Source organism: Tasmannia lanceolata, unplaced genomic scaffold (genome assembly GCF_043159265.1).
Source record: "Tasmannia lanceolata isolate RefF3 unplaced genomic scaffold, GAP_Taslan_0.1 ptg000018l, whole genome shotgun sequence".
Taxonomy (NCBI): domain Eukaryota; kingdom Viridiplantae; phylum Streptophyta; class Magnoliopsida; order Canellales; family Winteraceae; genus Tasmannia; species Tasmannia lanceolata.
Window position 1 is genome coordinate 48,635,232 of NW_027518695.1, and position 67,054 is coordinate 48,702,285.

Here is a 67,054-nt window from a genome sequence, read left to right on the forward strand (position 1 = left end):
GGAACTCTTGGCCTTACCCCTAGATTACCCCACACTTGCATGCATCACATGTGTGAGCCTAGATTAGGATATCTTACCCATTTGTTCCTAGATTAGGCCGTAGTCCATCTTCCAAGGGTTGCGATCGGTTTTAGGTGCACAAACCAGTCATGAGTCGAGATCCTCTCTCCACTCCGCTAGATTAGGCTTAGGATTGATGCCTTCAGATAACATTGCATAAAATGTAAAAAGAGTAAAAGCTGACATAACCTTGTAGATTAGGATATAAATCTTATCTTTTCCAAAATCTCATAGGTTATCTTCTTAGATTATCCCTCATATATGATCTCATCTCGACCGTATCCTTCTTCGTCTATGACCCATCCTTCAAGAGCTGTGATTTATCTCCATATTCATGGTCCCCTTAAATCTGATCCCGTAGCTTTCATTGGTTTCGTCTTCTAAATTTCCCTTGTTTAATCTTCATCGTCTTGAGGTTTAGAAAGTACATTCCATAGGTCCATTACCTCGTCAGTCTTTGTTCGGATCATTGTCATGGTTGTCATTTTCTCTCAATTATCTGCTCATCCGTCTCTCATACTTAAGGCTGTATTTGAAGTACTCATTGGTCTCATTCTAGTCAAGAAAGTTCATTCTATGACACCCGAGTTTGAGCTCCTTGCATTTCTAGTCTAGGATTTTGTTCCTTTGCACTAGGGGCATTATTCAAATATTTTCTCTTTATACCCAAGTGTTCATTTCCGTAGTCCTTAGACTAGGGGCATTCCCCTTTACTCATCATGTCACCATTGTCATTCCTTACTCATTTCAGGAGTCATTCTGTCATCCCCATTGCTTGCAAAGGCCGTAGTCACCTCTAATCATTAAGAAGAAATACACACTAAATGTCAATCTTATACCTTGTGCTCATTGTTTCCATGTCAGGAATATTCACCATTGATCCCACTCAAGTCTCTTGGGTTCGAGTCTCTTCTCTGTTAGTAAGAAAGTCAATTCCCTCACCTCCTTCGAGACCTTCACCATCATCTCCTTCTACACCCCATGGCAGAACATGTTGAGAATCCTCAGACCAATAGCCTTGAAGCTATGATGGCTGCACTCCTCAAGCAAATGAAAGAAATCAAAGAAGATAATCAATTCCTTAAAGCCCAATTTGCCGAGAAGTTTAGTCCATCATTTCTTTCACCTTCAAAGGGCAAAGAACCCATGAACCCCTGTCATGTCAGAGTTTCCTTCTAAGCCTATGGTGATTCCCATTCCTCAAGGCCCATTTGATGTTACTGATGAAGAACAATATGGTGAAGAGAACTAAAACCCAGGCTCAATACCAATTGATAAGTCGGTCATGGAGAAGTTGGAACAGCTAACTAAGAAGGTTGACAATATACAGATTCAGGAGCAAGGAGCATTTAGCTTAAATGATCTCACATCTTCCTAGAAATTTGCCTCCCTAAGAATTTTCAGATGCCAGACTTTGATAAGTATGATGGCAAGGGGTGTCCTACTTTCCATCTTCAAATGGTCACTATCATGTGCTAACCTCAGAGCTTATCTTCTGAACAAATGGCTCAGCTTTTCCCAGTCTCTTTAACTAAGGTTGCCAGAAGGTGATTTTTGGGTTTGGACAAGACCCGTTATAGGACATGGAAAGACATTGCTGAACAGTTCGTAAAATAGTTCAAGTATGATGATGGAGCGGAGATCACTAAGAAAGACTTCGAGAAAACCAAACAAGATTCAAAGGAGTCTTTCTTGGCATTTGTGAAAAGATGGAGGGGGTTGGCAGCACAGATGATTGACCGTCCCACTGAGAAAGAGCAAGTCCAGATGATACTCAAAAACCTGTCCCATCAGCTCTATTATCACATGTCTCTCCAGTATTATCCTGACTTCGAGCACCTCATTAGTGCTGGCACACAAATTGAAGAAGTAATGTTTCAAGAGGTGTATAACCGAAGCAATCCTAATACCTGAGATTTTAAGAAGCCTGCACCAACACAAGTCACAGAGATTGGCAGTGTCTCTCGTTCCAACCCTCAACCGCCAAGACCTCAGAACCCCATAGTCATGGATTATGATCAACCCATGATCACGCCCGAGCAGAAACCAAGGAAGGACTTTAATCCTCTACATGTTCTACTTTCTAAAATCCTATAAGAATGTTTAGCCTCAGGACGCATCATTTTGCCTCCCATTAGACCACCTCCCAATCTATTACCCCAAAGTTGGAGAGCACATGAGCATTGTGATTACCACCAAGGGCCGAGCCATATCACTGATCGATGGATAGCCTTGAAGTATGTAATCTAGAAGTTGATTGATGAGAAAAAATTAGCATTTCAACAAGGGCCGAACGTCGTCAATAATCCTATGTCGACTCGTGCAGTACCGTCGTCGGCAAATCGCAATGCTTAGACAACTCAGGGCACAAAGAAACACAGGTCCAGTTGTAGTGAAGAAGAGTCAGATGTTGAAAGTACTAGACATGACCCAGCCTTCGCCGAGCCTCCAATGCTAGACCGTTGAGCAGTTAAAGTCGAAGTTTTAGTCATTTACTATTTTATGTTGAGTCGGCCATTATGTTAGTTCAGAAATTGAGTCTAGTCTTACAAGGTCAGAGTCAACGCCTAGTCTAGGTGAGTCTTTTTCTTCATTTATTTTCAAGTCAAAAATTATGAGTCCTAAGCATGTTCAGGATGGGTCATCATATGTAGTTGGTTTCTATTCAATGAAATTTGCTTCCCAATAATGTTTCAGTATTTGCTTATGATTTTAATAAATAAAAATGAGACTCCCTCCTAGGAAGAGGATAAAGAGGTCGAAGAAACTCCACTTAAGTTACAGTGAACGCTTAAACAAGAGGAGGAGCGCCGAGCCCAGCCTCTCAAAGAAGAAATTGGAATGATAAACATTGGCACTGAGGTTTTAACTCAGGAAATATGAATGGGAAATGAATTACCCTCTAAGGAGCGTGAGAAATTAATAAACCTAGCAAGGGGAGGAAGAGATCGTTCAGTGAGCATTACCATAGATACCATGGGCATGACCCAAAGAAAAGTTCAAAAGAATAAGGACATGAAGCACACCTATTAGACTAGGGGCATGGATTGAAAGTCCCATCTTCTATTTTCAATCATTGCCCTTAGTTTCCAAATTCATTTGAGACACTTAATATGGAAAAAGGTTCAAAAGCAGACATATTGTCAACATTCGAAAAGCAAATTTTCAGATGAAATTCAAGTTCAGATATCACATTCAAGGATATTAAAGATTGGTTCGCATCCTCAATAACAAAGTACACATCAAGATTCAGAAGGAAGAAAACTCATTAACTCTTACCTGAAAATGCCGTCAAACTCTGAGAAAAATGATCAAAGAAGAAAGTCTATCAACCTAGATCAATTCCAAGCTTGAACACCAGAATGCCTCCTTTGGCCGAAAAATCCCAAAATCATAACCCAATGTCAAAAAAGAGAAAAAAAAAGTTAAAACATTTTTTCCTTTTTGCAAACCCTTTTGAGGCTGTAGACACCCACATTTTGCTTTACTTTAACCAACAATAACCTAATATATTGATCCATCCTCAAATTTTTTGAAAAAAAACAAAATGATAAAGAGATGTACCTGGTGAGATGATTAGATCCGAAAAATTGAAAAATACCCTGATTAGTGAATTTAGTGTGTTAAATCCATGTGAGAACCCCCTCTATCATTGATTTATATGTTTTAGGTCATTAATATCTTGATCTGACTTTACGGATCATCAATCGGGACAAAATAAGCTAGGGTCACTTCATAGCCCGGACCCTGATTCCATTCCGAGACCCGATTTCCGTAAATCGTTAGATCAATGACAGATCTTGACCTGGGTCTCACCATCCAAAACCACCTAACCTCTCCTCTCATCCTAACCATCCAAACCTCACCTAACCTCACCTAACCTCTCCTCTCATCCTAACCACCCAAACCTCACCTAACCTCACCTAACCTCACCTAACCTTACCTAACCTCACCTAACCTCACCTAACCTCCTATCCCATTCTCCTATAAATACCCTCTCATCCCACCATCCAAGGGAGAAGAAGAAAAAGAATCCCTCTCTTAGAAAATTCATCCCTCTCCCTCATCTCTTCAAGGGTTCGGCCATCCTTGCCGGATCGGGTGATACGTTGGGTGATATATATCAAAAGCAGTCATTATCAAGCAAGGAATCATCTTCAAGGAATTAACATCAAAGAAAAATCAAACACAAAGTGGGTTTTCAAAGAGGTAGGCATTTATTTCAATTCTATGTAGGGTCTGTTTTCATGCATATCTTTTACTTTAAAAGAAAAACCATGTTAGGAAGCATCTAGGATCAATCTTTACTCATTCTTCTTGATGGTAGACTTTGAAGTTATACATGTTTCCCTCTTCTCTTAACCCATCTTATCTTCATTTTTATTTTTCCCTAATGGTTCACACCCTGGTTCCCCCTGGTTAGCCTCTGGTTAGACCCTGGTTGCACCCAGGTTCGTTGCTGGTTGCACCCAGGTTCGATACTGGTTCGCACCCTGGTTCCCTGCTGGTTCGCACTCTGGTTAGACCCTGGTTGCACCCAGGTTCGTTGCTGGTTGCACCCAGGTTCGATACTGGTTCACACCCAGGTTCCCTGCGGGTTGCACCCAGGTTCCCTGCTGGTTGCACCCTGGTTTCCCTGCTGGTTGCACCCTGGTTCCCCTGCTGGTTCGCACCCTGGTTCCCTGCTGGTTCGCACTCTGGTTAGACCCTGGTTGCACCCAGGTTCGCTGCTGGTTGCACCCAGGTTCCCTGCTGGTTGCACCCTGGTTCCCCTGCTGGTTCGCACCCTGGTTCCCTGCTGGTTCGCACCCTGGTGCACCCTGGTCCGCACCCTGGTTTGTACCCTGCTTCCTCCTAGTTAGACCATGGCTAGTCTCGGGTTTGCTCCTAACTTAGACCCGACTCACTTGACCCTAACCATTAACCCAATCCAACCTAACCATTAACCACACCTAAACCCATACCCATAAGCCTTAAACCCTATAACCATAGCCACACATCATACACCACATGCCTTTCATTCATCCACCCAACAGTACCCTCATACACCCCTACAATAGACCCGGCCAACCCAGTTAACCCGGCCATCGGGCCCATTCGGCCCAATTAATTCATTCCCCTTAAGAGCCACTTTGCCCTATTGGTTCCTAAGATACTCCAACCACCCAAACCTCAAGCCGCACCCCAATCCACGCTCAACCAGTTCCAATCCAGTCTAAGCCAAGTCAACCCGCACTTGACCTTGACCATTAACCCAATCCAATCCAACTCAACCATTAACCCCACCTAACCTGACCCTAGCACAACTCAACCGAGTCACATCAACCCAAGCCATACCTTTGTCCACTCACTGAGGCACACCATTTATCCATAAATCTGGTTACATTAAATCTAACCCAGCCAGGCCACCTGCAGCTTAAGTCAAATCGCCCCAATACAATCCATCCAAGTGGGATCCCAACCCAGCTCAACTGAGTCAACTCTAGCCAACCTCCCTAGTCGAGTTGACCCAACTCTCTAGTCGAGTATGCTCAACCTCTTTAACCGATTGGACTCTCCCCTTAGTTGACTCAATCCAATTCCTTAATCAACCCATCCCAATGCAACCGAGTCGCATTCGACCAAGTTGCGGCCTTCCATGTCACAACCGAGTCATTCCCCTATTCTACTAATGCCCTTTTACACCTAATAGAACTTCCTCCCTTTTGCCTAACCAAGTCATATCCCAACACAATCTGAGTCGCATGTCTGAATCCATTTGACCGAATCTCATAAGCCCGCCCATTTTGAATTCCCAAAATTCAAACCCTTGATGATTCCTATATGCTCAATTCTTTGATGCAAATTCCCAATTCCAAAATCCCATTGCTAAATCAATGTTTCTGAATCTCAAGTCCAATGCTCAAATACAAACCCGATTCCTGATCCAAATACCAATCCTGTTTTCCAAAATCCAAGCAACCTCCCCAGCGGAACTACGTGTGGCTTGATCCCCATCGCGGGGTACGTAGGCAATTTGGCACTCCCAAGTTCAGTCGCACCTTTCTCTATCTTTCTCATTCCCTCACACTATTTCATCATCTCTTCCATCCCTTTTTTCACTAACCTCAAGAACTGAAATCGATTCACCTCGTGTCTCTCGGAACCGTTGGATTACGGTTTCCGTCGTAAGGACCCTTAGAGCCCAATTTAGGAACACCGGTGTCGTGTCGTGTCCTAAGTTTTAGGGAGTCTTAGGTTTTAGGGAGTCCTAGAGTTAGGAGTCCAGCCTCATCACGGACGTTTGCTATGTATAGCAACCGTGCCATAGGTCTAGTTACACTAGTCACCCAATCTTTCCCTAGGACAAGCCTAGTAAACTAGGATGTAGGCAAACCTGCATTAGTCTAAGGGACCATTTGCATTTAGATGAGAATCATATAGCATCTTAGATGAAATCTTAAGATAATAAAATCCTCAACTTGAATTAAATAACTTCTCCTAAAACTGTTGAAACAGTCAATCCCGTCTAGGTCGGTGTCCTAGTTGAGTTAGGCATAAGTAGCTTAGCTTAGGTGCACCGAACTACGTCGACTCTGATCCCAGTGAGGCTTGGGTACGTAGGCAGCTTGGATGTCTGACGGCATACCACCCGCGAGTCGGCACCACAACAAATTGTGGTGTTTTGGATATTAATTTTCTTGTAAATGCTTAATCAAATCATTTAGGGCTTTCCATGAAATTAGAATTCTAGGAGAACTTTCACTTAGAATGAATCCAGACAAATTAATAAATCAAGATACACATCTAGGATTCACATTGAAATTAGATCATAGGATGCATGTCACTTAGTTCGCACATTAACATAGAGTTGAATGAGCCATTTAAAATAAATTTAAAAGAGTTAGCTTTTGGAATCGAAGACCGATTATCGGGCAGGAATGGTGCATGTGGCGGATAACTCCCCATACCTTCCATTCTCGTAACCAGGTAGCGAGTCTAGATTTCTGGTTAATTTCGGGTCCTAGATCCCACATCTAGGTGGCGACTCTGTCAGTCTCTTTCGTGTGGAATTCGGATTGCCTTAGTGATCCCAAGTTCACATGAAAGACGAATTCAAATCAATAATTAAATGCACACGCCAATCGCGTGGATACGAGAGACCAAGAGAGAGCGCGTGGCGGCTCGCGCCCCACACTCCCTCACGGGCTAGGTACCACAGTTTGGCGACTCTGCTGGGGACCACCTAACTTCATTAAAATTTCAAAAGATAATTCATTTGAATTTAATTTAATTGGCTCATAAAAACTCTATACTTGTTAGATTAGTTTGTCTTGTTTTATTTTCTCATCACACTTTACTCAAACTTAATCTAACAAAACCTGAAGGCATCATAGATTGCGCAAACATATTGCACACACTTACATCACTTGCATCTAAACTCTGCATCTCACGTGCACACACGTCCTATTTTAGGAACCCGGAGTGTTATCTAGCATGGTTGACTGGGATTTCATCACCTGGTGCCTCTGTGCTAGAGAAGCATTCCACCCTTAGCCTAGTACCATTATGGTACGTAAACGGATCTCTTGTTCACGTACTGATACGCCGGACACTGGTACAGTATATCGAACAGGGATTCGCGCTAAGGGAACTCTTGGCCTTACCCCTAGATTAACCCACACATGAATGTAGTATACGAACACATGTGCATCACGTGTGTGAGCCTAGTTTAGGATATCCTGCCTATTTGTGTCTAGATTAGGCCGTAGACCATCTTCCAATGGCTACGATCGGTCCTAGTTACACGAACAAAGTCATGAGTCGAGATCCTCTCTCCACTCCGCTTGATTAGGATTAGGGTTGATGCCTTCAGGTCACACTGTTAAAATGTGCGAGATTAAAAAAAAAAAATTTCCTTTAGGGGTTAGGATATAAATCCTATCATTTCCAAAGATCTCATAGGATTAGTCATTCTTGATCTATCCGTTGAAAGCAATCTTATGCTATCTCATCTAATCTTTCGATCGTATGACTTTCATTCTTCTATCGTGTGATTCGATCATGTATTCATACTTTCCTTGTACTGGCAGGAACTTATCCCAATCTCGTGTTCATGTAATCCTGATCATTCTTATATCCCTTCTCTTGGCTTACGGGCACTATGTCTACTCGTACAATTCTTGATTGGATCCGTGGTACATTAAGAGAATCCCATATCTACGCCATAAGTGAACAAGAGAAAAATCTCTTCGGCTACGTGGCAACCATCAAGCTCGATTGGGGATTACTCTATGCCGCATCAGAGTGTTGGGATCCCGATCATCATGTCTTCCGTTTTGGCAACCAAGAAATGTGTCCCACCTTTGAAGAATGGTGTGCCTTATTGGAATATCCTGTGGATGGCCCTCTAGTGAAGCCATCCTGTGTTCCAGATTATCGTCCTTTGTTCCTTTGCTTGATGGATAATCCAGATGAATCCATGAACTCTTTCATGAAAGGCCAAGAAGTGTCCATGCAGCGACTGATTGACATTTACCCTCCTGTTGGATACATTGGTGCTGTTGATATTCAAAAAGCTCGACGGCGCGCTTTGAGATTCTGCTCCTTTGCTAGGTTCCTCACTGTCCAGCCTTCTCGCTTTGCGTCAGCTGTTCTTCTGGACCTCGTTGATCAAATGGATCGTGGCGCCAATCCAATTCCTACTATGCTTGCAGAAACTTTCAATGGATTGGATGATATGGCTCACCTTCGTGCCAGTTCAGGTCCAAGCTCTTATATTCGCTCTTTCGTTGGGTCTTTCTCAGGATGTCCTGCATTACTTCAAGTGTGGTTATGCCACAAGCTAAAAATTGCAGCTCCTGTCCATTTTGATCATACGTTATACACCTTCAGTGAATGGCGTCATGATGTTTCTTTCGATCATAAAAGCGATTGGGTTGAATGGTTAAATTCTCGCCAAGAAGATCAGATTTATTGGCAAATTCCCGGAATCCAAGAAGCTGTCTTCAACACCGGAGAAGCTAACTACGTTCGCCTTCTTGGTTTCAAAAAGACTTCCTTTTATGTTCCTGCCAGGATTCAGCGTCAGTATGGAAGGGAGCAATCCATTGTGCCTCCCCTTCATCATTTCTATCCGCCTGAGGGTCTCAAGCCCAAGATTGTCAAAGCTGTTTCATCTGCTTGGGATGCAAGAATCATCAAACCTTTAAAGGAGTCAGTTGAGGAAGATTGTCGTCCGAAGAAGAAGTCTAAAAAGAATGCTTAGTTCCATGTTTATCTTTGAAAGATTGAACCATGTACTCAAATTTTAATGATTGATCAATAAAGTCCATCCTTCTCTTTCATTATCTTTGTCTATGTGTGCATCATCGTCTATTCTTCTCTCTGATTTTAAAATATGTCTTTCGGATATTACAGGGCAATAAACATCATAGCTAACCCTAATACTCCTTGGGTTCGGGTCTCTTCGCGGTTAGAGAGGAAATCTGTTTCTCCGCCACCTTCTCTAAGAACCCCAGCATCTCCTTCTTTCCCGTCCTCATCCTCACCAATGGCAGACAACCAAGATGGTCTTCCACCCGCTGCTATTACCGATACTCTTACCTTGATTCTCCAACAGCTTCAAGAACTCAAAGAAGAAAACCGAGTTATCAAGGCTCAGCTTTCTGAAAAGTTGGGACCGTCGTTGTCCAAGGATAAAGGGCCTATGCGCCAAGCAGCTACTCCAGTAGCACCTGCCCAAACAGTGTTCATCAATATCCCTGATAAAGTCGAAGAAGACTTAGAAAAAGAGCAGTACAGCGAGAATCACAGTAGGCCTTCTCAGTCCATGGTTGATAAGTCTGTTATGGAGAAATTAGAGACTCTTACCAGGAAAGTTCAAGACATTCAGTTTCAAGACCAGGGTGGTTTCAATCCCAGTGATCTTACTTTATTTCCCGAAATTCGCCTTCCTGCCAATTTTCAAATGCCCGATTTCGACAAATATGATGGTGTGGGTTGTCCAATCACACATTTGCAAATGTTCACCATCATGTGTCAGCCTCAAGGGTTATCTTCTGAGCAAATGGCTCAATTGTTCCCAGTTTCCCTAACCAAGGTTGCGAGGAGATGGTTCATGGTCTTGGACAAGACTCGTTACAGGACATGGAAGGATATCGGCGAGCAGTTCATCAGGCAATTCAAATATGATGATGGGACAGAAATCACCAGAAAGGATTTAGAGAGAACAAAGCAAGACTTGAGGGAATCCTTTTTGATTTTTGTGAAAAGATGGAGGAGAATAGCAGCTCAGATGATGGAGCGCCCGTCTGAGGAAGAACAAGTCCAGATAATCATGAAAAATATTTCCCCCCAGCTCCAGTATCACATGTCTTTGCAATACTATCCAGACTTCAAACACTTCATCGTGGCTGGCACCCAGATAGAGGAGGCTATGGCTCAAGGTGTATTCAACCGTAGCAACCCAAACCCCAGAGATTTCAAAAAGTCCCCTCCAGCCCAAGTCAATAGTATTTCCCGTTCCAATGCTCAATCCTCTAGGTCCCAAGAACCTTTAGTAATGGACTATGCTCAAACCGCAACCGCACCTCGGCAACAAACCCGGGTAGAATTTACCCCTCTTCCCATTCCATCTTCAGAGGTGCTTAAGCAGTGTCTTGCTTCAGGTCGCATAACCTTACCTGCCATCCGGCCTCCCCCCAATCCTCTACCTGCAAGTTGGCGAGCTGACCTACACTGTGAGTACCACAGAGGTCCTGGTCATCTTACTGACAACTGCATTGCCTTGAAATTTAGAATCCAGAAACTCATTGATGAGAAAGTCATTGCATTCCAGCCAAGACCCAATGTCACCCAAAACCCATTACCTGGTCATGCAAATCCTCCTGCTGCCGTTAATGCCATAACCATAGGAGATCCTGAGTTTGACCCTCTTACCCTCATATGTGCCTTAGAACCCATCTCTGAACCCCAAATCATATTCTGTGATGAATCACACCTAAGAGAGTCTGTACCTCCCTTGGTAATCACCTATGAGCCACAAGTCCCTCAAATTATCACTTATGATGAGCCTGAATTGGATGAAGTCAGACATGTGACAAGGGGCGGAAGAATTTTCAAACCTGTTGAATTGAGAGTCGAAAATCCAGGGGCATTGGCTCGAGGAGAGGAGCCGCAATATGTGAAAGATCCAGATGATGAAGTTGTGCAGCAGTTAAAGAAAACTCAGGCTGTTATATCTGTATGGGGATTATTGATAGCATCAAAGAAACACAGAGAGGCTGTGTTAAAAGAATTGAATACAACACAGGTATCCTCAGAGATATCTCCGGAGCAACTGGCTGAAGTTGTTGCTCTAACCCAGGCCACCAGGGCCATTAGTTTCTCAGATCAAGAGCTGCCTCCTCAAGGTCGGAATCATGCTAGAGCTCTTCATGTCACTATTGTTTGTGGAGGCAAGAAAGTACCATCTGTGTTGGTAGATAACGGATCCGCGTTGAATGTGTGTCCATTAAGAACTGCCATTACCTTGGGTTTCGGTCCCACTGATTTTGCCGAATCAACCCTTGGTATCCTCGCATATGACAATACCCGAAGAAATGTGGTCGGAGTCCTCACCACCAAGATCGTTATGGGCGGTCAAGAATTTGAGGTTGAGTTTCAAGTTATTGATATCAAAGCCTCGTTCAATATGCTTCTAGGACGTCCCTGGTTACATAAGGAAGGTGCTGTCGCTTCAACCCTTCACCAAAAATTGAAGTTCATTAAAGATGGGAAGTTGTTCACTGTCAGAGGTGATGAAGAGCCAGAAATAGGGCAAATAACAGGAGAAACTTTAATCCTTCCAGTTGCAAAAGCAGATGACTACAACTTGAATGGTTTCGCATTCGAGGTTGCTGTTATCTCTTACAAGGATGCCTCTCGGGAGGAGTTGTGTTTGCCGTTCGCCATCAGTTCTGTGGTGGCCAAGATGATGAGAAAAATGAACTACTTCCCTGGTATGAATTTGGGCCGTGATCCAAGCAAGGCATCTCACTGGCGCCCAATCAAAGCAAACCATGGAATTTTTGGTCTTGGATATGTACCTACTGAAGAGGAGGAGGAAGCCATGGAAAAATTGTTGAAATTGAAGGAAGAAATCCGCCGCACCGGAAGGGTACTCCTAATGGCTCCATATCCCTTATCAATGAATGGTCATTTTATCAAAGAAGGTGAGACGTTTCCATACTATGGGTTTTCTGAACCATGGTATGACTCAGTGACAGGGATCATGATACCCGGTTTTGAAATATTCAGTGGCCTTGCTCTCCCAGAAACAGAATCGCCGATATATTATGTTGAGAAAACTGTTGAGGACTGGTTAGTCTACCTTGAGCCAGATGTGCTGGAATCTTTGTTTGAAGAAAATGTGCCTGATGTTGATTACTATTCTGAAGAACAAGAAGAGACAGATTGTGAAGATATGCTAGTGGCAGTTATTCAGAGTAATGATACCTTTACTGAACCTCAGAGTCAGATTGCACCTGCAACAGAAAATCTTTCAAACTGGAGTTCTGATGTTTTTCCATCTTATTTTATTGCTAAGTCAAGTCTAGTCAAGTCGAGTGAATCAGTGTCAGTGCCTAGTCCAGGCGAGTCATTTTCTGAGTTTATTTACTATGTGAATCCTGAACCTGTTCAGGATGAGTCCAATGATAATGATGTAACTTCTTTCAATTCAATGAAATCTGATTCTCAGTATGTCTCTGTGTTTGCTTCTGACTTTAATAATAATGATAACACTCCCTCCTCAGATGAGGAAGGGGGGATCGACGAAACTCCCCTTGAATTGCAGCATATGCTCAAACAAGAGGAGGAGCGCCGAGCCCAGCCTCTTAAAGATGAAATCGAAATTATAAACATCGGAACAGAAGATTTAATACAGGAAATACGAATTGGAAATACTCTATCCTCTGAAGAGCGCGATGAATTAATAAACCTACTTAAGGAATATAAAGAAGTTTTTGCCTGGTCCTACAAAGATATGCCCGGGTTGAGCGAAGACATTGTTCAGCACAAGCTACCTTTATTGCCTGGGATTAAACCTAAAAAGCAGAAGCTAAGGAGAATGAAGCCTGAGTGGGTCCTGAAAGTAGAAGAAGAGGTTACTAAGCAGTTGAATGCTGGATTTCTGCAAGTGGTGGAATATCCAGAATGGCTCGCAAATATAGTACCTGTACCGAAGAAAGATGGAAAGGTGAGAATGTGTGTAGATTTCAGGGATTTGAACAAGGCAAGTCCAAAAGATGATTTCCCTCTACCACATATCGATATCTTGGTGGACAATACGGCCGGGCATGAATTACTATCTTTTATGGATGGTTTCTCGGGCTACAATCAAATTAAGATGGCACCCGAGGACATGGCTAAGACCTCGTTCATTACACAATGGGGGACATATTGCTATCGGGTAATGCCATTTGGTCTTAAGAATGCCGGTGCGACATACCAAAGAGCAGCTACAGCCTTGCTCCATGACATGATACATAGAGAAGTCGAAGTTTATGTCGATGATATGATTGTAAAAGCCAAGGAAAGGAAAGATCATATCCCGAACCTTAAGAAGTTCTTTGAAAGAATTCTCAAATACCAGCTTCGCCTGAATCCTAGCAAGTGTGTGTTCGGGGTTACCTCCGGTAAGTTGCTTGGATTTATGGTGAGTCAAAGGGGTGTAGAGGTAGATCCTCAGAAGATTAAGGCTATCCAGGAGATGCCACCGCCTAGAACCGAGAAGGAAATTCGGGGATTCCTAGGAAGGATACAGTTCCTAAGGCGATTCATCGCTCATCTGACATCAACTTGTGAACCTATCTTTAAGCTCTTAAAGAAGAACTCTTCCAAAGAATGGACAGAGGAATGTCAGCAGGCCTTTGAAAAGATAAAGCAAAGTTTGTCTGAGCCACCGATAGTAGCACCAGTGATACCGGGGCATCCATTGCTGCTTTACTTGTCAGTAACAGAAACCACAATGGGTTGTATGTTAGCACAACAAGATCCAGAAACCAAGCATGAAAAGGCTGTGTATTATCTTAGCAAGAAGATGTTGGAGTATGAACAAAAGTATACTGTCCTAGAAAAAACCTGCTTAGCCTTGGTTTGGGCCACTCAGCGACTCAGGCATTACCTTTTATCACATAAGGTCCTGCTTTTGTCGAGGATGGATCCTCTGAAGTATCTCTTTGAAAAACCAGCCCTGACAGGCAGGACTGCCAGATGGTTATTATTGTTGTCTGAATTTGACATCACTCATGTAACCCAAAAATCAGTAAAGGGCCGAGCCATTGCTGAACAATTGGCGGAAGCACCCCGAGAAGAAAGTCAGCATTTCAAGCCGATGTTCCCAGATGAAGAGATCATGATGGTTGAAGATGAGTATCCAGAAACTGGTTGGACCCTCTATTTTGATGGAGCAGCAAACCAAACAGGACAAGGAGTAGGGGCATTGCTTGTGTCGCCTCGAAATGAGCATGTCCCCGTTGCCGTTAAGTTACAATTCAATTGCACCAACAATATGGCAGAATATGAAGCATGCATTGTTGGGCTTGAGGCTGCATTGGCCTTAGGCATAGAGAATCTTGACGTATATGGAGATTCGAAGCTAATCATTTGCCAAACTCAAGGAGAGTGGAGAACCAAAGAAGAAAAGCTATTGCCATATCATGAATACTTGGATATTCTCGCTAAGCAATTTCAACGCGTCACTTTCAGTTATTTGCCAAGGTTGAAGAATAGATTCGCCGATGCCTTAGCAACGTTAGCTTCCATGATTGACATACCTCACAATATGAAGATGAGGCCCATCACGGTTCAAGAGCAATGGGCTCCTGCATATGTTGATGCTATAGAAATAGCTGCAAGATGTCCCGATGGAAAGCCATGGTATACAGACATAAAGAACTACATCTCAGGCCAGGGGCATCCCAATGAGGCGTCGAGTAAAGAAATAAGGACTTTGCAGAGATTGGCAGCTAATTTCGTCATTTGTGGAGGAGAGTTGTATCGACGGTCTTTCGATGGAATTCAACTCTTATGTGTCACTGAAGATCAGGCAGAAGAAATTCTTGCAGATATTCATGAAGGGGTGTGTGGGCCTCATATGAATGGGAAGATGTTGGCAAGGAAGATCCTACGTCTGGGGTATTATTGGCCGACATTAGAAGCAGATTGTCACACATTTGTGAAGAGATGCTATAAATGTCAGATACATGCGAATCTCATCCATGTACCACCCACCGAATTGCATTCTCTTACCTCTCCTTGGCCGTTTTCGGTATGGGGAATTGACATCATTGGCAAGATTTCTCCCAAGTCGTCTAATGGTCACGAGTACATACTCGTTGCTATTGATTACTTCACCAAGTGGGTTGAGGCCGCTTCTTATGCAAAGCTTACATCCTCATCAGTTGCTAAATTCATACGCACCAACATAATTTGCAGATATGGAATTCCCCATGAACTTATCTCAGATAATGGATCTCATTTCAAGAAGGAAGTAATCTCTCTTTGCGAAGAATTCAATATTAAGCATCATAAATCCTCGCCTTATCGTCCGCAGACAAATGGAGCGGTAGAAGCTGCAAACAAAAATGTCAAGACTATCATTAGCAAAATGTCAGAAACTTATAAAGATTGGTCGAATAAGTTACCATACGCCTTGTGGGCTTACAGAACATCAATTAGGGCTTCAACTAGGGCAACCCCTTACTCTCTTGTTTACGGGATGGAAGCAGTGCTACCTGTTGAGATCCGTGTACCTTCGCTCCGAGTATTGACTGAAGTCAAGTTGCCAGAAAATGAATGGGCAGATGCCAGATATAAAGAGCTGAACGTGCTAGATGAGAAGAGATTAAAAGCGCTTTACCATGTACAGGGCTACCAGCGCAGAATAGCCCGGGCTTTTAATAAAAAGGTTAAAATCAGAGATCTAGAAGAAGGCAATCTTGTTCTGAAAGAGAATCGAGCACCAATGTTTGACCCAAGGGGCAAGTTCAAACCAAATTGGTCAGGACCATACATTGTGGACCAAATCTTACCCGGAAAAGCCGTCAAGCTCCGTAATTTAAATGGAGAAATATTGCCAGAACCAACAAATCTTGATCAACTCAAGAGGTTCTATGCTTGAACATCAGAAGGCCGTCCTTTGGCCAAATAAATCCCAAATTCATAACCAAAAATCAAAAAATTTATAACCTTTTGCAAACCCTTTTGAGCCTAATAAAATTTTCCTTCAAATCCCAATATACTAGGGGCATTCGCCCTGAACTACGCATGATCTGATTCCTACACTGGGATACGTAGGCAACCTGTTCATAGGTTCGGTCGAGACCCTTGCAAAACCTTAAGCCATTCTTTGAAAAGCCCTACCTCACCTATAAAGTCCTTTTGGTGTTCAAGTAAAAAGAAAAGAAAAAAAAATAATAAAAAAGAAAGAAATGGAACTTGAAGATCCGCTAGATTGAAAACCTGAAAAGGCAATCTAGGCAAAATTTAGGATCATTCCCCTGCTAAGTTGAAAACCTGAAAAGACGGCTTAGGCAAAAGTTAAGGGGTGGCCTGCTGAGTCGAAAACCTGAAAAGGCGATTCAGGCAAAAGTTATGGTTGAGCGGTCCGCCAAGTTGAAAATCTAAAAAGGAAGACTTGGTCGTGGTAAGATGGGGTTCACGCCAGAAGAATTACATCTACCTCTGAACTCGCGGTAGGTCAGGCGAAGCTAATACACAATGATTCTCGAAACTAGGGGCATTAATTTTGAAGCAATCTGAAAGTTGATAGAAAGATATATGAGGTATCACTGTATTAAAAATAAGTGAAGATGTTTATCAATGGAGAAACGTTCTTTAAAAGAGGCTAGTCTAACCCAAAAGAAAATACTGATAAGTCAGAAGCATCACGAGATTACTGGAGTAATCTTTCTTATTTTGTGTTTTTATTACAAGTGTCTGTAGTTCTATTTAAAAAAAAAAAAATTATTTTTAGAATTGTTGTAGGGTGCAATCACTCTGAAGGCAGGTTCATTAACAGGTTCTGAGGAACTTGGAAAAAGGTGACGCTGTCACGAATGACGAAGATCTTTGAAAGAATAATCTCTGGTTAACGAATAGAAGAAGGTTAGAATGCCTCAAACTGAGGCAGATTGCTAATGAAGTGGCATCCCATATTTAAGCCCTGAAGTTCTTTTGCTGCATAGTGTAATTAAATCCTTTGCTTCTAAAGTTGTTAATTGGAAATTTCGATTTCTCTCAAAGCTCAAATCATCATATCTCTCTGAATCCATTTGGAAAAAGATATTTTCTCTCTGAACATCACACAAATATGATATCTCGCTTCCTTGGAGTCCGTACAAATACGGTATTTCACTCTCCGAGTCCATACGACTATGGTCTCTTATCCCCTTTGAACATCATACAACTATGATGTCTCATTTCCTTGGAATCCGTACAAATACGGTATTTCATTTTCTTCGAGTTCATACAACTATGGTCTCTTATCCCCTTTGAACATCATACAACTATGATGTCTCATTTCCTTGGAATCCGTACAAATACGGTATTTCATTCTCTTCGAATCCATACAACTATGGTCTCTTATACCCTTTGAACATCATACAACTATGATGTCTCATTTCCTTGGAATCCGTATAAATACGGTATTTCATCTTGCCCATGCCCATTCAAAAATGATGCTGCATTTTCATTAAGAATCTTTCAAAAGTCATCCATTATTCTCTGAGACCATTTGAAAATGACGTCTCATTTCCTCTGAAGCTGTTCAAAAGCGATATTCCTTTCCCTCCGAAAATCCATTTGAAAATGGTATCCCATTTCTCTCGTTGCCAGCGGCACCACAGCGGGTTTGTTTTATTGCATTCCAATTCTAGGATTTCATCTAAGGTCTTGCATTATATTAGGTTGCATTGTGTTTAGGGGGTCCTTTGTCGATTAAAGCTACGCAAAATGGTTCTGTCATTTTGACTTTGGTATTCGATGACTACGTCGTCTCTACCAAAGAGGGGCATCTGTAGACACCCACATTTTGCTTTACTTTAACCAACAATAACCTAATATATTGATCCATCCTCAAATTTTTTGAAAAAAAACAAAATGATAAAGAGATGTACCTGGTGAGATGATTAGATCCGAAAAATTGAAAAATACCCTGATTAGTGAATTTAGTGTGTTAAATCCATGTGAGAACCCCCTCTATCATTGATTTATATGTTTTAGGTCATTAATATCTTGATCTGACTTTACGGATCATCAATCGGGACAAAATAAGCTAGGGTCACTTCATAGCCCGGACCCTGATTCCATTCCGAGACCCGATTTCCGTAAATCGTTAGATCAATGACAGATCTTGACCTGGGTCTCACCATCCAAAACCACCTAACCTCTCCTCTCATCCTAACCATCCAAACCTCACCTAACCTCACCTAACCTCTCCTCTCATCCTAACCACCCAAACCTCACCTAACCTCACCTAACCTCACCTAACCTTACCTAACCTCACCTAACCTCACCTAACCTCCTATCCCATTCTCCTATAAATACCCTCTCATCCCACCATCCAAGGGAGAAGAAGAAAAAGAATCCCTCTCTTAGAAAATTCATCCCTCTCCCTCATCTCTTCAAGGGTTCGGCCATCCTTGCCGGATCGGGTGATACGTTGGGTGATATATATCAAAAGCAGTCATTATCAAGCAAGGAATCATCTTCAAGGAATTAACATCAAAGAAAAATCAAACACAAAGTGGGTTTTCAAAGAGGTAGGCATTTATTTCAATTCTATGTAGGGTCTGTTTTCATGCATATCTTTTACTTTAAAAGAAAAACCATGTTAGGAAGCATCTAGGATCAATCTTTACTCATTCTTCTTGATGGTAGACTTTGAAGTTATACATGTTTCCCTCTTCTCTTAACCCATCTTATCTTCATTTTTATTTTTCCCTAATGGTTCACACCCTGGTTCCCCCTGGTTAGCCTCTGGTTAGACCCTGGTTGCACCCAGGTTCGTTGCTGGTTGCACCCAGGTTCGATACTGGTTCGCACCCTGGTTCCCTGCTGGTTCGCACTCTGGTTAGACCCTGGTTGCACCCAGGTTCGTTGCTGGTTGCACCCAGGTTCGATACTGGTTCACACCCAGGTTCCCTGCGGGTTGCACCCAGGTTCCCTGCTGGTTGCACCCTGGTTTCCCTGCTGGTTGCACCCTGGTTCCCCTGCTGGTTCGCACCCTGGTTCCCTGCTGGTTCGCACTCTGGTTAGACCCTGGTTGCACCCAGGTTCGCTGCTGGTTGCACCCAGGTTCCCTGCTGGTTGCACCCTGGTTCCCCTGCTGGTTCGCACCCTGGTTCCCTGCTGGTTCGCACCCTGGTGCACCCTGGTCCGCACCCTGGTTTGTACCCTGCTTCCTCCTAGTTAGACCATGGCTAGTCTCGGGTTTGCTCCTAACTTAGACCCGACTCACTTGACCCTAACCATTAACCCAATCCAACCTAACCATTAACCACACCTAAACCCATACCCATAAGCCTTAAACCCTATAACCATAGCCACACATCATACACCACATGCCTTTCATTCATCCACCCAACAGTACCCTCATACACCCCTACAATAGACCCGGCCAACCCAGTTAACCCGGCCATCGGGCCCATTCGGCCCAATTAATTCATTCCCCTTAAGAGCCACTTTGCCCTATTGGTTCCTAAGATACTCCAACCACCCAAACCTCAAGCCGCACCCCAATCCACGCTCAACCAGTTCCAATCCAGTCTAAGCCAAGTCAACCCGCACTTGACCTTGACCATTAACCCAATCCAATCCAACTCAACCATTAACCCCACCTAACCTGACCCTAGCACAACTCAACCGAGTCACATCAACCCAAGCCATACCTTTGTCCACTCACTGAGGCACACCATTTATCCATAAATCTGGTTACATTAAATCTAACCCAGCCAGGCCACCTGCAGCTTAAGTCAAATCGCCCCAATACAATCCATCCAAGTGGGATCCCAACCCAGCTCAACTGAGTCAACTCTAGCCAACCTCCCTAGTCGAGTTGACCCAACTCTCTAGTCGAGTATGCTCAACCTCTTTAACCGATTGGACTCTCCCCTTAGTTGACTCAATCCAATTCCTTAATCAACCCATCCCAATGCAACCGAGTCGCATTCGACCAAGTTGCGGCCTTCCATGTCACAACCGAGTCATTCCCCTATTCTACTAATGCCCTTTTACACCTAATAGAACTTCCTCCCTTTTGCCTAACCAAGTCATATCCCAACACAATCTGAGTCGCATGTCTGAATCCATTTGACCGAATCTCATAAGCCCGCCCATTTTGAATTCCCAAAATTCAAACCCTTGATGATTCCTATATGCTCAATTCTTTGATGCAAATTCCCAATTCCAAAATCCCATTGCTAAATCAATGTTTCTGAATCTCAAGTCCAATGCTCAAATACAAACCCGATTCCTGATCCAAATACCAATCCTGTTTTCCAAAATCCAAGCAACCTCCCCAGCGGAACTACGTGTGGCTTGATCCCCATCGCGGGGTACGTAGGCAATTTGGCACTCCCAAGTTCAGTCGCACCTTTCTCTATCTTTCTCATTCCCTCACACTATTTCATCATCTCTTCCATCCCTTTTTTCACTAACCTCAAGAACTGAAATCGATTCACCTCGTGTCTCTCGGAACCGTTGGATTACGGTTTCCGTCGTAAGGACCCTTAGAGCCCAATTTAGGAACACCGGTGTCGTGTCGTGTCCTAAGTTTTAGGGAGTCTTAGGTTTTAGGGAGTCCTAGAGTTAGGAGTCCAGCCTCATCACGGACGTTTGCTATGTATAGCAACCGTGCCATAGGTCTAGTTACACTAGTCACCCAATCTTTCCCTAGGACAAGCCTAGTAAACTAGGATGTAGGCAAACCTGCATTAGTCTAAGGGACCATTTGCATTTAGATGAGAATCATATAGCATCTTAGATGAAATCTTAAGATAATAAAATCCTCAACTTGAATTAAATAACTTCTCCTAAAACTGTTGAAACAGTCAATCCCGTCTAGGTCGGTGTCCTAGTTGAGTTAGGCATAAGTAGCTTAGCTTAGGTGCACCGAACTACGTCGACTCTGATCCCAGTGAGGCTTGGGTACGTAGGCAGCTTGGATGTCTGACGGCATACCACCCGCGAGTCGGCACCACAACAAATTGTGGTGTTTTGGATATTAATTTTCTTGTAAATGCTTAATCAAATCATTTAGGGCTTTCCATGAAATTAGAATTCTAGGAGAACTTTCACTTAGAATGAATCCAGACAAATTAATAAATCAAGATACACATCTAGGATTCACATTGAAATTAGATCATAGGATGCATGTCACTTAGTTCGCACATTAACATAGAGTAAATTTAAAAGAGTTAGCTTTTGGAATCGAAGACCGATTATCGGGCAGGAATGGTGCATGTGGCGGATAACTCCCCATACCTTCCATTCTCGTAACCAGGTAGCGAGTCTAGATTTCTGGTTAATTTCGGGTCCTAGATCCCACATCTAGGTGGCGACTCTGTCAGTCTCTTTCGTGTGGAATTCGGATTGCCTTAGTGATCCCAAGTTCACATGAAAGACGAATTCAAATCAATAATTAAATGCACACGCCAATCGCGTGGATACGAGAGACCAAGAGAGAGCGCGTGGCGGCTCGCGCCCCACACTCCCTCACGGGCTAGGTACCACAGAGGCTAATTGATATTTTCTTTGAAAACCCATTACACTAGGGGTATCTGCCCTGAACTACGCTCGGCCTGATCCCTACACTGGGGTACGTATGCAGCTTCGTCAACCTAAGTTCGGTCGCTGTCAAAATCAATCCATTAGAGAGAAAAATATTTTACCTTTATACTTGGTCAATCTAGGTTCGGTCCTTCAAAAAAAAGAGAGAGACAAGGAAAAGTCTATCATAAGAAAAAAATAATAATAATTTTACCTTTATACTAAGGGCATCTGCCCTGAACTACGCATAACCTGATTCCTACACCGGGATACGTAGGTAACCTGTTTACAGGTTCAGTCAGAATTTACAAGCCTTTAGCCTTTTTTTGTCCAACCATACCTTACCCATAAAAGTCCTTCTCGTGTTCAGAGCTAAGGAACAGAAAGAAAAACCTAAAAAAAAAAAGAGAGAGAGAAAAAAAGAACAAAATGGAGTTTGAATATCCGCTAGGCTAAAACCTCGAAAGGGCAGTCTAGGCAAAATTTAGGATCATCCACCTGCTGAATTGAAAACCCGAAAGGGCGACTCAAGCAAAAGTTAAGGTCAAACGGTCCGCCAAGTTGAAAACCTGAAAAAGGCGACTTGGTCATGGTGAGAGGAAATATCCAAAAATGTTATATCTAGTATCAAGATCAAGGATTCAAGAAGTTCACGCAGGCACAGTCTAAATCCTCGAAACTAGGGGCATGAAACCAAGCGATCTAAGGAGTGATAATCAAATCCTTGGAGTATTATTGTTTTAAAGAAGTCAATTGTTTGTCAATTGCAATACTACTCATTGAAAGGCCAGACTTACCAAATAAAATACTAACTAAGTCAGAAGCATCACTGTGTGTCTGTCTAGTCAGTCAATTCATGTTCCTTTTTGTTCATCCGTTCAGAAACCTCAATCCATTGAATAGTATCTTCTACTAAGTTTTCCTCTTTTAAGTAGAGTCGGTCGTTGTCTTCATATCGAAAAGTTGCAACCGTCTTGGTGAAAGAGGTAAGGCGTCAGCTTATCCGCAATTGTAACTGAGCCATACGAATCTTGAGGGAAGAACTTCAGGAGTCATGTGAAAGATCTGGTTTAAGCAAAGCCACTTCCAAAAGTATTCAGAAGCAGAAACGTCAGAAGGCACAGCTTCATTAGAAGACCATGTCCCAGAAAGGCACTATAGGCTTGGGAGAGTCTCATAAATGACGATGGTTGGACCGATTTCTCAGCAAGATGAATCATTAAAATTCTGAATTTCCATCCAGTCCATTGAATACCATCACCATCGAGAAATTTTTGTCCAAATACTTGTCAGGAGAAAAGGCCATTGTTTTAGATTACAAGTTTCCATGTATTTAGATCAAGATTTCAGTTTGCCAATACCAAGAATCCCCAGCAGAGTCGCCAGTCTGTGGGACCCGATACCGCGAGAGGGGCGCGACCCGCCTCTCTCTTGGTCTCTCGTACCCATGCAAGCGGCGTGTGCTTTTGATTATTGATATGAATCATCTTTTGCGTGAAATTCGGATTGCTTTAGTGATCCCAAGTTCACGGAAAAGATGATTCATATCAATAATCAAAAGCACACGCCGCTCGCGTGGGTACTAGAGACCAAGAGAGAGGCGGGTTGAGCCCCTCTCGCGGGATCGGGTCCCACACCCGTCACTAAGGATCCTTTCATCCTCAATCGGACCTCATCACTACATATCCCCACTCCCTTCAAAAGCAAACTTTGGGACCCGTCCTAACATGGAGTCCGCCTTTCGGTACTATCAAATGAAAAAATACTTACGCTTACTAATCCAACCTTGTAGGTGTTTGTATCCGTACAGGATCAATCTTTTGGCCAACCCTTAAGACACAGGATATTCTAGGATATCCGCCAAACCAAAGCCAGTTAGCAGACGGCAACCTTGCACTAGATGTTAGAAAAGTATCCCAACCTTGTAGGCGTTTGTATTCGTACAAACACCAGTCTTTTGGGCCACCCTTAATACACAAGATATTCCAGCATATCCGCCAAACCTATGCCCATTAGCAGAGGGAACCTTGCACTGGATGCTAGAAAAGCATCCCAACCTTGTAGGCGTTAGTATCCGTACAAATGCCAGTCTTTTGGCCACACCTTAAGACACAAGATATTACAGGATATATGCCAAACCAGAGCCCATTAGCACATGGAAACCTTGCAATAGATGCTAGAAAAGCATCCCAACCTTTTAGGTGTTTTTATCCATACAAATGCCAGTCTTTTGGCCCGCCCTTAAGACACGGGATATTCCAAGATATCCGCCAAACCAAAGCCTATCAGCAGATGGCAACCTTGCACTGGATGCTAGAAACCATCCCACCTTGCAAGTGTCTATATTCGTACTACACCAGCCTTTTGGCCAACCCTTAAGGCACCATGCACTGTACGCTAGAAAAGCATCCCATCTTCTAGGTGTCTGCAAGCGTACGACACTTGTCTTTTGGCCAACCCTCAAGACATCAACCTTAGGTGCTGGAAAGACATCTTCCCAAATCAAAGGCCCGTTAGAACACGGTATCCCCTTTGATCTAATCCATTCAAATCCTAGGTTTGATGCCAACAACGCATCTACGTTATTCAATCAAATCTCATACATGATCCTTCATATCAAACAATGGATGCCATAAAAGCATTCTTTTCATCAACCTTAGCACTGGATGTCAAAACGACATCCCTCTAGGTCCCTCCCCAGGTCAGGCAACAAACCTGACTTCAAATGACCCTCCCAGCTGTTAAAAGCGACGCCCGCTCAAGACTCATTCAAACAATCACACCATTTTAAACTCAAAACCATCAGCGAGAGGTTTCACTTAAGGACCTGACAGTAGGACTCATCGGTAAAGGTTGTGTGCCTAAGTATCCGATGCGAGTCTTACAACCTTATCATTAGTCCCCACTAACAAAATTTTGATGTCTTCTTACTTTGCCATTCGCGGGCCATGTACTATTTACCAAAGAGGGGCATCAGAAGAAACCCAATTTTGTCAAGGTGGTACTAATGATGGGTTGTCGTGAGGATGAGTCCTACCATTATCAATTCTAACATTCTAAAACCATATTGGAACATCCTAAGAGTGAATTAAGCTTGTTTTATACCTCTCATCCTCTAGATTTAGGATTTGGATCATAGGCTCTCATTTGTACATCCTCTTCAAGATTGTAACCCTTTGGAAGGGATTTTTCTTTGTTCTTTCTTTCTTGATAAATCATTGTATTTGGGCGAGTATTCGGAGAAGCGAAGCCCTCTCTCCGTGGTAAGGATTGCCACCAAGGTTAAAGCTATTGGAGATTGTAATTGGCACCGGTCTTCTCCAAGGTTAAGAAGATCAACATAGTGAACCCATCAACGTGTTTGGTTGGTGGAGTGGAGTAGGCCTCGTGTTTGAAGACCGAACCACTTTAAATCTCGGGTGTACTCTTTCTTGACTCTTGCTCTTTTCATTTGCATTGCAGTTTAGATTTAACTTTCTTGCTTAAATTATTTTTTTGATCTCTTAATCTTCACATTGGGTTAAAGTTTTTCAAAAGATTAAACATTGTTTTTTATAAATAACCCAATTTCCCTCCTCCTAAGTGGTCAATTATAATACTCGGGCCTATCGTTGGACTTTCACTTGGTATCAAAGCCTTGGCTCTTAGAAGAGATTTTTTTAACTTTGGTAAGGTTGTTCAAAATCTAACAAGGGAAAGATCGTTGGCAACTTTTCTATTGTTAAATGGCAAACATGATTGTTATCGGACTTCCGGAAGGCCATTCCACAGCTAGACCTCCTTTCTTTGATGGGTCCAACTATGGACATTGGAAGACAAGGATGCGCATCTATCTTCTTTCGATATATGTGGAGCTTTGGCATATTGTTAACAATGGATACACTTTGCCTTCCAAGTCATTTGAAGAATGGAATGTTGTAGAGAAAAGGTAAGCAAACTTGAATTACAAAGCTATTAATTCTTTATTTTATGCTTTATGTACGGAGGAGTTTAATAGGGTAACTCTTTTTTATTCCGCCAAGGTTATTTGGGATACCAATGACCCATGAGGGAACATCTCAAGTCAAGGATTCCAAAGTAAACTTGTTAAAGAGCAAATATGAAATGTTTAGAATGAATCTAAATGAAAATATTTCTGAAATGTTTACCTGGTTTTCTAAAATTACAAATGAATTGGCTAATCTTGGTAAATCTTATCCTAATGATGAGCTTGTGGGTAAGTTGCTTAGGTCACTTCTTCCACATTAGGATCCAAAGGTTACCGCCGTATAAGAATCAAAGGATCTCTCTAAGCTCACTATGGAGGAGCTTTTAGGATCTCTTATCACTCATGAGATGCTCCTCACTAGCCGACAAAAGGAGAAAAAGCCAAAAGAGAGAAAAAGAGAGTAGGTCCCTAGCACTCAAAGCCTCCAAGGCGGACTCATCTTCCTCAAGTGAAGCGGATAGTGATGAAGAATAAGCATTGAGAAAATTCAAAAGCTTATGGAGAAAGAAGCACAAGAAAGATAAAAAGAAGAAGAAAAAGAAAGTGACTTAGAGGATGGATTAAGATGCTACAATTGTAAGAAGACGGGCCACAAAAGACCGGAGTGTCCACTTCTCAAGTCATCATCCTCGAAGTACAAAGGAAAGAAGAACGATTAGAAGAAGAACAAAGGTCTTGTAGCCGTTTGGGATGCATCAAGCGCTTCAAGCAAGAGCTCAAGTGAAAGGAAAACAAATAAAGATGATTTATGCTTCATGGCACTCACCCATGAAGATGAGGTAAATTCAAACCCTTCTCATAGTTCATCTAGTAGTGATAGTGGAAACATACCTTATGATGAATTATGTAATACTTTGCATTCCCAAATTTTAAAAAATAAAGTTCTTAAGAAATCTATTTTCAAACTAGAAAATGAACTTGATTTGTTGAAAAATGAATCATCTTCTTCCAAATCTCAAGCTCAAGTGCAAATTAAAAATCTTATACTAGAAATTGAAACCCTTAAGGGTAGCTTGGATGAGAAATCTTGCCAATTAGTTAAATTCCAAAATGTGGCAAGCTCTTCCAAATGTTATGAAGATGACAATAATGATTTTTTGAATCAAATAACCCATCTTCATAATGAAAATGAAAGATTAAGATTATGTCTTCATGGATTTTTAAATGGTGATAAAATCATTGACATAATCTTGAAGAAAGCTAGTCATAGACCTAAGCATGTGTTTTATGATAAGACTAGTCTATCTAACCCTCATGTTAAATGCCATTATTGTGAAATTTATGTCACTATCAATTCCAAAGTGCATCTAAGATTAGGGATTGTGGTGGGACCAAGAAAGCTTAGGTTCCCAAAGGTCCCACATGATTGTATTCATATTTGTTTTTAGATTAGGGGCTAGCACTTAAATTTGAATATCATTCAATTATGGTTTTTAAAATCCCCTCTTGTGTTGTGTTAGTATTCCAAATAGGGAGAGTTCAATGTCTGATTTTTTCTTTGAAAAAGGGGGAGCTTATAATTGAAAATTTTATCCCTTTGATTTTTTAACCCATCTTTTTGTTGATGACAAAGGGGGGGAATCTAGGGTAAGAAAAATATGTTTGCTTTTATTGGAAAATCCCCTATACTTGTCATCATCAAAAAGGGGGAGATTGTAGGCCCAATGGTTCCCACCTTGGCATTTTCATCTTCTTTTGATGATTCCAAACTCAAGTGATTTTATATCACTAATGTGTTTGATTGTCTTAGTTGTAGATAATGAGAGTTTAACATCAAGGTTGCTCGGATCAAGTCCAAGAAGCGCTCTTATTGGACCATATTCAGAAGACCAAAGTCATTAGAGATCCAAGAAGCAAGAAGACTTGAAGCAATGCAAAGTGAAGACCATATCTTTGAAGTCTTATTAGTTTGTAAAGATCCAATCCTAGTTTAGGTTTTGAGAAGCATAACTGAAGTAATAACACACCCCTAAATGACTAAGTGATTGTCCTTGTGGTGTTCCAAGACTTTGGAACCCTCATAACAATCCCAACTAGGTACGAATTGGAAGTCCATGAAGCCCAAAACAAATCAGCATTTTATATTTAAAAACCGGCTGGAAATAGGCTTCTCGGAACTCCGAGAGAATTCTCGGGGCTTCAAGCTCAGAACTCAGAGAAAGTTCTCGGAGCTCCCAGAAATGGTCCAGGGACAAAATTTCCAATCACAGTTTGTATTCCCGGAACTCCGAGAGAAATTCTCGGAACTCCGAGAACACTATGTCAAGAGAAAATTATATCCATTGGGGTTTTCCATAGAATTATGATTATGCCCTCAAACGGTCATATTTGGGTTTTTCTATATATACTTGAGATCAAATGTTCACCATTATCAATTCTAACACTCTAAAACCATTTTGGAACATCCTAAGAGTGAATTAAGCTTGTTTTATGCCTCTCATCCTCTAGATTTAGGATTTGGATCATAGGCTCTCATGTACATCCTCTTCAAGATTGTAACCCTTTAGAAGGGATTTTTCTTTGTTCCTTCTTTCTTGATAAACCATTGTATTTGGGCGAGTGTTCGGAGAAACGAAGCCCTCTCTCCGTGGTGAGGATTGCCACCAAAGTTAAAGCTATTGGAGATTGTAATTGGCACCGGTCTTCTCCAAGGTTAAGAAGATCAACATAGTGAACCCATCAACGTGTTTGGTTGGTGGAGTGGAGTAGGCCTCGTGTTTGAGGACCGAACCACTTTAAATATCGGGTGCACTCTTTCTTGACTCTTGCTCTTTTCATTTGCATTGCACTTTAGATTTAACTTTCTTGCTTAAATTATTTTTTTGATCTCTTAATCTTCACATTGGGTTAAAAAATTTTCAAAAGATTAAATATTTTATAAATAACCCAATCTCACTCCTCCTAAGTTGTCAATCATAATACTCAGGCCTATCGTTGGAATTTCAATGATTGTTTTAAACAAAAAAAGCTCATTTCATATGTTCTATGCTTAAAACATACTTTGATAAAATGATTTTCAATATTAAGCCCAAAGCATCACGTTCTCCCCCTCCTTTGGCAGCAGCAAAAAAAAAATTGATGGGCTAGAAAGAATTTTTTTTTACAAATCATATGAATTTTCAAAAAATGGGATTTTTTAAAAAATAAAATTGTAATGCTCATCTTTGACAAAATTTAAAGCAACTTCAAACTCCCCCTTTCTTGATTTAAATGGATAATTGTTGAGGGGTTTGTCTAAAAAATTAAGCATTTATAAATTTCCTAATATAAAGCAAAATTTATATCAGAACATTAGCAAGGTGATTTGATTGAACCATGGGCTACGATTCTTGCGTAAAATTCTTCAAGACATAATTTTCAAGTCTTTTAAGAAAAATATTCTTAAAACCTAAATCAGATTGATGTCCAATAAGATCAAGTTGAGGTTTTGGGAACCCACATCATCTTGGGTTCATTTCAATTTGTTTTACATGATGATTTCTTTTCCACCTATATAAATCTATCATCATACAAATTTTTATTTGTACAGTTAAATTTAAAATGACCTAGTTTACCACAATAATAGCATACAGTCGATGAAGTGGTGCAACTAGAATGAGAATTATTACATGAAGATGCATTTTTCAATGACTCTTAGAAATTAACTTAAAATTTTCTTCACGTGGATTACTATTTTTCAAAACTAAATTTATATTTTATTCTTTCATTATTTTAATTTCTTGAATTAAATCGTAACTTGATTTTTCATTTTATTTTTTTTTAGAAAGTTTTACTTTTTTATATTAAATCCTCACAATTTGAAGTCAACTTTTTATTCTCTTGGATCAAATTATAGTTTTTTGAAAAAATCAACTCAAGACCCCCTTTTAAATTTTTAATCTCCATTGATAAATTTGTAAGAGATTTTTTAAGTATTTTTATTTTAGAAATTTCCTTTTCTAGTTCTCCAAGTCATTCTTGAGAAACATTATACAATTCATCATCAGATAAATCATTATGATCATGCAAATTACTAATTTTATCATTTTCACTCATTCCCATGAGACAAATATGATTTTCGTCGTATAAATTTTCAAGTGTAGTCCATATGTTTTTAGCATTTCTAGAGAAAGATATTTTTTTCATATACATTTGGGGCAAAAAATAACATAAGGCAATCATTGCTCATACGAGCAATCATTGGTCACTCATTCCCATTAGATAAAACAATTTTTTGTTAGTATTACTCCAATTTTATTTGGGAATTTAAAAATTATTTTCAATTATTTGGCAAATCTCAAAATATAGAGACTCAAGAAAAATCCTCATATAGGCTTTCCAATATCCATAAATGGATCCATCAAAAAATGGAGGACTAGATGTTGAGTGCCCTTCCATGTATCCTAATGGGGTTGTCTTTTATCTTTTTAGACATAATTCTTCTATCAAGAGCCCTTGCTCTAATACCAATTGGTAGAATGTTGGCCCCAAGTAAGGCAACTCAAGAGGGAAGGTGCATTGGGTAAAAAAAACTTTTAGTTCTCTCAAAGATAATTCACAAATTAAACCAAGAAATAAGCAAATTAACAACTAAAGGAAATCAACCATGCACAAAGATAAAGAAACGAGAGATAGAAGAAAGTGCACCATTTATAGTGGTTCGGCCAAACTCGGCTTACATCCACCCTCTCAAGGAAACTCCATCCTTGAGCCTTCACTGTATCGGTCTTCTTGCAGCTGAGAAGACCAAACTATTTACAAAGCTGAAGATTGATCTAGAACCTTCCCACCAACTCGCGGAGCTTTATCCTCAAGCTCGTAACCGAGGGTTGATACGGTGCCCTCCACCAATTTACAATGAAAAATAAACAATAAAATAAATTTTTTTTATTTTTTTCAAAAGGCAACATAAAATATATATTAAAGAAAGAGCCGAGATGGTTCTTAAAGATAAAATAATTAGTGCTCACTACAATCTCTCAAAATGATATACAAATGAAATCCCAAGCCTATTCCCTCAATTGAAGGCACAAGGGTGTTAAAAACCATCTACACTGGTCAAAGATAAATCCATGAGCGTTCTTCTTGAGTTTTGGGACTAAAATACCATATTTATTAAGGTTGGAACTCCAAACTAGCCGCTATAGAGCTTCCAACAATTGGATCGGACGGTCCATGGGCGTTCGTCCAACTAGTTGTGGGAATTTTTTTATTTTTTTTAATTGACTCCTCGACGGATGTTCGCCAGGTTCCACGGACATCCGTAAATGGTTGTCCATGGATGGTTCTGATTGTTTTACACAGTTAACTTCAAAAAATCATAAATCCTTCGTTTCTTATCAGATTTCAACATTTTTACGCATTTCGAAAACCATACAGAGTCTACTTTAAGTTTAAAATGATTTCATAATAATTAGAGACTTCTCTAGTTCCATTACCCTTATTTTAGATTGGTCCTAGTGCTATTATCCACAAATACTATTGAAGGACTAGTTTATACATTCTAAGAATTGACATAAATTTTCAAATTCTTTAAGTTTTCTCTTAGTGTATGATCTTGGGATTGAGCACATCTTCATCGATCATCCCTATGTTATTGAGTCTCCCGCTTGGCTCATCTCTCCATGGCTCCAAGCTCCATGCGGAACCATGCTTCAATGGCTTGATTTCTACATATAAGGACCATTACAAAACCAACATTTGAAGCATTAATAACATAACTAATATTAAAGATCAATTTGTGTTTGGAGTCATCAAAATGTTACTTGAGAGAGTTACCTTGGCAAACCGTTGGGCAAACAGAAGAAGAGAAGATCCTTTTGCTTCTTATTTTACTTCTGAATTCATATGAAAACCTGGTGGCAACTCTATTATATAGGGAGGATTAGTGAAGTTAGAGGAAGTCATGGCATTGCTCTTATTGAATTAGATACGGAAGAAAAATGTTCTTGATAGGAGTTGAGAGAATGGGTTGATTTTTTATGGTGAAAATCAAAGAGGAAAGTCGTCTCACATGGGATTAGGAAAAGAGAGGTCATGATCTAGGGTCAAAGAATAGGGCGTGCAATGTTATCGTTATAAGGAATATGACCACATCAAGTGGGATTGACTGAAGTAAGATGACAAGTCGGCAGTGGTGCTACAAATGCGTTGGTAGCGGTAACATATGAGCAGAGAGAAATGTTGAGATACTTTCTCACAGTCTCCACAGGTAATTACACTTTCCGCATGATGAGTAGATTCTATATTCATGGTGGTATGTTGAAGTGTGCTCTAGGAAGGATTATTTTGATACGTTCTAGGAAATACGGGCGGGTTTAATTAGCGTCCTTGGGTGACAGGTCCACTTATGATGTCACGAGAATTGGGACTCTGAAGATTAAGATATTTCATGAAGTATTTCGTACTGTGCGTGGTGTGTACTATGTCCCAAAGATACGAAAGAATCTGGAATCTCTTGGCTGGTTAGACTCCAGGGGTTGCAGGTATTCAACTGCAAGTGGAGCCACACACATGATTATGTGGTTCTGATGAAAGATGAGAAGTGTGGCAACTTGTATCATTTAGTTGGAGACATGGTGACTAGTTTTCCTTAGATATCGATGGCAAGTTCTATATAAAGTAATATGCGCATTTATGGCCTCTTTCGCAGTTCATGCAAAGATCGTTTTCTAGGGAGTAGAAGACAGCAAGGATGTGACAGTTCCTGCGATGAGGACGGATCAAGATCGCTCTCCAGGGTTCACTGGGTGAGTCAATCAATTGACAGTTGCACATGCATTAGCCGCATTGATCGAGTCAGATGAAGTAAGAACTAGGATGACTTGATGGTGTGTAGCAATTACATAAGAAGACAAATGACGCTTTGCGGTGACAACAAACCGACGGCGACATCAATGGAAAATCTTCATGTCGTTGGGAAGCAAGCTAAGGTGGAGATTTTTGGCAATGTTACCTTGTCTCCCACTATTAGAAGTTTGCTAAAACAACTAAGTTCCTAGTTACTGTATTATGGTGGGAAATCAAAATCGGAAAGGCTTTTTTCTTGTGGGTGAAACGTCTTTGCAGCAGCTAGAGAGAGAGAGAGAGAGAGAGAGAGAGAGAGAGAGAGTTCTCTTGGGTTTTTTTGTGGGGTTCATCATGGGTTTTCTCATAGGGTTACTCTCATGTTCGATCTTGGTTGAGAGGGCGAGGAAATGATTGCAATTTGTGGGTTTGCAAGTTATTTCCATTTTCTCATAGCAGATCGTGCTCTCGCTTGTGGATTTAGGCATCTTGGTCGAATTACATACATCTTGGTGTTTATCTTGTGAATTGCTTTTATTTCGACTTTGCTATTTTCTATTGCACCATTAGATCAAATTTTGTCCGACTTTTTCAACAAGAATGCTCTCAGTTGGGTCCTTATTTGATGTTGATCAGATGCAGGAGTGCCTCTATCTTAATGGTCAAGGCTCTGTTCTTCAACCTTGTGGCCATAGATTCAATCCCAACTTACCTACCAAAAAAAAAACGGATGCAGGAGATGAGTTGTGGCAGCACAAAGCAGGGCTATGATACCTACTGGTAATGGCCCACTATTTAATCAACAATGAATCTAGATCAGAGAGTCATAATTCTGCTATACAACACAATGTATGCAATACATTGGATCATCAGTACATTTCTTAGTGGCTTCAGATTACAACAATACGCAAATTTCCTCGTCATATTACAGACCTCGTCAGATTACAACGGTATCAATAATTACACAGATACAAGAAGAGGTAAAATCATGAACGCTAATTGCTGGAGTGGAAAATTCACTCAACAAATTCGATGAAAATAAGTAGAGCAGGATGATCACTATGCAGAAGATACATAATTGAACATGGTATTTCTACAAACCGACAACAATAAATGATCGAAAAAGATTCAGAACCTTCGAAGGATAATGCCCACCTTCAACTGAAAACATAGCCTGAAGTCCACATCAATCACAAAGCCATGAACTTTCAATGAAACAATTTTCATCACCTGCTGGATTTTCATTTGGACAATGAAAGAATCTGCAAAGTATAATTTTCTTAGGATACAGGAAGCACCAAATTTGTGGTTTTTCTGAGCGAAGTTAGAAAAACAACCGGCCTTCAATAGGGAGATTAGAGATGCAGCTTTCCCTGTAATTTTTCAAGAGATCAAGATGACGAAATGACTAAATCCATATTAGAAAAAATATTACGCATACGACCATTCCATAATGCTAGAATATTACGGGCATGTTTGTTTTGGATCATGAACTGATTATGAGTCCAAAACTGATTATTGGAGTCAAAATTAAACGTAATTTTGTCCAATAGGGATTGAGCCCCTAGTTGAATGGTCAAGGCTTTGTTCTTCGATCCTAGAGGTCGGAGGTTCAATCCCAGCTTACTTGCCATAAAATAAAAAATAAATTTGAGTCAAATAATCAGTTTGGGGCTCACAATTGGTTCTCATTATCAAAGACAAACAGGGCCTAAGGATGAAGGTATCTACACTATGCAGTATGCACAACCTGAACAAATTAGGAATGAGAAAGGACTCCAAAGAACATGAGAAGCAGTATATACCAACACATACCTTGGGATGCCTTTTCAAAGGCGAACATAGCCCCCACCTCCTTGAAACCCCTCACTGGATATGTTTCTTTTTAGGATTGACTTTCTATTGATAGACCAGCTTCTTTTCAGTGCTCTCCGTCTTCTCGAAGCAGAGATGCGTGTATAGATTGTTGGGAAAGAAAAGCAAAGCAGTAGAAGCAGAAGCAATGCAACACAGAGTAACATAACATATTGAAATCCATTTTTTAGAGCAGGGTCTTTTTGTCCAGTCCATGGTACACCCCCAACATTCATGCCAAACACTGTGGGAGCAAAAGAAAGATCAGTTACACTCTTTGGATATCAAATCGAGATCGAGAGAGAGAGAGAGAGAGAGAGAGAGAGAGAGAGAGAGAGAGAGAGAGAGCTTATAATGAAAGAAAGCTTACCCCCAGTAATGATAGATAATGGTAGAAAGGTGATAGAAAGGAGTGAGAGATAGTAAAGCTTTCTGTTTATTTGCTCTGACTGCCAACTGTCAAGACCGGCTTGAATTGCTGTGACCCGGTTGGCTAGAAATCCCACATTTTCTTTTAGCCTCCTGAGCCGGCCAATCAGCTCCTCGAGAGAGATAATGTCTTCACTGGGAAACCAACTTTTTGTAGCGCATTTTTCTTTGACACGTGGGAAAACTTGTTCCCCATGAGCAATTACCTTAATCATAGTAACCGCAATCAGCCAAATGTGAATCCAAATAGCCAAAACATGCATGTTATCAAACTTCGATGATCTGTGAAATTGAACTACATATCTGATGCATCATCAATAAAAAAACACAAAATTGCAGAAAATTATTCTTCTGGTAATGAATATTTCGGTATTAACAGTACTCGCCCGGTTCATATAAGCTAGAAAAAAGGCAGATAACTCACAGAAATAATAACTAGTAAACTTTTAAATCTCCTGATTCCCTTCAAATTCGACCAATAGGTATATATCTATATTTATATAGATATATAGATATATAGAGAAATTATATGATGAATGGGTGTACAAACACGTAAAGGTGGTAAGATGGAAGTATCACCCTTGATATTTGATCCAACATCAGCTTCTCAAAAGTCAGCCGATGTTGGATCAAATATCAAGGATGGGATGATGAGTACATGTTTGTACGCCTGTTCATCATATAATCTCTCTCTCTCTCTCTCTCTCTCTCTCTCTCTCTCTCTCTCTCTCTCTCTCTCTCTCTCTCTCTCTCTCTCTCTCTCTCTCTCGGCACACACTGTGTGTGTGGGTGGGTGGGTTCGTGCGTGGGTGGGTGGGTAAGTGCGTAAGTGCGTGGGTGGTTGTGTGTGCAGGAATGCCAACACCACTACAACTACTAAATTTAGAGACTTTTCCTAACAAAACTCCAATCACCAGCTCACTAATCTACTGCTAAAATATGAGTACTTGTAATTTCATCTAAAATTGAGATTTTTTTTTTTTAAGGTAACGATGTGTGTGTGTTTTAAAACCTGATGTACCAGTTAATAGCAGTCGCATCCCAGGGAACAAGGTGCCCCTCTAAGCAAGCTCCCACTTACAGAAAACTGAATAAGACAGAAAACAGAAAACATAAAGAACATAACAGCACTACAGTCCAACAGTCTAAAACTTAGAATTAAACTCACGACACTGGACCCAATAAGAACCTCATAAAAAGAAACGAAAAATCATCATAAATCTTCTTACTTTAAATGGCAGGGAACTCAAACTTCCTTTGCAGACTAGAGATGGTTCCTCAGCTTATGTCATGAAGACGAGTTGCATCAGTATCCATAGACCATGGAAGTTACATTTTAATGGGAGTTTCCTTATACATATGCATGAAACTTGTATTTTCCATTACCAATAACACCCTCTCCCCAATTAGTAAGTGATATTCGCTTGCTGCTATTCATTTAAGGAACCTGAATCATATTCCGAAGTATTCACTCTTGAGCATTGGATTTCAGCTTTCAGCTAAGAAAGAAGAGATAAATTTCTCTCAAAAAAAAAAAGACTTGGAAGCTTTTAGATCTTCCACAAGACAAGCAAATTACTGAGAGCAGATGGATTTATAAAATCAAAATCAAATATAGGCGGTTTGTCTCCATGTATGTAGGAGGGTTCTTGTAATTGCATTGATGGCACGACTCGTGCCCGTGGATGTAATTCTGGTGCCTTCTAATAAAAATCCAGTAACTTCAAAAAAACATCAAATATAGGTGGCTCTATTGAGAGATAAAGTCTAGCTTTGTTGCCAAAAATAAAATGGGTGGGGGAGAGGAGTGTTCAGTCAAGGTTGCCTATTATGAAACTTTTAGCCCAGTTGAAAAAGAAACCATATTCGCACTCTTAGAAATTTTGAGTAGCCTATCAAACTGTAAATCTACATTCACTATCCTTTCAGGTGCCTTGAAGGTCTGGCTTGAATGGTTTATAAAACCCTTCAAGCCAGCTAGCAGAAGCTTTAAATATTCCTTAAGTGCTAGTGTGCTCATCTAAACTCTTCTTTTCTTGTCATTCTGTACCGTTATTAGCCCTTACTAACAGGGCTCATGTCAGTTAGATGTTTTAAATCATTCTAGTTTCAAGTGCTAGTGTACAGTTTAATGGGAGTTTTCTTATACATTTTAATAAAACTTGTATTTTCCGTTGCCAATAAAATGCCCGCAATAATGGAGAACATCTAATAGCATGGTTAAAAAATCAAGTTGTTTCATCCAAAACAAATCATTTTAAACCTACCCTGAGAAAATATACACCCAATGTTTTGAAAATGTTTTGGATTTGTTTAGGAACATTTCGGCTGGAAATTCCAAAACGAATAGGTTTGGCATAGCCTAAGTACTATCTAAAACTGAAGTTCAAATTCTTTCCTATAGGAAATCAGGGGGCAGATCAAATGGCAAACTCCAAATTGATCAATCCAAAATATGAAACTTGCCAAAAATTCTACAATTGTGAAATTTTTTTAAATAGCTTATAAAGTTTGGAAGACTACAAGAAATTCTGTACTTTTCTACTTATGTGGTTTTTTACTGATTGGTTCAGACATCTTCACACCTATTTGCTCTCCTCGTTAATAAACTCTCTATTTTCGATAGTGAAGAAACGTTAAGGCGTTCAAGAAATACCTGTAGGAGTCTCTGCAAATTCAGATTCATTTTGGGAAATCTTCTCTCATCTAGCATTTGTTTCTTCAGTGCAAAACTACCTGCTGAGTTCGGACAACAAAGCAAGAAAGCAAATTAGAGAACCATATGCAATCAGTTGTCCAAAGAAAATATCAAGTGTCCTTTTGGAGAAAAGAGACCTTCTAGAAGGAAAATCAGTGGTTTTGGGGGCAACTGATAATCCATATATAGATATTTTGTATGTGCATATTGAAAACAACTGTCCACTGATAATCGATTCTCAATGTGACGTTGCACATTGCAGTAATATTCAATCAAATTCCTATCGGCACTAGCCAGCTTGAGATTGGCATATAAGCATGCGCTACTGCAGTAAAAAAGAAAATGGAAGGAGCCAATATCTGTGGTTTGCTTCGACCTGTTGTAACATTTACACTATCTCTGTTGGGTAATAATAGTGTCACTCAGAAATTGATTTAAACTCAGTCCGGCCCAGATACCGCATTAATACATCAAGAAGCTCCTCCTATTCGTTTGAAGGTCAATGGCAGAAAGAGGAAGAAACAGGGCTAATGCAGGCCATATTGATGATGTCATTGGGACATCATCTGCACATGATGTTGATGTCAGCAGTGGGCCCACCCATGAACAGTTTGACTCCAAAACCAGGGAACCCTTTGCTAAGTGTTTTTATTTTTTATTTTTGAATTTTGGAGCTATTTGGGGAGGTTGTCTAGTGGTACGCATTTTCATGAGTTTCAGTCACTTTCTGGAAGTTTCGGAAACACTTTAATTTCTTCAACTGAGTTCTTTAATTAGTAGTTCAGTTTTATTAGGAAGGAGTATGTTAGAATGGGATTTAGTTAGGACTGGGAGAAAATCCATATATATGATATAGACCAAACTTTCAGCATTATTGGAAAAGTATTTCTATTTTTGAAGCTCTTTCACTGCCATTTTTCTTTTTGTACAGCATGAACGGGTGAAATCCCTGTTTGTTTCTCAATTTTCATCTCATTCCATAAAACATTCTTTCTGTAAATTGCCATCCAGGACTACATCAAAGTGGTAACAGAGCTACTATTAACCTTTGACCTTTGCAGGTTTGCTGGCTAGTTAAGACATGATAATGGAGACGAGAAGAAGAAAATAAAGGAAGAGAAAGGAGAAAGAAATAGCAGCGAATAGAGAATTCATGAGGTTCAATCATCCCCACAAAAATGCAAAAAACTAGTATTTCACAATGTTACAAGCATGCTACTCACAAGTTACAAAATAAGGTGGGGTCCTATCAAACATAATAAATCTAAGAAAGAAGTGTGAGGCCTATGTTGGGGCTCATTACAAACATCAACTTCTGTAAATACCCAAAACACCCCCACTTAGAAAATTTGTCTCCCCCTGTTAAGAGGGGCGTTTTTGTCTAAGAGAATAATATTGGGTTAGGGCTTCTTTAAGAAAGCCAATAAATAAGACCTTTGGGGGTTTAGGGAGTTTAATTAAACCCTAAAATGTTTTGTTCAGCCCCAAGAGAAGATTTTCGTGGGAGAGAAGAAGAAGATCGAGTTCTGGAATCCAAGAACGCGAATCAAGGTAAGACTCGTGTTCTAGAGAAGATTTGTATATGTTAAAGAGCCTTAAAATAAGGGCTTTTATAATTTAAGGGTGAAATCAGTCGTTAGATTTCGTTTAGGAGGAACTTTGGGACTGATCTCGTATTCCTTGGGGATCGCCTTGTCTCGGGATCCCTAAAGAACCCAAGATCAGATCGTTGTAACATTGGAAACCTAGGTTTTAGGACTTCAAACCTAAAAGCTTTGATTCTTTGATAATAATTGTTTGTATCGTTTCGGTGCGTGAAATTGGATTTGATGGATTCCCTTCTTCACAATGAGTCCATCGGATTTAACCTCGGGAGATTTGTAGTCCGAACAAAGAAGATATGAAGTTTTGAAGTTTTGAGAAAATCGGGTAAGAATATGGAATGCTCGTGGAAAACCCGGTCCCGAGCTTTGGACACCCGATTAAAGTATGTTCGGACGTCCGAAGGTGGTCTCGGATGCCCTATTTGGGCGCCCGAACATGCGTGAAACCGAAACCCGAGAGTTATGTTTTCCTTCGGAAGTTCTCAGAGAAGCCCGAAGGGGTGTTCAGACGTCGGAAGGTCCGATTCGGGCGTCCGAACCCGCTGGAATTTGTAAAGTTATTTTGGAATTCTGGAAGTTGAGTTTATTGTTTCGGCCTACTCCCTAGGGCCCTTAGCTGAGAAAGATGATCTGTATGGACTAGGTGATTGACACTTTGGGTGGATTTGAAAGGAAAGACATTTCTTATTGAGGTATGTAATAACTTACTACTTTGGGTGATTTGTCTATGAGACCTTGTACCATATATTGTATTTGCACTATCTAAGAAATTATCTTGGGTTTAGCATGCCTTTTTGTAACCCTATGGATCCCTACAACTTCTGCACTTGTCATTGCTTGGTTTATTTCACTATCATTGCCTTGTTCACCTTATTCATAATATAAAACTCTAAACCCTTCTGGAAATCTACGATCAGCTATGTCCTGTACCTTATGGACCCTTTGACATTATCTGTTATGAACATTTGATTAGCTATCAGTTTTGGACACTTCTGTGGAGGCTTGGGTTATTTCTGATACCCACTGTGAGGGTTATACACTGGATTTATGATACCCAGGGTGGTGGTATTACACTGGACATCTGGCCTGTCAGTGGTATAAAACGCTAGCCCTGTCGACAGGTATCTGAATTTTGAGGAACTAGTACCAACGCTAGGACTGCAACAGGGTCGGGTTTTTCAAAACCCTAGCCCAACCCTGGATCTCATTATCTCGGCCCTAACCCACCCTGACCCTAAGTCAGGGCCGAAAAACCTCAACCCATTGCCCGCCCTACAAGGCTCAGTGCGGCCCTGGCCCGCCCTGATTGGCCCTGATTGAGCTGGGCTGGCCCTGATTGACCCTAGTGCAAATACCTGTCAAGAGTGCCAAAAATAAAGCAACCACATATCATATAGAACAAAATGATCAATAAACAGAGAAAGGGAACAAAATAAGACAATTTGAATTCAAGAACATGACGGGCAACAGAGACAATTAATAATAATAATCTAAAGAAATATCAATCCAAGATAATAGAAAACATTAGCAAAAGAAACATGCACAGATGGTTCAATTCTATAATAGAAAACTTAGGGTCGGGCCTACTCGAGGTATTAACCCTAAACCCGACCCGACCCGACCTTGAGTGAGGGCCTAAAAAATGAATACTGAACCGCCCTCAAGGTTAGAAAATCCAGCCCAGACCCTGTTCGGGCTCAGGGCGGGTCAGGGCTGACAGGGCAAAACTTGCACCCCTAACCAACGCCATGGACGGTCGGTGTAAGCAAGGTTTTAAATTTCGACCGAAATCTGAAATTTCGGGTTTCGGTCAACCCTCGAAACCGAAATTGTATATACCCGAAACGTTACCATATTTCATTCAAAATTTCAATATTTCGCATTTTCCATGAAATTTCGGCCTAAATTTCAGGAATTTAAAGGAAAAATCTAGATTTTTTTAATCGTTTAATACTTCCCTAAATTTCAGCTGAAATTACCGAAATTTTGGTAATCTCGGCCGAAATTTTCTATGAATTAAAATATTATTTTATTTGATTTCATGGATTTCGCCCAAAATTTTGGAATTTCGGCCGAAAATTTCGGTTTCGGTGAGGACCGAAACGCTTATCAAAACCAAAATTTAAAACCTTGGGTGTAAGCAATAACAAGTTTTACGGACCAGGCCGATGATTCCGAAGTGGATTTGTATTCTGGACATCCTTTGGCTTTCCTTATTGTTTTGATACTATTTAGTTTCCGTTGCACCTTTGTTAGTATTTTGTTTTGATATGCACCTTTGATTATTGTTGTATCCACTATTTCTATTTGGGACTCCAGTATTCAGTTCTGATTATATTTGTTGACCTTTGTCAAGCCTTGGCATGCTTAGACCTACACTTAGAGTAGTCTGTTATTATGTACTGAGCTTTTCAGTTGACTGTGGTTTATAACATTTTTTGAATTTGATCCTCATGAGGCGAATGAGGAAGAATAGGCTTAGATTCGGAAGAGCTTTGTATTCGAGATTTAGTTAGTTATTGCCTTTATTATGAAAGTGAGTAATATTGAGAATTGTATAAGAGTACATTGTTAACCGAAAGTTTAGAAAGACAAAATGAATGAGTTAGGGCAATCTCCCCCTGACTCATATCTTTATACTAAAACATAAAGGAATGTACAAAGTCCTAAATGCCCTTAGGCAAGTTACATATTCCAACACTCCCCCTCAAGCTGGAATGTAGATATCATACATTCCTAGCTTGTTACATATATCACTCAATTTTGACTTATTTAAGGACTTTGTAAACATATCAGCTAATTGGTCCCCTGACCGAGTAACCACAGTGCAAATCTCTCTTTTCTGGATTCTTTGACGGATAAAATGACAATCCACTTCAATATGTTTGGTGCGCTAATGGAAGACTGGATTGTTGGCAATGTATATTGCATCTTTGTTGTCACAATAAAGCTGCGAAGGAGAAAATGAAATGAAGCCAATTTGAGAAAGAAGTGAACGTAGCCAAATAAGTTCCGTGCTTGTCTATGCCATTGCCCTGTATTCAGCCTCTGCACTGGACTTAGCTATAACATCCTGCTTCTTACTCTTCCATGAAACAAGATTCCACCTACAAATGTACAATACCCAGTGGTGGACCGTCTATCTGCTGGGGATCCAGCCCAATCTGCATCAGAGAAGCCTTCAACTTTCATATGGCCATGTCTTTTGAACATCAATCCCTTCCCCGGAGCCCCTTTCAAATACTTGAGAATCTGTGTCACCGCAGCCCAGTGAGAAGTACGTGGAGAGCTCATATACTGACTGACAACTCCAACAGCAAATGAAATATCTGGCCGAGTAACCGTGAGATATATAAGTTTACCGACAAGCCTGCGATACCTGTCAGGATCCTCCAACAACTCTCCTTCTTCTGGAACGAGTTTCACATTAGGATCCATGGGTGCAGAAGCTAGTTTAACTCCAAGATTGCCTGTTTCTTTTAGCAAGTCCAAGACATACTTTCTCTGTGATAGGAACAAATCTCTAGAAGAACGAGCAACCTCTATCCCTAAGAAATACCTGAGCTGACCCAAATCCTTAATAGAGAATTCCTTTTGCAAGAAGGTTTTCAAACGCTGTATACCTTGTGAATTGCTCCCTGTAATGATTATGTCATCCACATAAACTATCAACAAAATACACCCAGCTGAAGAGTGATAACTGAAGACTGAGTGATCCACTGCGCATTGTTTCATGCCAAAGCGCATGACTGCCTCACTGAATCTCCCAAACCACGCACGCAGAGATTGTTTGAAGCCATAGAGTGACTTGTGTAGGCGACACACGTAGGAGGAAGTCTCCCCCTGAGCAACAAACCCTGGTAGTTGCTCCATATACACCTCCTCAGTCAGGTCGTCATGGAGGAAGGCATTCTTCACATCCAGCTGATGAAGGGGCCAACTATGATTAACAGCAAGAGACAGGAGCACACGGACAGAGGGAATTTTCGCAACTGAACTTAAGGTCTCAGTGTAGTCAACACCAAAAGTCTGAGTGTATCCTTTCGCGACTAACCGTGCTTTTAAGCGCTCGACAGTACCATCAGGGAGGTATTTGATACAGAAAACCCACCGACAACCAACAGGACGGGCACCAGCGGGTAGGGAAACCAGATCCCATGTATCATTACTATGAAGAGCGCCCATTTCTAGGTTCACCAAATAAGGTGTCGGACGAACACCAGGAGCCACTCCTGTGGAAGGATTGTCAAGCACCTCCTCCATAACAACAAGCAAGAAAGAAACAGACAATCCAAACCAAAAAGAATAACAGAAGATAACAGAATAGGTGGGCAAACTAGGATACGCCAAGAAAGTTAGACGCGGCTCCAAGAATGACGGGCATCGACGAAGCTTGACAAGAGGGAAGCCATGGGGCACAAAGGGGAGCCGCAAAGACAAACAAGAATCAAAGTAGGATAGGAGATGAAGATCTAACACATAATAACAGGGAAAAAAGAGTGGTGGGGTTTACCAAGGGATGAAAGGAAGAGGAGGAAAAATTATGTGGGTTGAAAAACTTGGGGTAAGGGGCTTACCAACAAACATAGGAATTGGGGGTTTCACGGAAAATTTGGGGGGGGGTGCAAATCCTCGATCCTGGAAAATTTTGGGGGTGGGGGTGCAAATCCTCGTTCTTGGGAAAAAATTTCGCTGTCGATAGAACATATTTTTCAGGAAAAAGTTGGGGGGTGCAAATCCTCGTTCCCGACCAATAGGCACGACTTGCTGCAAGGGGGTAGAGGACTAGGGGTTATGCGGAGGGAAGGAGAAGATGGTGGGAGAGGGAGGCTCTGGTACCTTGGACTCAGAGGAAACGACTCCTTCTCAAGAGGAAAAGACAGCATGCCGGTGTGCCTCGGATGAAACTTGGCCCAGAGTTGGGTTTAGGGTTTCACGGCGAAAGGGGAGGGGGGTGGCGGAGAAGATGGAGGCTGATAAAGAACCCTAGGGATCAGAAAACCCTACGGCTCTGATACCATGTTAACCGAAAGTTTAGAGAGACAAAATGAATGAGTTAGGATAATCTCCCCCTGACTCATATCTTTATACTAAAACATAAAAGAATGTACAAAGTCCTAAATGCCCTTAGGCAAGTTACATATTCCAACATACATTATAATCATGTTATTTTGATTCAGGGGAGAGTTGAGGTTCGATTTGATTATGTTAGATTTTTAGATTATTTGACACTTTGATATTTTAGCTATGGAATGCCAAGAATGGTTCTATTATTACTCTGTAGCATTGTATGCTTGTAGAGCTTGCTTTGCAAGTATACGGCGCTGTCACGTCCTACACCGAGGGTACGGTTTGGGGCGTGATAACTTCAACAGTCCCCCTCAAGCCTAGTTTGGAACACTTGGGGGAGAACTGACCACAAGTAAGAGCTTTGGTGAAAATATCACTCAACTGATTTTTAAACTTCATGCATAGAGTGCATATCATGTTGGTCATAATTGCATCTCTAGAAAAGTGACAATCCATTTCAATATGTTTAGTCCTCTCATGGAAAACTGGATTACTAGAAATATAGGTAATTGCTTGGTTAACACATAATATAGCTAAGGGTTTCTCTACTGTAAATCCAAACTCTTGCATCAGTCTTCAACCACGTCGGCTCACAACCATGTACTCAGCTTCGGCACTATATCCAATGTTTTAAATTTCTATTTCGGTTTCAGTGTTGGTCAGCATGGAAACACAAAAACATCGGCTTCGATTGGAAATTTCGGTGGAAATCTTGTAAAACCACAAAAGCGTATGGAAACATATGCAAATGATAAAATTATAAGTTAAAACTTCGGAAAATGATAGAATAAGCACAAAAGCATACTTAAAAACCATCACATAAGCAAGAAACCCATCTATAATGGCTTAACCACATCGAACTCCTAGTGATATGCGTTTCGCACATGCGAGGAATGGTAAAGTCAATAAAGTACAACGTAATAAAATATAAGAAAGTACAATGACCAGTCATCCCCTCAAGGGACCCCAACTTTATGTCAGTAGCACATAGGCTTATGAGGTGCTATTGGTCACATGCCGATATGCATGGTCTTAAATTTCGGCCGAAATGAAACAAAATGGTAGAAATATTTTGGTTTCGGCCACGGCCGAAACGAAATTTACATGAAGTCGTTTCTTTACAAGATTTCAGCGAAGTTCACCAAAATTTCGCAGAAATTTCATTTCTAGCCATTTTTGTACAAAATTTCCATCAGAATTTTAAAAATGTCCACCAAAGTTTATAAGATTTCCACCAAAATAGCTGAAATTTCCATCGAAATCATAATAATTTACACCAAAATTTTAGACATTTCAATCAAAATTTAAAAGAAAAATGAAATCATTAGCATTTTTTTTACATGATTTCAGCCGAAACCGAGATATTTTGGCTTCAGTGGTAGCCAAAACCGACACCGAAACCGATTTTTAAAACTTTGCCGATTTGTCAACCTATACATAAGATACGATTACTTTGTTGTCCAATCAAATGATGCTACGTACCACGTACCATTATCTTCATTAATGAAATGAAATGAAATACAAAGTAAAATGACTTACAAAAAAAAAATAGGGAGATGATTTTTTCAGGCCCTGTAGGATTATGTGCCCTCCTTTTAACGTGATTTGACATCAGAAAGCATTAAAGTCTGCCACAATTCATTTTACAAGAGGGGCGGATAATCCTACAGGGGGTGAAAAAATCATCTCCTAAAAATATTTCCACATTCTATGGTTAGTTAGACTCATTATTGGCATGATGCATCGGTTTTGAAATTTGAAATTCTCGTGACTTCACATTGAAATGAAAAGTGGACCCACCCTCGATTTAGATAGGATGAGCCCACAAAGCATGTTGACAAAGATAAAAAAAATTAAATAGTTTTCTATCATTGAAATTAATATTGGAACTTCTTTTTGCACCATCTACATCAAATGCCAATTTATCTATAAATGTAGCATATGAAAGGTTGAAAAATCAAACTTTTATTAAAAATTCCTAATTTTTTAGAATTTTCCTCAAAAAGTTCCAAACTTTTTAGGGTTTTTCAGGACAAGGATTTCTAAGAAAAAAAATTACATGAAGCAAGAAAAAACATGTTTCTTTGATTTGCAGTTTTTTTTCAATTTAGAGTAGATTAGGGCCGATTTCTTTTTTCTTTTTTTGGAGAAAAAACAGTTTTATACGCTATAAATCGGAACACCTTTTCATTATTTGTCGTTTTGACCATTTTGGTCAAATTTCGGTAAGTTCAATAAACTGACTCAACTCCCACAACAAAGGGGTTATCTAGCCAAATAACAGTCAACTATATGAGTTTCCTAACCATTTGTCTATACTCCTTATCCTCAAAATCATCACTATCTTTGGTTTCAAAAAAAAAAGCATCACTAACTTTGGTTTCAAAAAAAAAAAGCATCACTATCTTTAAGGCTTTAACATACAAGCTATCATCAGTTTGATACTTGATTGAAAACGTCCACTAAAAAGCAACAACCTTTATCCCCTTAGGTAGTGAAGTCAACTTCAAAATATGAAGAGAGTACAATGCATCCATCTCTTCTTCTATAGCCTTCTTACATGAAAGATGTGACAGAGCATAATGATATGTTATAAACAAAAGAGATAAGTCAAACTAGTGACTCAATGCACTCGAATGATTAAAAACGCTTGCCTTACTGGGCAACAATAGGAAAATCTAACTCCAAAAGAACAAAATGGGAAGTAGATTCGCCTACATAAGTATGCAGCAGGATAGAGGGCTAAACTGCGGGGTTTTGTACCTTACTGGTGTATTCTTTTGCGTATACACTCTAAGAGGCTTGTCAACAGTAATAGAAGAAACAGAAGAGAGTCATCAATAGTAATTGGTAGTTGAACAAGATATGAAAATACAGATGAGAGAATTTATCTAAACCTGGACTCTTAACACTTGAGCAACACAAACACATTCAAAGATACCGAGGAACATAAAACAATGAGGTAAGAAAAAGAAAGCGACAAGGAATCCTGCCATTCAAGATAGAGGAAGGTATGCGATTAATAAGAAAGCATCCAGTTAGCACATCATTCCCCTAATAACATTTTGGAACACCCATATGAAACATTATAGGGCGAGAAATTTCCAACAAATGTCTACTTTTCGTTTCAGACACTAAAGAAGAACATATATCTGTAGTGGAAGCAACCTATTGATGATGTTAGCCTATTTTCAGATAGTTGGTAGCACATACTAGTGAAAAATCATTCGTAAGGGTCTGTTTGGATGCACCTAATATTAGAATAGAAGAAAAGGAATATAGACTCCAAATTCGTTACTATCCTTTTTCTCCTGATTTGAGAGGAAATTCCAACAGTGCAAATTGCAAAACAGTTTGCATTTGGAAACTTTTGAAGTGACAAGGACTGACATGTGAATAGTAAATGGAACCTAAACAATGCTATTAATGGAATATATGTCCTTTTACTTTGATTTTCCTACCTTTTGGTGCATCCAAGCAAACCATAAAGGAAAATGCTAAGGAATTCAAATATGCGTGCTCCTTCCTAAAAGACACATTTGGCCCCACTTCTGCCTTGCTTACGTGATAATATCCAGTGATCTGAATGAAAACTATAAGCATGGCGAAATGCCATTGATGACATCTTGACCGGGTGATGGTATAGGGTTCTGCCAAGAAGAACTAAGCCATTGATTTTTGTAGTCCTAATTCTTACACATGGGATGTCAGTTCAGAATGGGAGCTAGACCATGCAGGTTTAGGTGAGATCTCTTGGAATCATAATTTTAATTTTGGGATCCCTAATAAAATATTGAAAACTGGGAGTCAGAAAACGTTAAGAAATCAGCTCGTGTCTGTAACCAATTCGAGAAGACTAAGGAGACTTAAACATTCCTTGGAAAGGTTTGCTTCTTGTAGGAAAACTAAAAATTATCACTTTGTCATATCTATTTCTAAATGAAACAGCTTGCGTGCATGAAGCAACCAGTAAAAAAAGTGCCACCATAAAAAATTTCGGTCTGAGGCCTTCTAATGATATAACAATGTCATCGGATGCAAATGGGTCTATAAATTAGAGGAAAGTGAACATGTGGAAAGTACAAAGGTAGACAAGTAATGAATGAGTTCAATCAAGTCCAACAATTAAACCATGGTGCAATTTTCGGGAATGGCTGGAACTACTCTTGACATCCTGAATGAAAGGCCTCCATAATAACCAGTGCATTGTTTGGAAAACCAAGCATGCATAGGTATATTTTGATTTTCGACACTGTAGTGCCCCATTGCTGTTGACCTTCTGATGCAATGGGTAGAAAAGGAGAAAATGTATTACTTGTTTTGGATGCTACTTTTGTGGGCGGCTGTGATCACAATCACTTTCACCTCTCATTTACTTGATAACAACGCGGCCAAGCATCTAAAAGACACTAGATCAACTCACTTTAATAAGCATATTTTTCAGAAAGACTAAATGACAATAAACTAAATAAAAGAAAACACACATTGTGTGCCCATGCATAGTTACGGCATGCAGTTCCTCAAAACTTTCTCAATGGCTCAAATAACTGATCACTACTTTCTTGAAGTGCCAACCATGCCCATTGTAGGTATCAACATGGGACCTGAAAGAAATCATACATAAAACTAGAAAACAAAACAAACCCAATCTTTTAAGGATAGACTCCACGTACTTTAGACCATAGTTACCCAAATCTTGGTTAAATTCGCCCTAAATAGCTCATTGTTCAATATGTGTGCAGATAAAATATAGATGAGATGCCAAAATTTGAGGACTGGTTTTGTTTCATGTTTTGCGATGAGGTGATGCTAATAACGTAGCTATAGTTTGAAGTCAAGAACCTAGAGTTCCTATGTTTACTAAATAAGAAAATAACTAATAACACCAACTAAACTAACATTCATAACCAAAACAAAATTTTAATACTTCAATGGATGTGTATCCTACAGTGGTACATATTAAAAGTAGGGTCAAGATCTACGCTTGAATTGATTAAAGAAAATAAAAATCCCTCATAACATACCCCAACTTGTAACAGTTAGTTTTTCTTCCTATACAAGTTTCAAAGAACAATTTGAAGACTCGGAAAGAAAAAATAAATCAACATTCAAGTTTTTTGCATCTACTGTCTGCTGTTTGCAGCTGAAGAAAAACGATGCATGAATACCAAAAGAATAAAAAGTATCTACCCAAAAGTAATGAGACATAGAGAGAGTGAAGAAAACATATGTTTTTTTCTTCCTTTATTAAGGTTTATTTATATAAAATTGTCATTTTTTTAAGGAATAGAATAGCAATTTTTTGAAAAAAAAAAAATCATAGACTGGACCTGATATCCTAACAAGTTCATTATCTATTTTCTGGTACACACACATCCCAACCTGGACCTTTGCTCAATATAGACTACATGCAAGCTCAAAACTACAAAGTTTACAACTTCATGGTCGTTAAAGTTACAGATAGGGATACTAACTACGCAAGAAAAGAGTGTAGGTAAACATCACTTGTTTTCCGCGGTGCATCCTCAGTTTGATATTTCAAAATTCTAAACAACAATGATAAATGGAAAAGCACATCAATTGCAAAAATCATCAAATTTCCTTTTAGCGGATAATTTCAGCTAATTCATGCGTAGTCGTCAGATGGTCTACAGGATGAGCTACAATGCTACATTAAAAAATTGATAAGTAAAGAAAAAAGAGATGAACAACAATAATCAGAAAAGTGAGAAATAATAAAAATCCATATAGGGGAAGAATGTCAGGATGCATCGTAAAGTTGGCATTTTTTCCCAATTGGGCATGCTGCTTAAAGTTGTTAAGAAGATGGTAATTACCTTTATCTACTTCAAGCTCGACTGAGTCCAATTCAAGCTCAAGCTTGGTCACTATATCCTGAAGTTGATCCATGTGTGTGTCAACAATGTGAATGAGAAGATTTGATATGGTTTTGGGCACCGGATTATCAGCCTCCTCAGAATGATTCATCGTCAACAAGAACTCAAGAACATGCTCCCCAATCGCAATTGCACTGGATCCATCCTTGTCATCATCTTTAAAAATATTGGGACCTTCAACACTAGGAATCTCTGAAAGAAGAGATTGACCAGTTGGTGAGAAACCCAATCTAGGAACACGACCCAAAGACACGGTAATCACCGATTTCTCGGTAACTCTAGCTGCAAGCCTGACAGTGAACTTGCTAGCAGAGGGTCCTGGTGAATTTACCCGAAAAATAAGCGCTCCATCAACAAATCCACAGAACGGTCCATTGCTAACTAAAGAGAGAATGTCTTGGAGCTTCAGAGGTGGGGAAAGAACGTCAATAAGGTATTGAGCGGATAAAGCAAGCTTCTGATTTCCTTTGGGAAGTTCTACATGATACCAACAGAATTCTGTCCCTTTCCCTTCTGTGAGATCCCAATCCTTGGTAAAATAATTCCCCAATCCATCAAACATATAAGCTTTCTGTCTTACAGCGCCAGGGAAATGGGTTCGACAGCGACGAGTTTCTTTGATAGGAGTAACGGGGGAGGGCTCTCTTTCCAAATCCTCTGCCTCTGCTTCATTCTCAGCCTCTGCATTGCTTTCCTGAGGACTGAGTTCCATAACTGTACAATAATTCAAGAAATGTGACGCTTAATCTATGTGTTGTGAAAAACCCCAAAATAGAAAACTGTGATTTCAATGGCAAAGCAAAACGAAAGAACCAAAACACAAGCAAAAGCATAAAGACAAAGATTTACGTGGTTCGGCAAAGCCTATATCCATGGCAGAGGCGACGAGAAAATCCACTATAGAAACATGAGATTACAAGAGAAGATTAGTCTCTCTAACCAAAATCCTAAGAAACCCTAGTATACCCTTTTTATCCTTTTGAGCTCTCAACCCTCTTCTTAGACAAGAATATGAAAATAAGCCCTAAAACCCCTTCATACAAAGAGGGCCAAAACTTACTCAAATCAGGCCGAAATCACTTAAAATGAGCCGCATTCGGGTCGCACACAATATTTCGAATTGGGTTTAATTCAAGACACCCAACTCAATAATATGTTTTACTATTTATTGGTGAGCTGAGTTCTTAATCAATATCTCTCTGTGTGAACAATCAATCCCAAAGATTGGCAGAAAGAACAAGAATTTAATGCCAGACGAAATCAACAACAGCTCAAAATCTCTCAAAAGAAGAATTTCCAGAACAATTAAACCCAAATCTAGAAATAAAAACCCTTAGCAGATTCAACCAACTGAACTGCAAAATCAATCTTTCCGATCCACACAAACCCAAAACCCAAAACCCATAAATGATTAAACCTTTCATTGAACAGAAATAAAACCACACAACCCACCTCAGCAATCCAATCAGGATCTTACCTCGTTGTAACCAAAGAAAAATCAGCACCTCGTCTCTGAAAATCAAGAACCCGATCGAGAAACAGAAAAAGAAACACAGCCACGAAGATTTAACCCACAGATTGGAAGACAAAACAAAAATAAGAACAGGTAAAAACGCTGACCAAGCAGTAATATAAAAAGATTTATATTTAGCCCTATCTCGACAGGTCCTCTCCTGCAGTTTCCTCGTTACTTCCAATGAACTGATTTTTCTTGAATCCAAAATCATACAAAAATAAAAAAACTGTTTTTAAATGTTTAAAATTTTTGTATCTAACGTGCCAACGACATTACAAAGCATGACTCTTTCTTCTAAGAGAAGAAAAAACAAATTAAACTCAAAATACTCGAATATAGGATTTGGGAAAGTAGAAAATCGAAATCTATTCGTTTTTCAGTTTGAATTTTTCAATTTTCAATTTTTCATTTTTTCCGTAAACATTCTTCTCCACTTTTTAGAAGCAAAGGAACAGGTAGAAGACGACAATTACAACCAAGTCGCATTTACAAAGGGAGGGCGCTGATAAATTCGCCCCGTGGGAGAACTTATGCACCCACATTTCCAATGGATTTCTAAAATCCTTTTAAACATTTCCAATGTTTCTTCTCCATTGGATCAAATCCGCAAGTGCTTAAAGATAAAATGCGAGACCCTCATTCATAAGAATGTACTCGGGTCATTCGAGTTATGAGTGGGATCATTGCAGAGGATCGACGGTCGATCCTGCAGAACCCAATGATGGGCTCCACTGCGATCTCGCTCGATAGTTGTAGCTACAATCACATTGAGTCGGTAACCTCCATTGAGATGTAACCCTGAAGATGACTTTGAAATTATCTTACACCTAACGTAAGTGCAAGTCCCTTCTCCGATCTACATCTACTACGTTGAGTCCTACGCGGGGTAGACACCTCTTAACCCCTCGGCCTACTCATGGTATACCATTCCGTCCAGCGGTGTAAGCCTCGCAAATGCATTTGCAAAACTATAAAAACTTCTTAATACTTCAAAACCTTTTTGATAATTCTTTTATCAAATCCATCTGGCCAGGTATTTTAATAGGCCTACCGCTTTGACTGAAATTATAAATGTCTTCCTTAGAGTTTAGGGCAGGGGAATCCCTATTGACCTCAAGGGTTTGTCTTAGGATCCAATACTATCCGAATGTGGCTCTAAACAAGAACCACTATAAGATAGACCAAAATCCTAGAACGGGGCCACAGACCAATATGACCGCTTAGGTCAAAGAACATGTAAATGGTCCTATCTGGCAGAACAACCTTATAATCTCCTGTCCACATGTTGTTCTAATGTGATCATGTTCAGTGCATGATCCAATCGCCGCACCCCACTCTTCTTACTTTGGGTCTACTACCCAGATGACCAATATAAGTCATCTCATGACACGTACATGTAGGCAAGGATGGTTCTAGCTGTATATAAGAAGAGATGTCCAATCTCAGCCCCAACCGTATTAAGGTCTGCAAAGAACCGGAATGTTATATCACCTTGCTCCCTTAGATCTATGAATCCCTTGAGCATGGCATTCCTACTTTACTACCTAATGACGAATATCTATCACTTGTTAAGCACATCACACATATTTATATATTTAATACCCATAATATGTCATGAAATGAAACTTTAATGATACTTTAATTGTAAAGAAATACAAAATGCACTTACTTTTAGGGCACTAACTCTAACACTCTCCTGATTGGCCATGTAAATCCTCAGTATTTGCCATAACATTTCCCTCCCTTTCTTTTTTGCTAGCTTTATCATCAGCCTCTAAGGTTGGAAAAGGAGATGTATGTGCCTGTCTCCCAAGTCTCTGCATTTGTATGGTGAGGGCATCAAGATTATCCTTCCGTTTATGGCGAGCCTCCAGTTCTCGACGGTGCTGGGCCAAGAACTTTTCCCATCGCTCCTCATGAGCTCTCTCCTCATCACGTCATCACCGATAATCTGCCAGAGCATAAATCCTCAACAAAGCAATCACAGTCCTGCTACCATGGGCGGAATGGAGGTTTGCCCACTTCACAATGATCTCTTTCTATGAGCATCCACATAGACTCTGCACTTAGTCTAACTGTCTCTCTAGCACACCATAATGTCTCACGATGGTTGAAGGCCATTGTATCTGTGATACACATCGAGTGCGTCGGCCCAAATTATGCACTCGGTCTCAACATCACCATAGCCATAGATGTGAGGAACAAATGGTGGCTCCATAGGTGGAAAAAGAAACAAACTTGTATTCAATCACTATGCTAACATATGATGTCCTTTTAACTCTTGATTCAACTGAAATGAATCCAGAAACTCTTGCCTCAGATTTTGAATCAACGAGAAGAAACAAGGTTAGTGTTTAACCTATCTCAAATGATGTAAATTGCAGTCTTCAATATTGCATTGTTGTCTTACAGAGTTAAATCTAAACCACTGCCCTGTGATGATATGCTGAAAGTTACTCGAAACTAATATGGAGTTCAAAAACTTGGTATCAAACTTCAGAGTGTTCATAATGATACCAAATTAATGAGAGCAGAAATACAAAGAAAATAGCAAGAATAAAAACTCAATATCCGGTTTCCACAAACCGTCACAGTAACAAAGAAGCAAATTGCTTTTCATGAAATTTCCAACAATAATCTCACTACATCAGGTTCATATTCTTTCTTTTATAAAGCTAAGCTATAGAGTCTCTTCAACAAAAGAATCCTAACTGCTAATTAACTCCTAAAGATATTCTAAAAGCTAAAAATTGATTGGTTGTGAAAGATAAAGATAAGATTTAAAAACAAAATCCCTAAAATAAAGAAGTTTCCTAATTCCAATCTTTAGCTAGAAGTTAGGCACAACCCCTTCGCAAGTTGTTGATGGATAAGGATGCTCCTGCATCAGTTCAGCTAGCTTTTAGTAGTAGATGTCAGAGTGTATGCCCTAAAAGCCAATGTTTGATGTATTGAGTCATATTTATTAATAATATCATCATTTCATGACATACATGGGTACTTATAATGGTGTGTGTGACGTGCTTATTAACACACGTTTGTCCTTAGGTAGCATCGTAGGAAGTGTCATGCACATGGATTCACAAATCCTATGGGGCGGGGAGATATGACATTCCATCTCTTTGCAAACCTAAAATGTTCCTGGTTGGGGTTGAGGCTGGACACCTCCTCCTGTACACAACCAGCATCCTCCATACACGAATTGGGGTGATTTATCTCAGTCACTGGGGTAGGGGACCCTAAGCAAGGCAGAATGGGTGTTGTGAATAGTTCACGCACTAAATAGGATCTTCTCTAGAATAGCTTGTGGACAGGAACATTGGATAAGGCTATTCTACTCAAACAGGACCGTTATATGTCCTTGATCTATGGGCCCGCTCTATGACTTTGGTCTATCTCAGAGTGGTTCCTAATTAGGGATTGCTTACAGATAGTGCTAGGTCATAGGGTGACCCTCGAGGTCAATAAGGACGCCTAATAAGGAATCCTCTGCCTCTTTAATTAGAGGAAAGTCATTTACAGTTTCAGTCTTAGCTTATGCCTGAAAATACCTGGCCAGGTGATTTGATAAATAGTTTGTCAAAATATTTTCAAATTATATATGATATATTTTCGAAAGGATTTACAAGTGCATTTGCGGGCCCGAGCTACTAGACTGGAAGGTATACCATTGGGTGAGCCCAGGGGGTACTGAGTGTCCACCCCCCGCAGGGCCCAACACATTAAATGAGGAATGGAGGTAGGACATACGTATATGATATGATTAGGGGTATTAGATGATCTGACAGTCATCTTCAGGGTAATGTCCTGGTGGGGGCCACTTACCTAAGAGCGATCGTGGTTGGACTACAGGGCATAGTCGCAGTGGAGCCCATCATGGGTTCCGCAGGATAGACCGTTGGATCCCTGCGTCGATCCCACTCATTACTTTCTTGTCCCATAAGGATCACTGGATGATCCGGGATCTAGATTTCATCATTTGCAAGGACAGATATGATCGCCTATATGAGATATAGGGAGGAGGAGCACAGAATCATATGGTGCATATGAACACATGTGTGTATAATTAATAAATGTGATTTATTAATTAATTTGTATAATGCTAAGATCTTATTGGCTGAGATATGTGATGGGAACATGGTGAGAGATTGGATATTGTTTCCAATAAAAAAAATTGAAAGAGTTCAGTTTTGAAAAATGTTTCTAGCAAAGGAGAATTGCCAAAACTGAAATAGTTTTATTTTTGGGAATTGACTTGCCTTTTTGCAATGACTTGCTAAGAATAAAATACAAATTCCACCAGTCTTAATTTGGAAATTGACGATTGCTTATTTTAAAAAGGTTGCAAGAAAAACTTTAGAAGAGAACAAGCATAGATGGAAAGTCCTTGTTTGCAAGATTTGCTCTCTAAATGAAAAAAAGTTTTTATTTGGAAGTAAAATCCCAGCAAAACTTTTGATTTAAGAAAGCCTCAAAGCTTGCAAGAAAGTTTCTAATATACATGTCTTGATTTTGGAAATCACATTGCAAAAGTTGTTGACATTTTGGAATATGTCTATTATAGATAACTTAGCAAGCAAGTCTTTAATATAATATATATATTGGGAGGAGATGTTGAACAAAAAGAGAAGTGCTTTTCTGCATTTTGGACGACCAACTCTCTCTCTCTCTCTCTCTCTCTCTCTCTCTCTCTCTCAATTCCAAGTGATATTCCCATCAATGGTCTCTCTATATGTCTTGAGATTTAGGAGATAGTGAGATTCTATCTTGTTCTCTTTCTCTGCCAACAGTTTCCAGCACTAATACTTGCTGAAATAAAATTCTACAAGTGTTGGGGAAGTGTTCTCCAGCCCTCCTTAAGTCCGAGCAAAAACCGCGAAGCCGCCACTTCAACTTCCGGAGTCCGCACCTTTGCGAAAGGCGAGCCGACCAAGCAAGGAGTGAATCAAGCAGAAGCTAGCAGTTGGGTAGTCAAAACTCACTCTAAGAATCTCTAAAGTTTGTATTTTACATTCCTCAACAATGATATCTAGTAACTAGGTCCGTGGGATTTTGGAAAATGGGCAGAATTTTTTATTTTTTCTAGTTCCGAGGCTTCCGCTACGCCTCTTCGCCCGGCTCCCGCGTTACAATAGATTGGTCTGAACTATGTCCACTCAAATAGCAGTTGCAGAAATTTCTAGAATTGCTGTAATACCCGGAAAAAATAACAGTTATTATGCATAAAAATTATCCACATGTTACTATTCCCCTTACTTTTTCCTATAAATAGAGTAGCCAAGAAGAGAAAATGAGAAATGGAAGAGGTAAATGTACGATAGTCTCTCTCATGTGACGTGTTTGTACCTCTGAGCCGTCGACTTACCCAAAAGCGGAAGCGGGCCAAGTCCAAAGCGGACAATACGATGGTGAAGCGGATCGTTACAGGAAACTTCTTCAGAAATAGAAACAATTGGAAACTATTGGGATTTAAATGGTTTGTTTTACTATCTGGTTAAATTGTTTCTATAAAAAATCCTATTAGTATTAGTTTTAAATTCACATTATGTTCTATGCAAAATACTACATATTTTTATAGAACTGTCTCTTATTATTGATTTCAGCTACTTGTCGAACCTTTTATACACCTGCTCTCCTAACTCACTTTTTCCCACCAGGATTTGAAAATTTGGATGCGGGTTGTCAATAAGGAACCTTAGTTATGAGAAGTGTGAAAGCCACATGAGGAAATATGGAAATGATGAAACTAGTCAATCTCCTCAGATGTAAAAAGGTTTTGAATATGTCATACTTGGGATTTTTGTAAATTCAGGATGTACTTTAACCTTCTGTTGTGTAATTACAGGAATAAATATATTTTGTTGCCCGTAGCGATCCGTGCAGTAAAAATCCGGGTCATTACAATTGCACTTTAAACCTTGTCATTTTACTAGCTCAACTCCACTATGAGATCTATTCAAGTTGTGATCAGCTGAGGATCACTTACAGCCCAACATTCCAATGGCTGATGAAAACAGCTCTGACTGCCAGAATGGGAACCAATCGAGAGATATGTTCATATATTCAAGCCAGGAGGGCCTACTGAGTCACATGTTTTGTATTCAAATTCTCATCACCATTCAAAGAATTTGCATTTCAAATGATAGCTGCTATGGAGACTTACCAAATGAGTAGAAAGCAATGAAAACTTTAAGCCACAACTTCCATGCAATTTTGCAGTAAATATCAAATGAGAATCTGGAAACTAGAGATAAAGAAGGCTGAAAACGGATAAGCCAAAATGGACATGCAGTTAAAAGAAATTGGCACACATGCAATGGTTGTTGGTGTTTTATGGTGTGCCCCACATTTGTGGGACCCACTTTAAAAGAAATTGGCACACATGCAATCGTAAAATTCCTAGTTTGACTAGGACTCAAATAATGGCGGTGTGGGCCCGCATTGCGCCGCATCGTGCCGCCCGACACTGTGGATACGAGTCAGTCCAACACTTTGTGTTAATATTTTAATAGTTAAAAAGAGACTTTTAACTTTTTAGAAAAGATTCCTTTTGTTTTTTAATTTCCCACTTAAAATTTGAAGTTTTCAAATTGATTCTTTCATTTGTACTTTTCCCACCAAAACTTTAAAACCCTTGTAGTGTGCTCTCTTTTCTACATGAAAAAGATAATCCAAGATGGGAAAGTAAGAAAGATTTCTACATCCATATAAGATGGATTGTTGAGCAAAGGCTTAGGCCTTTCAAGGGCATTCAATTTGTTTGCCTTGGGAATTTTTAAAAGAACAACAAGAACAAATAAAATTAAAAAAAAACACACACACACACACACAGGCGGGCGCGCGCCGAGCCGAGCCGTGTCGGGTCGGGGCGTGGGCGCGGGTGCGCTTGCGTGTAGGTTGGGTTGGGTTGGGGTTTTCCCTAAATGAGATTATCTTTTTAACACCAAGAGTTGTGTAGTTTTTGTTTTAACGTATTTTTCAAATGTGAAAGTTAAAACCCTTCTTAAAAATGTTTTAACAAACGACACTTTTTTATATAACGTTAAAGGGTTGTGTCTTTACGCTTTAAACGTACATTTACATTTTCTAAAGGATACGTTTACTGTTTCTAAAGGGTGTCTTTAACAAACACATTTCTTCTTATAAAAACCCATGTTTACCACCGTTTTTAAAATACGTAACTTTTTTTGTTTTGTACCACTCTTCTGTCTGTGATAAAACAGTGCTTTAATTTCTCTCTGTTGTTGACAGAACCGAGTTTCTCTCTATATTTCATACAGTTCTATTATTTTATTTCTTCTCTGTTTTATTCCATTTTTTGGGCATTCGGAGTGTTCACTACTTGGTTCAGATCTGTCTGATCGTGCACTTCAGATAGATAGCAACGGTGCGTTGGGCTGTTGTATCCTGGGGGTGATTGTGTTCGGATCTGTTGCACCAGAGGTTTTTTCCGCAGAGGCACAAAATCACCTTAAAGAGAGCGACCTAGTTCGTGCCTCATCTCGCCGCATCGAAGAGGTTTCATCTAATCATTTATTTTCTGTTTTTTCAGAAAATTCAGCAATCAGGTACGCCATATTATTTATATTTGGAGGAAAATTTGACAACAATTTTAAGGTGATTTTTCGTTTCTATTTTCCTCTTTGTAAAATATGGCATCCCATGATGAGCTTATGTCGGATTCTTCAAATCTGAACAAGCCTTTTCGATTCAGTGGTGCTAATTTTAAGAGATGGAAGAAGAAAATGTTTTTTTATTTATCCACTAAGAAAGTAGCCCATGTTTTAGATGACCCAAGGCCTTGGAGATCAGAACTTGAACCCGTCAGGTCTGTCATGAAAAAGAATTGGACAGACTCTGATTTCCTTTGCCAAAATTTCATTCTAAATTGCCTCTCTGATGAACTATATGATTTTTATAGTGACTGTAAGGATTCCATTACACTTTGGGAAGCCCTATAGAAGAAGTATGATACGGAAGAGGCAGGGTCTACGAAATATGCGGTTAGTAAGTATTTTAGATATTACATGGTGGATGAGAAGACGGTGATTTCTCAAACCCACGAGTTGCAAAAACTTGTTCACGACATCCTTGCAGAATGAATGACTATAAGTGAACAATTTCAAGTTGAAACCGTGATTGACAAATTACCCCCTTCTTGGAAAGAATTTAGAAATTCCCTTCTTCATAAAACTAAAGAATTATCTATGGAAGGTCTTCTTGTTCGTCTTCGGATCGAAGAAGAAAACCGTAACCAAGATAAGAAAGAAGGGAATAATGACAATGTAACTAATGTGAATGCCATTTTTGAAGTTAAGAACCAAAATCAGAAACAGCAAGTGAATCTGAAACCTAAAAAGAAGTTGAAGAAAAAGCAATAGAACCAAAACCGAGGTACCTTCAAGCGTCAGAACTAAAACACAACTTCTGAAAAAATGACTATTCCAAAGTTGTGTGTTATATTTGTGGTCTCAAGGGTCATATTGCACGGATGTGTCGTCGTAAGAAGAATGCGCCAGTCCCTCAAGCCAACGTGACAGAAGAGCCACTTGTGGCTATGATCACTGAAGTTAATATCGTTGGAGGATCTGAAGGATGGTGGGTCGACACTGGTGCGTCCCGTCATGTGTGTTTTGACAAGAAGTGGTTCAAGACATATGCTTCTGCAGATAATGAGAAGAAGGTGCTTCTAGGGGATTCGCATACTACAAAGGTAGTCGGTGTTGGGGACGTTGAGCTTTACTTCACTTCAGGGCGGAAAGTGATGCTGAAGTATGTTATTCATACTCCACACTAAGAACTTAGTTTATGGTTTTCTTATTAACAATGCTGGTTTTAAATAAACCATAGAGTCTGACCAGTATGTTGTAACCAAGTTTGGATCCTTTGTTGGTAAAGGATATGCATGTGATGGAATGTTCAAACTGAATGTTGAAATAATGAATGAAAGTGATTCTTCTGTTTACATGCTTTCTTGTGTTAATTCATGGCATGCTAGGTTGTGTCATATAAACAGAAAATATGTACATAACATGAGTGTACTAGGTATGATTCCTAAAGTAATATTAGAAGACTTTAAAAAATGTGAAGCATGTAGTAGGGCTAAAATTTCTAGAAAACCTTTCAAAAGTGTTGAAAGGAATTCAGAACTTTTAGACTTAGTCCATAGTGACATATGTGAATTAGATGGTATCTTGACCCGTAGTGGTAAAAGATACTTTATAACCTTTATAGATGATTTGTCTAAGTATACAATCATCTATTTAATTAGACATAAGAGTGAAGCCTTAAAAATGTTTAAGGAATACCTATTAGAGGTTGAAAACCAATTCAATAGGAAGATTAAGAGACTAAGAAGTGATAGACGAGGTGAATATGAGTCATTATAATTCACTGACTTTGTTAAGTCATTAAGAATTATACATGAAACAATCGCTCCTTACTCCCTCGCCTCGGTGAGAAATTAACCCAAAATAGTTCACAAATGATTTTCTAGGGTTTGTTGAAGTTGGACAATGTTCATTTTTTGTTTTAGACCCATTAGATGGGTATATATGGTGTCCCAACTCAATATTACCATTTTAGGGGCAAATTGGTAATTTTCTCTACTTTTTTTTGAGTTCGTAGTGTTCTCGGAGTTCCGAGAAAAGATTTCGGAGTTCCGAGAAAATGGCCAGAGGATAAAAGTTTATTACTGGACCATTTCTCAGAGTTCCGAGAAAATGTCCAGAGTATATTTTATACTCCCTAGAAAATTTCTCGGAGTTCCGAGCTCGGAGCTCCTAGAAGCCTATTGTAGACACCCCATTTTGACCGTGCCCTAAATTTTTCTTGGTTGTGCAAAACCCCGTCGAATCAATGAATTAGGGTTCCAAACTTCACCCTAAGCTAGGTTAGGGTCTCGTCTAGCTCCCCGCAAAATTTCGTCGAAATCCGAGCGCGTTTACCTAGTAAACGAGTCAAGCAATGTCGTGGTGCAAGTTCACAAAAGGGGGGTGGATTATCCTGGAGGAGGCTGACCCAGAGCCGAATAGGACACGAATCCGTGGTGTGCCCATCAACTCTTCGCCCAACCGCGCGCCCATCATTTTGGAGTGCCAATATCAGCAGCTCGTATTTGCCTATATAAAAAAATTTCGTTTAAGAAAAGGGGGATTTTTCAGATCTGGTTTTTCTTAAAAAAACCCAAATCACAGATCTGCAGAAAGAGAGAGAGAGAGGGAGAGAGAGAGAGAGAGAGAGAGGAAAATTAGGGTTTTGCTGTAATTTCCTTCATCTCCGATCATTCTCCAGCCGGATTCCGGCAAACCTTCAGCCATAGCCTCTTTTTCTTCTATTGATTAGTTTTTGCTTTCTCTATTTCTTCTCCTCATAATCTCAAATCCTAGAGATAAACTTTTAAACCCTAGCTTTTTCCTTTTCATTTCTCCGTTTGATTTGTCTCCGGCAAGTTTTCACCGAATTCCGGCTATCTTTTCCGGTCATCTTCTCGCTAGTAGCTTCATTTGCTTATTCTTCTTGCAGATCTGAGAGCAAGAGAGAGAGAAAGAGAGAGTTTCTCTTCAAATTTTCGATCTAAACCCTAACCCTCTGTGTCATCTTCTCCGGTCAAGCTCCGATTGAGCTCCGGCAAAGCTCCGGTCAGATCTGGTGGATTCTGGTTAGAAGACCTATGTTCTCTTTGCTGTTTGTTATCATCTCAGAGCTTCGGATCTCAAAGCTTCGGATTCTGGATTAGGCCCCAATCGATCGGATCATTGTCCTTTTAACAGGTAATTTTTCTCGCATGAGCGTATTCGAGTAGAGTTCTGAGTTTGTTCTGATGTTGAGAAAATCCTCACTTGGATTATCCACATTCGAAGCTTATTTTTGCCATATAAGAGAAATTCAAATCAGATCCTTTGGCTTGGATATCCTACATCCACAAACCAATTGGCCTTGTAGTTTAAATTCAGGTCAAAGCATTTGATTTGAATCTCTCTTTTTTGGACTAATTGAGCTCCTTGATTCGAATCCTAATAATATTTTTCGAGTTGAATTTATGATATTTTTAGCTCAGTTGTGCATTGAATGTATCATATTTTCATTTCTTTTTTATTTGGATCTGAATCACAGTGTAGCTTATTTCCATTATGTTGAAATGAAAAATCTGTGTATTTCATTGGTATTGTGCTGAATTAAGAGTTCTTGTAGTTCATGTTCATCATGTTCAACTGTATGCTCTTGTAAATCGTTTACATTGTGTTGAGTTGAGACTTTTTGTACCTCATTTCTGTGTGCTGAATTATTGGCTGAAGGTCGTTGTGTGAGCTCATGAATTCTGCCTGTCTAGTTCACTAGATGATTATATTGTCAGTGATTCCATTAATTGGTCTCATTGTGTTGACTATGCTAGTTCAGTTTTTGTGAACCCTAGTAATTCATAGAGAAATTATCCATAGAGAAATATTACAGGGTAGTATATAGGGTAGCTGTCATTGATGTTGGTTCACTTTGGTTGTTCTTTCTTACTTTAATTGATTTTTTTTTTTAAAAAAAAATAGTTTGTGGGAGAGGTGGCTGTTTGGAATACTTAGTCTCTGTGCATAGGGGCTGAACCTTGTCATTTTGCTTTCCTGCTTTGAGTGCATATCTTTAATGTTGAGGAGAAGTAAAGGAATAAACCAATTCTTATTAAGGGAAGTGACTGTTAATAGTATTATTATTATATATATATATATATATATTTTATTATTAGGGGACGGTCAAGATAAAGTAGAATTTCTTTTGATGTGAACTTCAACACTTTGCATTTTGGATATAATTTGTAACCTTAGTATCTTTTTAATTCAAATATCTTATATGGACTTGCGATGTTTGTGAATTCGCTGTAGCCATTTCTTTTGTGTTTTGATATACAGCTGGAAAATTTTATTTCTTAAGGAATGAGTATATTCTGTTATCTTTGGATGTTTATAAAATAATCAAAATTTCCGATTAGGAATAACTAACATATTGAATTCAAGGCAATTAAACCTGAGAATTTAAAGATTATGCTTTTCATGACTATCACTCATGCTTAAGGAGTTTATATTCTTGTAAATAATTGTCTTGTTTGTATAGCTAGAAATGCTTCATTTAAGATAGATTTGATAGTGTTGATTCATACAAGTTGAAAGATTTTCTTCTCAGAATTATTTTCATATCTGTAGGATTTTTTTTAGAAACATGCTTGTTAGTTTAGGAATCCTATCCATTAAATAAAACCTTTATCATTACAAAGAGCGATGAAGGAGTCATCCCAAGCCCATCTTTTAAGGAGACCTACTTGGTCCATGCAGTATCCCTCTTCCTTTTATCTTTTATAAAGATAGTCTCAAGTCATTAGATCCTCGCATTCATCGCCAGGGCGATGAAGGCGTTAGCCCAAGCCCATTATTAGGGGACTGACTAAGTCCGAATAGTGCTCCCCTCTTTTGATTATAAGACTAACTCAGTTTTTTAGATAAGAGCTTTGAAACCGGAACCCCACTAGGAGACACACTATGTATCATAAGGCATGCCTCCCTTGGAGACAAGTCTTGTTTAGAGCCCTTCCTTTTAGGAGACAAGCTATGTCCCAATAGAAGAGTCAAACCTTTTTGAGACAAGCTTTGTCCCTTTAGAAAATTACTCTCATAGGAGACTACCTTTAGTCTCACAAGTTGCACCCCTGCTATTTGAAGACCAACTTGGTCTGGCAGTTGCTCTAACCCTCTTTATCACTGCCCTTGGAGCCCATCTCTGTGTTTAGGAGACTTGTCCAGTCTCACTAGTACCATTTTTATCTCCTTTTGTTTTAGGAGACATGCCATGTCTCATTGGCACTCCCTTATTAGGGTTGTGCACTAGGAGTCAGTCCTTTCATATAAGAGTCAGTCCTTTAGCTAGAGAGTCTATCTTTAGTCAGAGAATCAATCTTTCAGGAGTCTGTCCTATCATCTTAGGGGTTAGGGTTCTGTCCAACCTCTTGCAAGTCATATGATTTTATCTAGCTCCTGCAAGATATAGGATGCTGTCCAACCCTTGCAGAGTTGTTATTCTGTCCATTTCCCCCGCAAAGCATAGGATGCTGTCCAACCTTTGCGGGATATCTTTCAGGAGTTTGTCCTACCCTTATGATGATAGGATTCTGTCATCTTGTGTCAAAAATTCAAAAACACTTGAAAAATATCTGAAAAATTAAAAATTTCAAAAGGTTTGAGTCATTAGGAGTAGTTAGGAATTCTTTTCCGAACTACGTTGGCTTGATCCCTTTCAACAGGGTACGTAGTGCAGCTTGGGATCCACATCCCTAGTCCAGCCAAACCTTTAAAAATAAACATTTCAAACGTTCAAAAAAATACAAAAAACTTTTCAAAACCTTTTCAAAAAGATCTTCCCCTAGTGTTAGGAGTCTGTCTTAGCTGTTTGGGGTGTTTTAGAGTTAGGAGGCTGTCCTGATTTGTTTGATATGGTGTGTCCTGTAGTGTGAGTGTCCCTAGAGTTAGGAGGCCTCGAGTCGATCGGTTAGACATTTAGTCGAACTGATGACTAGACTAGGATGCATATAGTCAGCCTATGGTTTTCTTTAGGATGCACAACCTAGTTACACATAGGATGTAGGGCCCACCTGCATTAGCTTAAGGCTAACCAACTTGCATTAGTTAGGGCATATAGAGAGTCCTAAAAATTACAATTCACCTGAACTTAAGTAATCGTACAAAAAGCTTTAAAAATCAGTCGAGTCTAGTGGATCGAGTCTAAGATAGCGGTTCTAGATGGTTAGGCATCATAGTTTAGAATAGGTCATCGAACTACGTTGACTCCGATTCTTCCCGAGGCCGGGATACGTAGAGCAGCTAGGATGGACGGCCATCTTGGTCCGAGTCAAGTCGCATTAGAGTTTTAGGATTCATCTTGTCCAGTCATATATAGAGTTGATTTGTGTTTGTGTGTTTTGCTGTGTTTTCTTACTTTCATGTACAGATCCTATACCTTTAGCTGTAGCATGCATGTGTTTGCACACCAGAACTTAGACATCAATTAGGTATGACACTCATAATCTAGCAATTCTTAGGCGACACTACTTCCATTTATTTTGTGTGTGCTTATTAATCATCTCCGAGACATGCATGATTAGATAGACGTTTTCTCGGAGATATTCGTTCACATTTCATATGACTTTCGCTCAAAACTCTTCAAAATAAATAATAAATGGCATAAGAGACCAGGTGCTTGCACTTGGACGGACGAGGTGCCCTTCGGACCTTCCAAATTCGTAACCAGGCACAAACCTTATTTTATATCTCTGGTTATCCGTTGCAACAGAGCATAGTATGGGATCCTTGGCCCACTTCCTTGCATGGCGACTCTTCTTTGTTTAAGGTACGCCTCGAATCTGGGCTAGTCCCCGAATCGAAAGGTATCTCACCTTTTATCGCCACTCATGCTGTGAGGGGCACTTCTTTCGAGAGTTCCTTAGTAGAGCTCTCCATTCACGTGGATGTTCCTGAGAGACTTCACGCGTGGGGCCCATCTCCCTCTTCCCCTCTCTCGAATCGGGGTCCACAGGCTGGCGACTCTGCTGGGGATTTCTTGGAACATTGCCTAACTCTGTTAAAATGCCATTTGTTACTAACTTTGAAGAATTTTGGGTTAAAATAATTATAAATGGGAATTTAATCGCTTAGAATCTAGGGGCGCCAAATAGGTATTTAAAACAAGGGATTCACACACTACACAGCATACATCATTTTGTTCTTTATTTTCTTTTATTGATTTTACTATTATTGGCTCCACGGGATAGATACAATGGGTGCCACATGGGATGTCATTACCCTGATGGTGCTGTTGTATCTATTTTCAAGCTATGCGCCAGTGCTGCAGTCGTAAACACTCGGTGTACTTGTGTTTACAGCAGCCGGTGAGCAATGGTGTACTTGTGTTGTATACTTAAAGTATGGATCATATGCATAGTGCCCGATATATTGAGTCCGGAGCTCTACTTTCATTTTACATATATTATGTACATGGATATATTTGTTGATTTAGTAAAACCCAATTAGGAGTTGCATGTGCTTATATATATATATATTGCATTCATATAAGGACGAACATGTGTTGCTTACACTTGTTGGAGCCTAGATTTAGGAGCCATGTCCTATCCATAGATTATTGTAGTTCACCTTATGTGGCTACAGCACAGTCCTAGTACACTCATATGTCTGTCATGAGTCGAGACTCTCTCGACCCCACTAGATTAGAATTAGGGCTGGTGCCCCTGGTTAGGGTGTATATATGTATATACACCTATTTATTGATTATTAGATTAGGGCTTACTCCTTTGTAATGTTTCCTATCTAATCCAATCAGTCATATTCT

At 39.8% G+C, this 67,054-nt stretch overlaps 2 protein-coding genes across 3 annotated transcripts; one reads left to right on the top strand and one right to left on the bottom strand.

Moving 5' to 3' along the window:
- The first annotated feature begins 3,985 nt into the window (after positions 1-3,985).
- On the top strand, positions 3,986-9,386 carry LOC143849325 (uncharacterized). Its single transcript, XM_077358314.1, has 2 exons — positions 3,986-4,269; positions 8,133-9,386. Exon 2 carries the CDS (start codon positions 8,204-8,206, stop codon positions 9,305-9,307), a length of 1,104 nt encoding a protein of 367 aa, XP_077214429.1. The 5' UTR covers positions 3,986-4,269; positions 8,133-8,203; the 3' UTR covers positions 9,308-9,386.
- A 24,049-nt stretch (positions 9,387-33,435) lies between these two features.
- On the bottom strand, positions 33,436-52,225 carry LOC143849862 (uncharacterized). 2 transcript variants are annotated; one of them, XM_077359128.1, is made up of 7 exons: positions 51,635-52,225; positions 51,007-51,054; positions 50,098-50,871; positions 37,545-37,624; positions 34,830-35,094; positions 34,421-34,703; positions 33,436-33,978 (listed from the first exon to the last, which is right to left on the bottom strand). In XM_077359128.1, exons 1-6 carry the CDS (start codon positions 51,882-51,884, stop codon positions 34,435-34,437), a joined length of 1,686 nt encoding a protein of 561 aa, XP_077215243.1. In that variant the 5' UTR covers positions 51,885-52,225; the 3' UTR covers positions 33,436-33,978; positions 34,421-34,434. The 2 variants fall into 2 exon arrangements, with proteins under 2 accessions (XP_077215243.1, XP_077215244.1); XM_077359129.1 differs by lacking the exon at positions 51,007-51,054 and having other exon boundaries at positions 51,635-52,224.
- Between the last annotated feature and the right edge of the window lie 14,829 nt (positions 52,226-67,054).

What these genes read in the sequence shown, in the direction of transcription:
- LOC143849325 (XM_077358314.1), top strand. Translation starts at nt 8,204, where the DNA reads ATGTCTACTCGTACAATTCTTGATTGGATCCGTGGTACATTAAGAGAA.
- LOC143849862 (XM_077359128.1), bottom strand. Translation starts at nt 51,884, where the DNA reads ATGATTTTGGATTCAAGAAAAATCAGTTCATTGGAAGTAACGAGGAAA. An exon ending in CGAGCTTGAAGTAGATAAAG is followed by an intron (nt 37,625 to 50,097) that starts GTAATTACCATC and finishes CGAACTCAGCAG; the next exon opens with GTAGTTTTGCACTGAAGAAA. An exon ending in ATTTGCAGAGACTCCTACAG is followed by an intron (nt 35,095 to 37,544) that starts GTATTTCTTGAA and finishes ACTATGATTAAG; the next exon opens with GTAATTGCTCATGGGGAACA.